Source organism: Terrapene carolina, unplaced genomic scaffold (assembly GCF_002925995.2).
Source record: "Terrapene carolina triunguis isolate 2854851 unplaced genomic scaffold, T_m_triunguis-2.0 Scaffold132, whole genome shotgun sequence".
Taxonomy (NCBI): domain Eukaryota; kingdom Metazoa; phylum Chordata; order Testudines; family Emydidae; genus Terrapene; species Terrapene triunguis.
In genome coordinates this window covers 19,374,084-19,436,541 of record NW_020664483.1, presented here as the reverse complement: position 1 = coordinate 19,436,541, position 62,458 = coordinate 19,374,084, and the positions used below count along the sequence as shown (strand labels likewise).

The following is a 62,458-nucleotide window of genomic DNA, read 5'->3' as shown; positions in this document are numbered from 1 at the left end:
GGGGGGGGGGGCGGGGTTGCTCTGTGACTTTGCGGTGGGGGAGGGCAGTTTAGAAGCATCATTAGCATCACAACACTAAACCCAGGTTTAAAACATTCCCGCGAAAACAGTAATGAAGACAACGGTGTTCATTAGCAAAACAGAACAGATTTTATTTTTTGGGAAGGGGGTGAAGGGGGTAACTGGGTAAAGAAACGGGGGCAAGTTCAGCTTCTGTGTCCACAAACTTAAAAGTCACTGGGTACCCTGCTCAGTCCTGGAACTGGCTTTCAAAGCCTCCCGGATGCACAGTGCGTCCCGCTGGGATCTTCTAATCGCCCGGCTGTCTGGCTGGGCGTAATCAGCAGCCAGGCTATTTGCCTCAACCTCCCACCCCGCCATAAAGGTCTCCCCCTTGCTCTCACAGAGATTGTGGAGCACGCAGCAAGGTGCTATAACGATGGGGATATTGGTTTCGCTGAGATCACAGCGAGTCAGTAAGCTTCTCCAAGTAAATACCAGTCAGGGCTGCTCGCATGCGGGTGTCCTTGCGCTTCAGGGCAGGGGACAGCAACTCACAAAGTTCCAGGGAAGTCCCCTTCCGCATGCGAAAGTTTCGCAGCCACTGGGATTCATCCCAGACCTGAAGCACTATGCGGTCCCACCAGTCCGTGCTTGTTTCCCGGGCCAGAATCACCGTTCAACGAAATCCACATGTCCCATTGCAAACGTGATGTCCTCGGCGCTGGGTGTCGTGGTTTCTGACAGGCGTGTGCTACTCTTGGAGTTCAGGTCCTCACTCCGCTGCCATAGCCTCCTCGCCTGATTTCTCTCTATCTGCCTCTGTGAAAGGTGCATGATGAGCTGCGAGGCGTTGACAACGGCCACAACTGCGGCGATGGTCGCAGCGGGATCCATGCTCGCGGTGCTGTGGCGTCCGCGCTGTCACTGACCAGAAAAGTGCGCGAACTGATTTCCTGCCGGCGCTTTCAAGGAGGGAGGGAGGGAGGGCGGGAGTGACGATTGGATGACGACAGTTACCCAAAAGCACCCTCGAGACATTTTTTTCCCCCAGAAGGCATTGGGGGCTCGACCCAGAATTCCAGTGGGCAGCGGGGACTGCGGGAACTGTGGGATAGCTGCCCACAGTGCACCGCTTCCAATGTCGACGCTTGCCCCATTAGTGTGGACTGACAAAGTCGAATTACTGTCCTTAGTGTGGACACACACGTTCGACTTTCTAATATCGATTGCACATATTCGATTTAACTAAAATCGAACTACTCTCGTAGTGTAGACATACCCTGAGAGAGAGAAGGAAAATCTGTGCCTGCCCAGCAGAGAGGGCACTCTCACACAGCATCACAAGCTGATAGTGAAGGAGGAACAGTCGATATTGCCAATGGTCGCAGAGGACAGTGCCTCAGCGAGCGCTGGGAGGGGAGGCCTGTGTTACACTCTAGCAACCAAGCGAGGGTCACCCGGGCACGCTAGGGGTGCAGCTGGAGGAAGTGGGTGCGGTCGCGGAGAGCAGCCAGCCTGTTGCTGTGCGGGGGTGTGTGTGCACTGCGATACGGCTCGGTAGCACGCAGGGGGAGGGGAGAGATTGCTGCTATTGTAGGAGTATCCCCGTCGAGATCAGACCCCTCCCTCCCCGGCTCACAGCACTGCGGCCGCAGCAGGCGTGTGGGGGAACCGGCCTCTTGGCGCTACGACGTCACCCCAGCGGGAAATTCCCAGCCGCGGGGAGGAGCGGCCGAAGTAGGGCCGAGAACAGCTGAGCCGGAGCAGCAGGACGGCGCGGAGCAGCTGCTGCCGCCGCCGCGAGTCCCGGGCTGAGAGCGCGCGTGTGTGTAGCGGGCACCATGGCTGGTAAGTGTCCCCGGTGCGCCGCCTCGCCGCCGGGCGGTCTCCATCGCGCGGAACCCTGCCCCGGGCGCCTTGCGCTCGCTGCGTGGGGCCGGCTGCCCTGAGCCCGAGATGGGCTGCCCTGCCCCTTGCAGTGTGGTGAGCTGTCGTGATACAGAGGTCGGGCTTGCAGTGCTGGCTGCAACCCCTCTCTCTGCTTTACGCGTTTAAAAACCTCTGAAACCCTGGAGGGAAGGGATGGGAAGGGGGGAGAGACACTAGGTTGTCTAGGGCTGCCTGCAACTAAAGAACACTTTCAGCATGTGACTACATGTCTAACTTCTATAAAACTGGGAGTGAGCTGGGCTGGCGTGTCCTTCTCACCCAGCCTGGGCAGGGCTCTGGGCTTGGCAGAAGGCACCTGCCTTCCATTCATGCCGTTGAGAAGACACCAGCTGGGGCCAGAGGCTTGACTGGCATTATTTGACCTCGCCCAATGGCAGATTTCTGAGTCTGTTGACTGAGATGGCTGTTCACTCAGGGACTACTGTGTGTGCAAGCTAACTAAAGATAGCTCCATCAAAGCTCTTGTGAGAATCTGACTTTAGTGTGACACACAGGAAGAGGTGAGGTGAGGTGGGGAAGGAAAGAATTAATTTTTGTTGTTGTTGATGAAGGGAAGTAGCAGTGTGAGAGCTGGTCGATGAGGAAGTCTATTCACATGACCTGCAAATTTCGAGCGTGTGGCTTTTTGTGAGAGTGTTGATAGAATTTAACCAAATTCATCTGGGTATAAATGGCAGCAGTTCTGTTGACTTCAGTATAGTTGTGTCCCCAACATTTTAAATTCCTCCTTCCAGGATAAATCATTAGGAAATCAAAGAGAATAATATTGAACAAGTGTAAAATATACATAGAAATGTGCCTGTCTGTCAGTGTGTTTTTGCAGCAGGAAGTGACTACCTTTCCTGAGGCAGTGGTTATTAACAAATGGTCATAATATATTAAGGCAGAGAGACTGTAGACTGCCTAAAGTAATGGGGAGGAGCTTCCTCATAACTAACTTAAATGAAGCTTTTAGTTGAGAGCTTGTCACAAACTTTACACCATGTGAGATTTTCTGTGGTAGAGGAACAAAATTAAATAATCAGTTTATTTAAACAATAAATTGTATATAAATTTTATTTATATATATATGTGTATATATAGAGAGAGAGCCAGGTAATTTCCTTGACACAGATGGGACCACATTTTCAGACTTCAGAGTAGCAGCCGTGTTAGTCTGTATCAAAAGAACAGGAGTACTTGTGGCACCTTAGAGACTAACAAATTTATTAGAGCATAAGCATATTGAGTGCCTCAATATGCATCCGAAGAAGTGGGTTGTAGCCCACGAAAGCTTATGCTCTAATAAATTTGTTAGTCTCTAAGGTGCCACAAGTACTCCTGTTCTATTTTCAGACTTGGGTACCTTAAGTTAGGCACCTAAATCTGGATTCAAGCAATTAAATATCTGAGTTGGCCCCAAAATCCCTGTTAAGATGCCTAAAATAGGTGTTTAGGTGTCTAATTGTGAACACTCACATTTGAAAATGTGGCCCCAATGTTCCATTTTGTTTGCAGGTGACTTATATAGGGAAATATAATAGCCATATTGTTTAAAGGACAGTTGCATTCGCTTTCCCCTCGACTCTCACTTGGTAGAAGGTGGGAGAGGCAAGGCTGGTTATTTGACCAACATGGACATCCTTTAACAAAAAAACAAATGTAGTGGCATGGGGGTTGGGGCCGGGTTAGGGCATATTGGGGGAATGTGCCCCTTATGCAGAAATGAGCTCCATCCGCAGCTCTGACATCTGCTCACATCTGGGATAGGGATGCTGGGCACTAGCCCCCTTTTCACAAACATTTGGCTGTTTTGTTTGTATGAAGCCCCTCCTGGGAGCCACTGTTTCTTCCCACCTTTGATGCTTAACATCTGGGAGGAAGGCACTGGTTCCTATCCTGCCTTATCTTCCCATTAATAAAGCAGATTTTTTTGAGGGGGAGCAGGGGGGAAGGAGGAGAGTAAATGCCTGCCAGCTGCAGGGAGCTTTGGAGGAGAGTCTCCCCTTTCTTATTAGGGCAGCCAAGAGACTGCCTGCTTTGCAAGCTGCTAGGAGCCCAGGCTCTTTCTCAGCTGTCATAGCTGGGAATGGGATTTATTCCTGCTGTGAGGATGGGTATGTCATTTTACCCCTTGAAAGGAATGTAACAAAGCATTTACATTTTAAAAATGGCTGCCATATGGGACAGTTGCTGCCTCTGATCCTCATGGCTTGTGGCAATCTGAGGGTCAAGGATAGAAAGCTGCACTTTAAAGCAATTACCCAGAACTTGCCTCTCATAATAGAAAATCTCCCAATTGCAAAGGTTAATGTGACATGAAAAGCCCCAGTTGTTTAAGTGGTGTGTCCTGGCTAATGCATGTGTGCAGTGATATATGAGGACCAATATATATTGCACATGAATAGGTTGTCAAAATTTACTAGTGATTTTTGGCTGCTTAAATGTTTAGGTGTCCACCTTAAAGGGACCTGAGTTTCAGTGGAGGTTAGGTGTACAGTTCCTATAAATTGTCTCAAGTGGAGCACCTAAAAATTGAGTGCCTCCCTCCCCAAATCACTGTCACATCTGAAAATCTTGGCCTATTTTTCTTATTCTGCCACTTAAGACTGTATTGCTAAAAAGGTGACATTTGTGATTTTTAGAAGCAATATTAAATCCTTGTCCAAGTACCCCTTAGGTGGCCATAAGGAACGAGTTAGTGAACAAACATAACATTTGAATTAGTTTAACAAAATGTTAAAAAGATTCTGATAACTTTCAAAATGGCTCATTGAAATCTAAAAGAAAAATGAATCATTGTTCAAATATAGAGGCTAAATTTACAGTATAAGTCTCAGATCTGGGGAAGACACCAGTTGGCTAATGTCAGCTTAGTGCTCAACTTAATCCAGTTCACATCAGAACAGGTCATGGCCAAAATAAATTAGTATGAAAATGAGAGACAATACCACAGAAAGTGATCACAGATTTGGTAGCCAAGGAATCCAAAGTTGTAATTTAGTTTCTCTTGGTCTCAATGAAGCACTTGCATTCCACAGCCTTTCAAAAGTTTGTTCTCCGGAATCTTTCATGGGGATTTAAAATTTTTAATTTTAGAACTGGTTGCATTAATTAGAGTGGTTGCTGGGACGAAAAGTGTTCCCAAACCTATATATGATATGTGAATGTCTGCTCAGCCAACCATTGCCAGTGTACGTGTTTGATCTGCTCATCTAAATACTGGCTCTTAATCAGATAAATCAAATTATTGAATTCACACATAATTTAAAAAAAATTATATTGTATTTTAGAGCAGATAAGCTGAAACAGTAGATATCTATCTCTGTTATCAGCGACTAATATATTTTCAACTTATTAGTAATTGGTGAAGGAATTTTTCAGCAGGGGAAGTTCTTAACTTCCTAGTATTTATAAGCTTCTCTTCTAGTTACTATTCTGTAATGTCACGTGACAAGAAAGAAGTAGTACATGAAGCAGTTGTGCCTCTAAACTACCTCTGTTTAGAAGGTGCACAGTTCATGAATGCTTGGGTAGAGGGTTGCTCGTTCTGAATTAAGAATGTATTTGCACTTGTTTTAGGTTGAATCAGAATATTTTATAGTAGATCTGTGACCAGTACTCCTCCCTGGCCTGCTATAGGGGGTGGCAAATGCTTAATATTTAAGGCCTAATTTTTCAGAAGTGCCCACTGATTTTTGGGTATGCAGGTTGGGGCACCTGGTCCACAGATTCCGAACAGGGTATCTACACATAGTTGGAGGGGCAGAATTTTCCCAGCGGTGCTGCCATAATGTCCATACCTAATGTACCCCACTGCATTGGGATTTTGTGTAGTGACTTTGCATTGTTGATAGTCAAACTCCCACCACTCTGTGCCCCGCCTCCACCTCATTCACACGCTTCAGATACTGCATCAGAGTGTGTGTCGATAGAACACTCCCCAGTTGAATGCCAGAATTGCAGTCTCATGGCATTGACTCTTCACACAGCCTGTGCCCTCTGTGCAGAGGAATCTGTGGCTCTGTTAGTTGGAGGCAACATTTGATTCCATGATCCAGTTGTTTTTCCTGCAGTGCATTGAAAGATGCATGGTATGTTGCAGCCAACTTCCCTTCGTTCTTCACCTTTCCCTGAACTCATCACTGAGGTCCAACCAGACTTCTCCAGATAATTCAGGAATTCCACTTGCAAATATAAATCCTCACTTCAAGACAAATGCTTTGCACATATTTCTCCTTCCGTGTTTCCATTGCACGTTCTTGGGCATTAGGTATTCTAGTCAAAGGCAGAGCATCCAATCCTTGAAAGCCCTTTGCAGTCACAGCTGCAGTTTTGCATCAGCTCTTTGGCAGTCATGGTAAAGAACCTGCTTCCTAATGGTAGACAGGGAAATCAGTATTTGCTTCCATCTTTTAGTTTTAATTCTGATGGCTGGTGGTGTATCTAACTTTAAACTGTCTGTGCTTTCTCGGTTTAGATATGCTTTTTTTGTCACTGATATAGAATCAAGTCCCAGATCTTGAATCAGTGTAATTTTCATTCCTTGCTGTACTCAGGTTGTCATTGATGGTTTCACTAGTTTCTACCACTCATGTCATTGCGAATTTACCTCTCATTTTCTTTTAAATTATGTATTGCAGTTTTCAGTGCAATCATGCAAATACAAATGCAGTATCATAACAAAAAGAGAAATAGGCATGCTGGGATACAGAGCACAATAATCCTACGGCCAATAAACATAAGTACAAATAAAACTATTAGTACTTCCTTTAATATGGATTTGTAAGATTCTTCCATTTCAGTTTCATGTCTCAGTAGTTAACTAAAGGTAATTAAGCAGCATATTACTCTTCCAGAATTAGTCTTCGTTGCCATTGCAAGAATGTCCGCTTTTGATGTAGTTTATATTTCTTCTACTCTAAAAAGTACATGCTCCTGTGTGGAGGCCCTTTGTCTGTGTGAGTGGGGATTGTGAAATAGTCTTAGCTGTGTTGCTTTGGCAAGAGCACATTAATTTACAGAAAATGGGAACAAGAAATGGATGTCTAGTATTACTACAAAGAGTGATGATTCTATGTCTCCATGATCCTTGGTTCACACAAACCCTTTTGTGTTTCTTGTCTACTGGTGCCTGGTTTAGTAAAGCTGTAGATGATAATTTGGTTCTTCAAGAAAGAAAATCAAATTAAAATTAAGTTTAATTTCTAATCTCTGGAGGTTACTGCGTCATTGGGTTTTGCTTTCCCACAAGCACACGCCTACTGTTAAGCAGTGGGGGTGACTTAAGTAACCTTTATTTCAACCACAAATTAAATCTGCATAAAGACAATTGAGGCCTGACTTTTAAAATGCAGTTGATATAATCAGTGGGTGAGACACTAACCCTTTAGACGTGTATATTGAAGGTAAAATTATAGGTTAAAGTAGAGATATTAAAGTCCTTGAAGCAATTGCTATAAAACAGTCATAACTGACAAGACTCTATATGGCTTTGACAGGTGACATGGGTGGGTGGGGTTGTGGGCATATCTACGTATATTTGCACGCACATACGTGTATATCTGTATCTCCTAAGTAACATGATGATTAGGCACTTTATAATTCCCTAGATAGATACTCATTTCTTTATTTTAATAATAATGCTTAGCACATGTATAGCAACTTCTATCTATAGATCCTAAAGTGCTCCACAAAAGTGTGTATCTTTATCTCTGTTTATAGATGAGGAAATCAAAGCACAGGAGAGATTAAGTGATAATGCCCAAGGTGATAGAGCTGATCATTGGTAGAGCCTCCTGACTCCCTTTATGGTGCCCCAACCACTGGACTATGCTTGTGAGACAAGTATAAGTAGTTTTGAGTGTGTGAGAGACATTTGCACACAATTTATGTGCTAAGAAACCTGATCTCCCATTGAAGTCACTCCTGTGTTGCTTTTGTGGGTTTTTGTTTTGTTTTACCATCTCTGTTTCTATGATTTATTCTTCTCTGGCTAGTCATGCTTATTCTGTCCAGAAGACAGCATGTGCAAAAGCATACCTCAAGAAGGGGCAGAGCTTAGGAAAGGGACAGTCCTTTTAAAAGAACAGGAGCCAGGGTGATGGCCAGCATATATTGAATATGTCAGGTCATTTTCTGATGTCATTTCTAAAGTTGTCAGATGTTGACCTGGACATTCACTGGCTGGAAAGTGGCATATTTGGTTACTTCCATTTTATGAGCAGTTGGCTAAAAACAATGTTAAGGCTCATTCTGTCATTCCAAAAGGATTCGGCAACAAAATATGAAATAGTGGAATCTTGGAAACTAGAGACACGAGACAAAATTCTCTTTGGTTCAGCTGATGGGGTTACACAGATATGAATGTTCAGATTATTGTGAAACTTTTTGGTACCTTTCCCCACTTTAGAAACATCCAAATTGTCTCCAGCCTTGTTCATAGATTAATAAATTTTAAGGCCAGAAGGGACCATTATAATCGTCTAGTTGACATTTTACATAATACAGGCCAAAGCACCTCAGCAGTGGTTCTTGCATCAAGCCCATAGCTGCTGGTTGAGCTATAGCATATCTTTTAGAAAGACATCCAGCTTGATTTAAAGACTGTTCCCCCCTCAGCCAGCAACAGAACTTCCATGCACATCACCATTCCATAGCTATCTATCAATATAGAAGTAAAGGTCAATATGCTGTCACACAGATGGAGTTCTTCTTTTCTCTTACACGTTCTTTCAAGAGCTGTTGTGTCACTTAACTCCTAGAACAGGAAAGTGGAGTAAGCTAAATGATTTATAGTACTGCAATAAAAGACTTTTTGGGCCCAACAAATCTAGTAGGAAATGACATTCTTGTGAACTAGTACATGCAAGCTTTGGGTTGGTGAGTCCCAATATAAGCCATTTTGGCAGCAACAAAAGGTTTTAATACTGAGGTGTATCTCTCCCCAAAAACTCCTATAGAACTGTCCAAAATATATGTGGGAAGGAATGAGAGGATCTTCTATCTCTTTAATGTCTACTTTGGGTACAACAATTGAAGTTCCAACATTGTTTTGCTGACATGCCATAGGATCTTTGATCCCAAATGTATTTAACTGTGCCTTATTACCATTCCTGCTTCTTTGTAATGCGCATCCAGCTTGCCTGTGTAGGATGTTGTTATATGAGCATGAGGTGCAGAATTTGACCGTGTGTGTACCAACTAAAATAATTCAGTTTCTAAACTAAACCTTTTATTTATTCATTTTTGCTTCTCCAGTATTTGCTGCTCACATACCACTAGACTGTTATGTCACTGCTTGACTGGTTAGCATTTTCGGTGCTGTGAGTCAGGGTGGAATTAACTGTATTTAGACTGAAGTGGGGCCCAGGCCTTGTCCTGGCCCTCTGCAGAGGGTGAATGTCACCCTGAAAAAAGTATGTAGACTCCTGCTAAGTCAGGATCTTTCCAAAGCCTTAATTAATGTCAGCCCCACCATCTCCTAACACCCATTCCCTGAAAGTTGCCTTCTCACACATTGGGCCCTTTGACAGCTTACCAATAGCCTTTACTAAAATCTTGTGAGACCCCTTGCTGCTCATGCTGGCTCCTGTGGGAAGTGGACAGCTCAAAGTATAGCAATGCAATGTCTGGGAACACAGTAAAGAAACTGAAAGCATTAGGGGATTTTGCCTAATTTGCATAGAATTTATTGCTTCACTGCAGTAGGAGCTAAATCAATCGATTCAGAGGAAACACCTTCATTTTGAGGGGACTTGCATTCAGAAAAATGTACTATAATTAAAAATTTCAGCCATTCCCTTGGACTAATGATCTATTCATTTTGACATTATGAAATAATTTTTCAGCAGACAAGCCCTCACCACTATCTAAGAGAAACTGAGCTCCATGGGGAGGGAACCCTACTAATGATTATTTATATTACAGCAGTGCCTAGAAGTCTCCTCCTCTGGGGCTCCCACTGTGTTCATATACACAGGCCTGGTCTACACTAGAGGGGGGGATTGATCTATGTTACGCAACTTCAGCATAGCTGAAGTCGATGTACTTAGATCTACTTACCGTAGTGTCTTCACTGTGGTAAATTGACGGCTGACGCTCCCCCGTCAACTCCGCCTGCGCCTCTCACTCTGGTGGAGTACTGGAGTCGATGGGAGAGTGCTCAGCAGTCAATTTATTGCGTCTAGACTAGACACGATACATCGACCCCCACTGGATCAGTTGCTGCCCGTCGATCCTGCCGGCAATGTAGACAAGCCCACAGTAAGAGACAGACCCTGCCATGAGGAACTGCCAGTCTAAATATATAAGACAGATGAGTGGGAGAAAGGATTTATCATCACCCCCATTTCACAGAGTGGGAACTGAGGCACAGATAAACTAAATGATTTACCCAAGGTCACACAAGAAATCTGTAGAAGATCCAGGAGTAGAACCTAGATCCTGGTCCAGTGCTTTAACCATAAAGCCATCCTTCCTTTTGCTTTTTACGCTGTATTGTGTTGTAACCTTAAACATTTTCATTTTCCTAAAGGTGGGTCTGAACCCTGCGTTGAAATATTCGAGCAACCCAGGCAGAGAGGCATGCGTTTCAGGTACAAATGTGAAGGACGATCAGCAGGCAGCATTCCAGGAGAACGTAGTACCGACAGCAATAAGACATATCCCTCTGTAGAGGTAATACTGTTATCCATAATTATTTTTTACATTGCACCATGTTGCAGGTGTGCCTGGGACTTTACACAGTAAATAAGGGCCCTGATTCTCCATTCTGTAATACTGCTTTTTTGTTTTTCTTTCTCGATCATAACTTCACTGAAGCTGATGAAGTTACAACAACTAACATAACAGAGTGGAGAATAAGGCTCTTGGTTCCTACTCTGCAAAGCTTACAGTCTAAATTGACAGCAGTCAGACAAGCTGCAGAGGAAGGTAACAAACCAGGGTGATGGAAGGAAGGTTCACAGAGTATGCTTACTTGGTGGCTTGGGTTGTTCAGGATGGATCAGGTTTGTTCTTAGCTTTTTGTTTGTTCTTGGTACTTGCATAACTATGTTTTTTAACAATTGAGGGGGAGTTAACTAGAGGACTGATTGCAGGTTCTGAAGAGGGCTTTGAAGGAGGTTGTCTGGGGTACAGAATTTAGGAAGGGTATCCCAGCTGCAGGGTGTAGCATGGGAGAAGGCACGGAAGTGCTTGTTGCAGATGGGAACAAAGGGAGCCTGGGGTGAGGTGAATTTGGGGGAATGTGGGGATCAAATAGATAGATACATATAACCAGTGATTCGGAGGTAGAGCTGTACAGAGCCTGGAAAACCCCAATGAGGAGTCTGAAGTTGAGGTGGAAAGGGATGCAGTCAATAAAGCAGTTGAGAAAGGGGAGTGATGTGGTCAGAGCAGCAGAAGATTATTTGGTAGCTGCATTATAGATAGATTGAATGGGAATAAGGTAGATGTCAGGAAGTTCGGAGAGAAGAGATTCACAGTAGTCTAGGCAGGACATGTCCAGGCCTTGATCAAGGATTTGGGCAGTAGAGATGAAAAGGAATGGATGGATTTTGGATCTGTTGTAAAGGAAACAGCAGTAGGATTTGGAAACAGCCTGAATGTGTGGGATGAAGGAATGTGAGTTTGTGAGCCTGGGATATGGGAAGGGTCATGGAAATATCTGCTGTGATGGAGAAGGGAGGGGAGGACTTGGGGAGGTAGATGAATTCCAGTTTTATTGTGTTGTGTTTAAATTGATGGTGGGACATCCAGGAAGAACTGTATCAGGGCATGGGGAGGAGAGAGGTAGATGTGGGAGTCATCAATAGTTGAAACCATGAGAGGGGTTAAGACCCCGTAGGGGTTATATCTATACAGTGTGTACACACACACACACACACACACACACACACACACACACACACACACACACACCAGCCCCCCCCCTCCCCCCCAAGGACAGAATCTTGTGGCATTCTAGTGAAGAGGAAAAAAGGGGAGATGATGGAGCCTTTAAAGCAGACATTGGAGGAGCTGTCTGAGAGAGTGGTGGTGTGCCAGCTGCATAAAAGCCCCTGGAGATGAGCGAGAGTTAAGAAGGATGATGTGTGGACAATGGGGCTGAAAGCAGCAGTATGCCGCTCCACATCACAGATCAGAAGCAGTGCAATGAAATGGAACCCTGTCCCTGGAGCTCTGATTGGCAAGGGAATGAACAAACAGGAGGTGCCAGCCTCCCCCACTCTTTGACTGATTAAAGAGCGGGCAGGAAATCCCACCCTGTCTGTGAGTTGCTGGCTCTCCTGCAATTGGAGAAGAGAAAGGGACTGTGTGTGCTGCTAGAGAGGGCACGTGCTGCTGCAGGGAGACACAGGCTGAGTCCAGGGAGCGGCCTGAGCATGTGGCCCCTGTGACCCTCCACAGTGCTGCATTTGAGGATCAGCCAGAGCCTGAAAGGAAAGAGGCCCTGATTGTGTCATGGGGGGGGATGATAGGCTGCTCAAGATGACCGCTGCTGACAAAGCTGTGTGTGTTACCAATAGCAGTGTCGGAGTGATTTCTGGGTGATTTCGTGCATCCCCAAAGGCTGTAGGTGGGATTTCCACTCCAACGCCAGGGGTGGGAGTTTGGAACTGACTACCAGCAAAGAGAACCAGCCGCCACCACAGGTGGAAAGGTCAAGGAGGGTGAGAATAGAGAGGAACCCCGTGGGTTTAGTGAGAGCAGTGGGATGGAAGAGGTGAAAATCTGATTGCAAGATTAAAGGAGAGAGTTAGCAGGGAAGGAAGTCAAAGCAGCAAGAGTTGACTGGATGCTGAAGGGCTTAGGTGTGAAGAGGAGGTGGGGGAAAAGGGTAAGTATTTAGAGAGTCAGGGATTATTCTTAGGGTAAGAGGAGACAGTGACATATCTGAAGGCTGAGAGAAAAGAACCAGATGAGAGAGAGAGAGAGCATGAATGAGGAGGGAATGGGGGAGGTTTGAGAGTATTATGGAGACCAGGATCAGACAAAAGGTTGGAGAAAAAGAATACAATGAATGCTTCATCCTCAGAGATGGCCGGGGGTTGGGGGGAGGGGTATAGGAAGAAAAGGTTGAGAGAGGAATGGAACTGTTGTGAGGTAGGGGAAGTGGAGGAGGAGAGCTAGTATCACAGTTAACGTACTCCCCTTGACATATCTGCCAGATATGTTTTCAAGCTGTTACACTTCAATCAGTTTAGGCCAAACTCTGCCCTTAAATTCACCCACATAACCCTCACTGACTTCATTGGGAGCTATCTGCCTGAAGGCAGAATTTGGTGAACGTATCTGAAGCACACTGGGAGTTAGGTTCACAACTGTCCTAAAAAACCTAGTGGGAGAGGGAGGTTTTCTGTATCTCCATGCACAGTGTGTGAACATTTCGCCAAAAGCTCAAGAGGGTCTTTTCTCTTAAAATGGAGGTATGGCTCAAAGCTGTAATGATAAAGTTATAGGTCCTGTACAGCGTACGCTATTTGGGAAAAATCTCCTGTTGCTTCAACAGATGGGAATCTCGTCTGTGTAAGGGATCCTACCATTTTTGGATCAACTAATAGGCCTAATCCAACTCCGATTGAAGTAATGGAAAAACTCCCATTGATTTCAGTGAGAGCGGAATCTTGCCCTTCAGTGGGAGTCCCTGTGTGCTCCTGAATGCGGAATTGGATGTATTTGTAATGAAAATTAGGTATTTTAGAAGGGTTCAGCCAGGGCTCGTCCCTCCCCCGGGCGGCGGAGAACCACACTGCCTCGCTACGTCCGTTCAGTTGGGTCGGGGAACTAGTCGGGCTGTGGGGTTTCACACCGCAGCAACAATAGAGGCAAACAAACAGTTATATTCCACAGGCCCAGGCCCAGGCCCTGGTTCAGGGCGGGGGCAGTGGAGAGTCAGTGGCTCAGGCCCTCAGGCAGGGGCTTAGAGAGTCAGGGATTATTCTTAGGGTAAGAGGAGACAGTGACATATCTGAAGGCTGAGAGAAATGAACCAGATGAGAGAGAGAGAGAGTGTGTGAGCATGAATGAGGAGGGAATGAGGGAGGCTCAGGCCCTTAGGCAGGGGTTGAGCAAACAGTTTTAGAAGAGGCCCTAGCCCTGGGTCAGCGAAGAGTCAGTGGCTCAGGTCCTCAGGCGGGGGCTGAGCAAACAGTTTTAGAACAGCAGGCCCAGGCCCTGGGTCAGGGCGGGCAGTACGGAGTCTATGGCTCAGGCCCTCAGACAGGGGCTGAGCAAACAAGTAAGTTCAGAAGGCCCAGGCCCTGGCTCCGAAGGGCCTGGGAGAGGGGGAGACTGCCACCCGCACGTAGGATGGCAGGTGGATGCAGGCCCACCCACTCCACTGCATCCCAGCCCGGGGCCCTAGCAGCGGCAGAAGACCCGTTGCTGTGTCAGCGGGGATCCTGGCCGCAACACACTGATATGGGCTCTGGGTGTGCTGCAGCCAGACTAGGGTTGGCTGCCCCCGGGCTACTTCCTACCTCCCCCTCTTGAGGTACCTGTGTCTGGACGGTGTCCTCCAAGGAATCAAGCACCATAGGCTGCTCAGGGTACCCGGTGAGCGGTAGGCTTGGCAGCTCCTCTGGGTAACTTGCCACAGGCAGGCTTAACAGCTTCTCCGGGGTCTGGTCAGCATCAGGCCTCAGCTGGTCTGGCCAGTCCTCGAATCGGTCACCAATTGCAGGAGTCTCCCGACCGGGAGCTAGGCCACAGGCGTCTGGCTTCTCCGGTGGCTGGGGCTCTAGTGAGCTCTGGGGTTGGGCTTTTATATTTCCTGTCCTGCGCCTTGACCTCTGGGGGCAGGTGCCGGGTTCACTAGCTCCGCCCACTTTGGTGTCTGGAGAGGCTCGTGCCTCCCTGGGGCAGCGGGGAACCACACCGCCTCGCTACAGGCATGGTAATAAAATATACCTTGTAACATCAGGGCAAAATGCACCCCACGCAGAGTGTCTGCATGAAGCTTACACAGCACTTTAGGCCCTCTGCACAGGGGCAAATTTAGCTTCTAGAGCCTGATTGAAAGTCCGTTGATCCAACGTAAATACGCCCACTGACTTAGTGGGACATTAAGTCAGGCCTATGGAGAGTTCTCTGTGTCGAGATTAGAGAGACATTGTTTTCACAACAGCATGGAGTAGAAAGAATTAAAATGTAAAAGAAATCAATAGTTTGACAATGACCAGTGAATTTCTTGACTACAAACCTCTTGTAACTTAGCCAGGCTGGCTAATGATGTGATTTATTTTTTCAAATAAAAACCTAATTCTTTCTGGACGTTTCAGATATCTATATTTTGTCAGACAAATGGCTGAAATACACTATATTTTTATTTGTAATTATTCCATCTCTGGCTTTCAGTGTGAAATGAATGGTAATTTGATGAAACACAGCCTCTGAATTTTCAGGAGACAATGGTTGGGTTTTCATTTCTAGTGCAACAATTAAGACAAACTGTTATTCCCACTTATCCATAGGACCTTGTCAGTGTCACCTGTCCACTATCCAAATTATGCAATCTTTTAGACAGATGTGATTTAGAATTTAAGTGCATTTCTCTTTACATTTTTGCAGATTCTGAACTTTGATGATAAAGTGAAAGTAAGGATTACATTAGTGACAAAGAATGAGCCCTACAAGCCGCACCCTCATGACCTGGTTGGAAAAGACTGTAGGGATGGCTACTATGAAGCAGAATTTGGACGAGATCGCAGAGTCCTATCGTAAGTAGCAGTTTTGTGTTGAGTTTTAAACTAAAAATGTTACTGATGTGCTGGAGAGGCTCTTGGGACAACCAGGAAACCTTTGTTAAAATCCCACCACCAGACTGAAAGGACAGTTGGAATGATTTCCTTGCCAGAGCTGGAGTTCTCTCCCCTCTGTGTATTCTTCTAACCCATCCCTGACAGACACACATCATCCCTGGCACCCTATAAAATATTTCTGAACAGAACTGTTTTTTTGCCTTTGGAATGTGCTATTTGTTCAGTACCTTATTTAGTCTCTTCCTTTCCCATCCTCCTGCCTCTATTTCTCTCTTTTCTCTTTTCTTTCCTCTGCATTTCCTATTAGGCAGCTCCTAAAGCCCACCTCTTGGGGGCTTGACTTCCAGCCCTTTCCCACTCTATGTACTAAAATGATCAGCTGTGAAATAGGTAATGATGACATTTAATTTGTCATCATTAGAATCAACACTCCAAGGAAATTAATGGAGTTTAGGAGAGTAATAATAATTTCAAAATAATTGTTTCAGGCTTTCTGTAGGATCAGGAAGACAACTCTGCATTGATTAACACTGCATTCACATTTGGAACGTTACCTTTGCAACCACCTTATTTTTTAAATGAACACTTATAACACTAAATGTCATGCAGGCCCATAGATAAATCAAGCAGGCCAGGTGTTTGGGGGCACTGGATTAGAGGATCCCAGCAAGGTTATCTCAGCCCTTGATCATTCTAAAATATATTATTGTGTGTGTATGATTTTGGAGAGAAGACGAAATACTGAGGCCCTGTCTGTTCAGCATGGACATTAAGGCCCTGAGACTTCTGAAAATCAGGCCTCTTTCAGAAAGTACTGAGCCACCTACCCTCTGAAAATCAGGCCTCTTCAAAGTGTCTCCTGTTAGGCACCCCCAAATCACCAGTCACTTGTGAAAATCTTGGCCTAAATTTGTTGAAAGATATGTACCATCATAAATGGGCTAGCTCTGCTTAAAGATGATTGAAAGGGAGACAGTAGTTGGAAAAGAGCAGTGGGCTAAGAACTGTATCTTGTGAGACTCTGTAGAGGAGTCTCAGCAGCAAAGGAGTCACCACTTGAACCATATTCAGCCCTGGTGTAAGTAGGCACAGCTCCAATTTAATGCTGGTATAGCTACTCATTAGGGTGTTACGAACATCTCAGTTAACTGCTGCATGCAACAGAGTTGCTAACAAACATATCTATGCCGTGTAAGATAAAGGTAAGAGCATGACATACTGTAGAAGGTATGGACTTTGGTCATTTCTCTATAGAAGAATTCACAACTGTGTCTGTTCACTCCTTATGGTCTGTAAACTTTGGAAATTGATTATTGCTCTTGAGAAAACAAAATGTTTACAAACTAGACTGTGCAGAGTGGGGAGACTGGTGAGAAAATAAAACGAATACACCAGGATCCAGACTGTGATCTGTTACACTGTATATCCACTATGTTAGGATATACAGGGCCTTCTGCAGCTATCCAGGCAGGGACAGGATTTGTCCAAGAGTGACTATACTGGTGCACATGTGACTATCGCTGTGTTAAGATGTTTACTACCCTGCTTTGATAATATACTGGTTTTAATATGTCTCTCCCTTTATTTTCCTCTTGCTCCTTCCCCCCCCCCTTCTGTTTTCCCTGCTCCTTGCCACTCAGCTGGTGCTGAAGTGGTGCTGCCTAATTTTGCTGTGCATTCTAGTCAGTTTTTCTTTCCTGCTCCAGCCCTCTGCTCAGGGTCAGTGATATGGTCACTGGCCAGTCACTTTCACAGTGATACTCAAGCATATTTTAGAAAAGGGTCAGACTTTGTAAGTTTTGAGACCCCATTGGTTAAGGAGCTTTTAGTTTAAAAGTCCAGTTTGGCCCACAAGATGACTGGTACTTGATAGTTATGAATAATCTACAGCAGTAGAATAATTGCAGTCAGTTTTTATGTAGCAGATAATGTTTTTGTTAGAGGCTGATTTTTCATATGTATTTAATTGACAACTATAATTTACAGTGCTCTGATAGTACAACAGGCAGAGCCTAGAGTGCTGTGTGCTTAGATTGCTTTCTGAGTTGGCGTCCTACTTTCTCCAACTCCCTGTATGCATTACAAACACAACCGGTTACAACAGACTTGTCCCCCAGTATAGTTGTCCCCCTATTTTGTAGTATGGGGGGTACCTTAACCCTCTCTCCAAACTGTTCGAAAGCGCTGGGCTGTCAAATCATAATTTGGGGACATGTTCCAGATCCCATCCATACCACTGAAACATGCTTTAACTGTGTTTGGGGGAACAACTGTATTCTATCTGTGTTTCCCTCAAAACAATTGCATTTGTAGTGTAGACGAGGTCTAAAAAAAGTTGTCCCTACACAACAAAATGATACAGCAATAGCAGTGCATTCTAATATTCTCTGCAAACCCTAAATACTGGAAACCAGAAATGGAACCAAAGTCATCTAATTAAATCATGAGACAGCACTGCATTTTTTTAAAAATCAGAATTCAGTTCAGTTAGACACACCTGTCCATGATGGTCTAGATAATACTTAGTCCTGCCATGAGTGCAGGGGACTGGACTAGATGACCTCTCGAGGTCCCTTCCAGTCCTGTGATTCTATTAAATGAGGCCTATATTAGTCCTTTAGTGAGTTAGTTCTCTAACTGCAGTATGGCCTTAGAGTGTGGTGGGGGTAGGGGAAGAGAAGGGGAAGGAAAATGACTGGATTTCTGTAGAAAGGAATGGATTCACTGATAGCAGGATGGGACTGAGGAACTTGCAGGGCAATATTGGCCCATCGTTGAGGGAGACAGATGCTACGTGATCAGGGAGTGTCTCAGGAAGTCTCCAGGCATGTCTCAAGTAAAGAGTCTTTGTGGGGTTTCAAGGGAAGGGAATTGCCAGTTCTTCTGGAGGCACAGTGGAACCTGGTGGCATAACTGACCTCCTGTGTTCTAGTGATATTATAGTGTGTTCAGATTCTTACTTCCTACTTCCCCACCCTGCTTTGATGATGTCATGGTTTTTCCATGTGGGAAAGAATCAAATTGTGGGGACTCCCCCCACCTCCTTTGCTGACTTGATGTAGTCATATGCAAATGAGGAGGAACTGTAGCTCTTTAGAACTTTTCCATAACTAGATGAGATTTCAAACTTTATAAAAAATTAACTTCAAAATACTGTTGCAGATTTGCATTTCCTGGTGTGAGACACTGGGTCAGCTCTCAGCCGATGTAAATTGAAGTAGCTCCACTGACGTCAAAGTAGCTATGCCAGTTTACACCAGTTGAGACACTGGTCCTCTATATATTTTTAGCATTGCTAGTTTACTATATTAAAACTCCAGTGATAACTCTTTTTAATGTGAAAAAATATTCCCCTGTTTTTATTTTATTTTATGTAAGAATTCTTTTCTTTTTATCATTACCCTTATTTTGGAAATATAAAACCATCTTTTCCAAAGCTCTTTTGTCATCTGTATTTCCTACACAATTTGTTATTAAGATATATTTTTGACAAAAGATGTACAATCTGATTCTTTACAGGGAGGATTAGAATTCAGCTTTTGAATATCTGTGCCAGTGATTAAGTGAAATAGTTTTTGTTGTTGTTGTTGTTGTTTTTTAATTACTTTGTTACATGTGCTCTAGTTTTCAGAATTTGGGCATTCAGTGTGTTAAAAAGAGAGACCTGAAAGAATCAATCTGTTCACGAATCGCAAGAAAGATCAATCCATTCAGTGGTGAGTAGCTGTTAATGAACAGTTTGAAATGCATGTTAAATAACTTGGACACCAAAGCAATTTAATTTGCAAGCACTTTCTATTATAATGCCCTTGCTCTTCTGATGGAGATGTATTTTAAAATATAGGCTTTTTAGATGCTGCCAAATCTCTTCCCTTTAGCTTCTGTATTTCCCCCTTCCTTCCTCACTCTCATCCTGTGATTATCCTATTCAGTAGGTTATGACTTCTAGCAGAAACATCATAGTCTCCTTTGCCAGATAGCAAGGGCAAAGGTCCTGGTTTGAGGACATTGGGCTGCAGGAGGAAACTTCCCCAGGAGATCCTCCAAGTGTCCCATGAGTGAGGCTCTCAAACTCTGCCAGCCTTGGGAGGCATGGATTGAGTTAGACTATTAGCAGTTTCTTGCTGACACACCACTTTAATGACAGGTTTTATAGTTGAAGTGTGAAGGGTTAATATGGCAAGGAAAATGTGTAAGTCAATTATTCCAGGACTCATTGAAAAACAACTCTTTCAGTCTGGCAAACTTGAAAAAAAGAGAGTGTTAATATAACAGCCAAGTTTCCTAATCATATTTTTGTTTCTCAAGATATTTGGGTTTAACAAGTTACTTGCTTGCAACTACAGCTGCTGCTTGATCCCATAGTAAAAGCATAATGATGTGTTTGACATCAGAATCCATTGCCAAGGCATTTTGTGATGTCACAAATCTGACTGGTTCAAATGGGTGGTGAAGAAGGATTTCTAAAGGGACTAATCCTGCAAAACCTTATTCACATGAACAATACTTACTTTTGAGTGTGCATTCATCAGACCCAGACAGTTTGAAACAGGGTGAATAAAAATCCATTATTTAAAAAAAACTACAGAAATCCGATGTTCATATTTACATGTTATTTCTTTATTTTCTTCCCATTTTATAGTTTTAAATTGCTGGAGTGGACATCTTGCACTTGTTGCTTTGATTAGTTTCCTCTAACTGTTAGAAGAATTCAGATTTGTACATAGAGATTTTTCTATTAAGAAGTTTCACATTTAAAATGCCCGTCTTATGCTGTAAAAGACACAACTGTGGCCTCTTTAATATCCTCACTGTGAAAACAGCACAAACAGAAACACAAAATTGATAAACAAGTAGCCTGTTCTATATTCACAGCTAACACCACCTTCTGATCCACTGAACTTTCCACAAGTCAAAAAAGCTGAAATGCTCTTGAAAATACCAACCTTGGTGCCTAAATAAGGATTTAAATGCCTAACTTTTAAGCTTTTAAAAAAAATTCCATCTATGCATAAAAAAGTTCACAATGTTGTTAATAAAAATTTAGACTTTCAATACATTAACATTAAAGCAATTTTGTTTTGAAGTGACAAAGACTTTGTGCCACTAAGAGGGAAGTTTTTAATACAAATAAAATGATGGGTGGAATAGCCTAACTTCCTCTTTTTTTTTTTTTTTTTTTTAAATCAGTTAGGTCTGATTTCTGACTCATCAATTTTGGACCATTGATTTCTGGTCTACGCTGCTTTTGTTTAGCAAGCATCATCTTAACACTGTCTTTGAGTTCTGTTAGCAGGTCTTTTTGTTTAGATTAATTCAGTTTTTCTGTGTCCCTCTTGCACCTTTGCCCATCCTCATTGATATTTATAAGTTATTGTGACATTTTATGAACTTTCACTTCTTACTGTTAAGCTCACGATTAGGCTAGGCCTAATTATCACAACAGGGCAACACCAAAGTTATAACTCAAGTTAACTTTGCAATGAAGACTATGTCTGTATTGTGAAGAATTTGGGAAAAAATCTTTTTCAGCACAGTTTCTCAGAGGATTAGCACTGTTAGCCAGAGGGGTTCAGTGTGAGAAACCAAGAGTGCTCCACCCTCCTGGCTGCTGGGCGATGGCAGGCTTCCCCCCTAGAATTTGGCAAATGGATGCTGCTGAGGGCCCCCATTCACTTGTAATGGTTTTGCCTAGTAAGTGGTTGATTAGGCTTGAGAACCCACTTCCTTCCCCAGTTACTAAATTAAACTTCCGCGTCCTCCCCAGTTTCTCCTTTGTTCTGCCTCTCCTTGCTGCCCGCTCTTACCAGTCCTTCATTTCTTCTCTCACAGATGCTCCCTCACTCACTTCACAGTAGTCACACTCTCCACAACTCCCACTCACACCCACACATGTCACATTCTCAGACTCACCCACACACGACCGTCATGTTCCCCTCCCACACACCCCAGTCACTCTCTCCACAACTTCCCTCATCAGCCCCTCTGCCAGCCACACTCTGCAAGACCCCCTTCCCCTCCACCACGCTCTCCAACTCCCCTTACTTTCCTACCCCAGCCACACTCTCCGAGACCACCTCCCCTGCACTGCCCCCTCACTGCCGCACTCCTCTGCTGCTAGGACTGGTTTACACTAAGGCTTACTACAGTCACTGAATAAACACAGACCTCTCTTTAGCACAGGAGAGAATCTTTAAGAGGGAACATTTTGAGAAGTGCAAAACAGCAGAAGTCTCTGCAATGGATATCTCAGATATTTAAAGGAATGAGGTCCTTAAAAAAACAACAAGAAGCAATCAGCCTAAATTCTCAAACTGAAGAATTCACTGAATGAAAACCTCCCTGTTTGTTTAACACTGGGTAAACCCACTAAGAGAAGCGAGACACACTGGTCACCCAATTACATTTGCTTGAGGAATCCCTTCATTCCTTCACCACCACCACTCTCATGCATACACTCCTTCCTGTTTAATCTTATGCTGAAATTTGGACTTTTGCTTAAAGTGAAAGCTTTGCAAATTATTTGAAGTGGGGGGGTGTTAGTATAAAAAATTGGAAGCATAAAATTTTTGTTGCTAAAGGAGACACTATGTGGCTAAATTGAAGCTTAGAAAGAGATCTAACTGAGCTTCATTTGACAGCTGCTGGATAAATTCCCTTGGAGATGGTTCTTCAGTTCCAGTTTTTAGGTTAGATTGAAAACAGGAAGAGAAGCTTGTCTAAAGACAAAATTGTCTACATAGAGTAGGACACTGTGACTCAGGTGTTCGCATTTCCATTCTAATTCTGTCACTGTCTTGTGTGTGACCTCATAGCTTTTCTGGGCCTCAGTTTCCTCATCTGTAAAATGCTTCCCTACCCTTTGAAGTGCTTTAATATGTGTGGAGGAGAGAGAGACTTAGTAATTGCTATTAATTTTAGTTTTTACTGGCTAGTTGGCTTCTTAGATGCTTTTATGGTGATTGGCACTACATAAAATCATGAGAGAGTGTAGTTGCTGTAGTGAAATCCCATTGATAGTGTATAGGGCCAAATTCTGCCTTCAGAAAGGCGAGGTATCTCTCTTCAAAGGGGTCAGTTGTGACTTAACTTCATGTAGCCCTGTAGGGATGTAAAATCCTCACTTCACCCCCTGCACACAGTGCAGGACTTACATAGGCATGTGGGAAGAGCAGGGACTGCATGCCAGGTATTTTGCTCTTGCAAGTGAGGCACAGAGAGTAGCTGGAGCCATCTATTTTCTCCACTTTGCACAAGTCTGGAGGCGAGGGGTGGAGTAAGTGGAATCTGGTAGTGGGCAGATGCAATATAACTCTCAACTCCTGCTCTAAAGGGATTTTGGAGGAACTGTGTCTCAGAGAAGTTTCTTTGAGTCACAGTCTTTTGGGAGCTGCTCCCAAGGCAGTGCATCTACATGTCATCCCTTACGCAGGGCTGAGAATAAACACTGAGTCTAGCCCTAAATCTGTATGAGCTGGCCGCATACATGAGCGGTCAGAATGCACCCGTAGTTATTAGTGGGAATGTATGTGGCCTAGTGAGTGAAGTACAGTTTTTGATCATTAGGGCAATAGTTATAGTTGTATTTGTTAGAGAGGTAAAGGCTTAATTCTGCTCGGCAATATGTGCACACAACTACTGTGTGAATTACCAAGGGTACAACATGTCCCTTGGTAAATTAAGCTGGTATTCTTAACATAGCCCTTTCTGCACACTTTGCATTTCATAAAATCAGCACAAGGCCTTTTGGCAGCTTGGCACCTTCTGCCTCAGAAGTTTCCATGCATGTTAAGGTTAGATGCTGAGTTGCCTGCCCGTCAGTTCTAGAGTGTGGGTGGCTTCCACAAATCAACTTGATGTTATTGCTTGGGGTGGGAGGGAGGAGTCTGCTATTAATCAGGTATGGTGACAGCTAACAAGCTGCACCTGCCTCATCTATACTTCTTTTCAATATTCCAAATAACCTTTCACTTTCCCTATGCAATCTCATCACGAGAGAACTTCAGTCTTTAATCCCAAAATAATTTCACCTGGTAGTGTGTTGGTCCTTCTGGCAGCTTTAGGCCATGTCTACACTACTACTTATGTTCACAAAACTTATGTCGCTCATTGGTGTGAAAAAACCACGCACCTGAGCAACATAAGTTTCGCCGGCATAAGTGCTGGTGTGGCCAGCGCTATGTCAGCGGGAGAGCTTCCCCTGACAACATAGCTACCGCCACTCGTTGAGGTGATTTTATTACGTCGATGGGAGAGCTCTCGCTCATCAGCATAGAGGGGCTACATGCGCGATCTTACAGTGCTGCAGCTGCATCAGTAAAACTGTACCTCTGTAAACTCACTAGTGCAGACATGGCCTAAGTGTATCAGTAAAAAAGAAAGGTCTTGATTTTACCAGTGGGTTGGTTCACTTTTGTGCCAGGAACCTGGAATTACGCAGTGATGAATCAGGCCCAGAATTTTTGCAGTTTAATGTTACAGAAGCAAGAAAAATGAGCTCTCCAGAGATGCATAATTCCATAGAACCCTACTCTTGCGGCTACATTTCTAGTGAGAGAATGGCAGAGAACATTCCTTTCTGTCTGCTTATCTTGCCCCCATCACCGTAGTATCTGGGCATCTCACCCAAGTTAGTGGATTTATCCTAGCAACACCCTTGCAAGGTAGCAAAGCATTATTCTCCATTTAAGGATGGGGACTGAGATATAGAAGGATTACGGGTGGGATTTTCAAAAGAACATCTCAGTGTAATTAAACAGATTTACCAAAGTTCATCCAGGGAGCTTTGCAGCAGACCAGAAACTGAACCCAGGTCCCCTAAGTCCTCCCAGGCCAGGCCTGGTCTTCACTACAAAGTTTTGTCAGCATAGCTTTGGGGGTGTGTTTTTTATACCCCTGACTGACAGTCTATATAGTTCTGTCAGCAAAAGCCTCAGTGTAGATGCACTGTGCTGACAAGATGTTCTGTCAGTGTAGCTAATGTTCGTGGAGGGGTTGTGTTACAGTGCTGACAGAAAAACTCCTTCTGTCAACTTATGCTCTCCACTGGGTACTCTGCCAGTTTAGCTGTACCAACAGAGCATTTGTAGTGTAGACAAGGCCTTAGGGTATGCCCACACTTTAAGCTGGAAATGTAACTTTGGGTTCAGGAGACATACTCCCACTAGCTCTGATTGAACTAGCTCACTAAAAATAGAGCAGCTCTAGCTGCAGGATGGGCTAGTTGCCCTGATTATGTACCTATCCGAGACTATAGGCATGTACTCAAGGTGGCTTGTCCTTCCTGCCACTGTGACTGTACTCTGAGCCAGCATGCTGAAAATAATCAGACCATTTTCCTCCAGCCTTCCTTGCCTTTGATGGCAGAGGAGCTCCTTGAGGATAACTGTGCTGTTCTCATCTTTTTAGAACTTTCCCTTGATCACCCAACTACTTTTCTGTAGAGAATTATTCCAGATTCCATAGATCCTGATTTTCAAGCAGAAGGCAGTAGCCAGGAGTGCTATTTTTCATCTACGCTTGGCAAAGAAATTGCAACCATTCCCCTCAGAAGCAGACGTTGCCACAGGGATCCATGCCTGTGGATCACCTCCAGACTGGGGTACTGCAGTGTGCTGTACCCTGGGGCTACATCTGAATACCACCCAGAAACGAGTTTATACAGAGTGCAGCTGCCCACTTAGGGCCTCTCAAACACTAGACTTCTTTTATAACAAGTTTATTGATTGGCAGTTAATTTGAAGTAATTGATTGCCAAATAATTTGAGGTAGTTAACATATTTGTAAAGGCCCCCAGACATTTCTTTCAAGTCACAAACATTTTAAGTTTATCCTAAGGGCTAGTCTACACTTAAAACACTACAGTGGCATAGCAACACATAGTGTAGCAACGGGTGGGGTTCTCACATCAGTGTAGCTAATCCACCTCCCCAAGAGACAGTAGCTGGGTCAATGGAAGAATTCTAGTGCTGTCTATACCAGCAGTTAGTTCAACTTAACTAAATTGCTCAGGAGTGTGGATTTTTCACACCCCTGAGCAATGTAGCTGGGTCGATTTAACTTTTGAGCGTAGACCTGGCTTTAATCTGATCGCATTGTTGTATTTGGTTTTCCGCACCCCCACAAATCACTGATGTTTCGAATTGGATTTTAAAGAGCGCTCAGCATTGGTCTAACTGCATTGGTCTAATGTTTGACTTCAGCAGGAGCAGAGTTAGTCCACTGCCGAATGCTTTTGGAAATGGTGCCCTCAAATTGCAGCATATAGATTTGAAATAGTGATTTGTAAATGTTCTCTTAAGATCTGTTACTTTTTAGTAGTCCACCTACTACCTCTTCAAATTGAGCGTTCCATAATCCTATTTACTGTTTCCAGGTAGCATAATTTTCCACCTTTCTTTTAAAAAGGGACAGACATTTGGAGGAACTAGTTGTGTCTGAAGCTTCACTACAGAGATGGAATTTAGGGCTCCCTGCTGAAGTCAATGGCTTTGGAACTTTCAGGAGTTATAGTTCCTTGTTAGTCTCCACCCTAGCTGCATGGATGCAGAAGTGGAGAGCTATTACAGGTTTTATTATTTTTGACACAGATAAATAAGAATCTCTTTACAGCAGTTGTATCGAGTATCTCTTGAAACTGTGGTAAGTATCACCGAAGTGACAAATTAATAGAAAAATCATTTATTAATGAGTGTAGCCTCTTTCTTGTAGCAGATTGATCTTAAGCAGCTAACCATTTTCAGTGTTGCTGACTCCCACAATTTTATTGCAAGTCTCAGGATAGTTGATGTAACTTTTTTAACCCCCAGTGCCAGGAGTAAAGTGATAGGTGAGAATCTCTCTCTTATTTAAAAATGTAAGCTACATTTCTAGCTCTCATGATTGTAGACAAAAGTTTGACCCTAAACCCGGAAAGTAGATAAACAAAACCTTCAAATTTACTATTTTTGAAATCTCATGATATTTAAGACAATCCCAAGATTCATTGAAGTCACTGTAGCTACAGCAAACTACGCCAGCTGAGGATCTGGCTTTTCATGTAGAATGAGTTACTGTCATTTTGGTTTATTTTTAAATAGTCTTTACTTAGAGCTTGACCCTGCCTCTATTGACGTCAACGACAAAACTCAGATTGGCTTCAGTGGGAGCAGGATCAGACTCTTAATTCCCACTCAGGTCAAAAATAAGGATTTGTTTTCTTTGGGGTTGTAATCTGTCCTCCACGGGTGAATGCTATTCCTGTTGACATTAACGAGAGCTGTGTGTTTTTATGCAAAGGTGGAATTTGGCCCATATATTTGGGTTGGGGTTTTTTTTTTTTTTTAAATATTTTATCACAAGATGGAGTTAAAGCAAAAAAAGAGAACCTGAGTGCTACATGATATTCTGTTCATCTAGTAAGAAGTGAAATTTAAAAATAGACAAGAGGAATCAGTCTTAACTGAACACTTCCTCTTTCAAATGGCCAATTTTTTTTTTTTAAATGTTAAACTACTTTTAAGAATATGGGAAACACAACACTGATGTCTCCAGTAAAAACTGTTCTTCAAATGGATTTCATATTTTGGAATTATTAGCCCATTGTACCCTTTCTGTATTTCAAGATAATGAACAACTTGGTCAAGCGGACTGATTAGGAAGCAGTGACAGTTTGAAAGCTCATTTATATCTTGGGGAAAATACATTATTTGAACCCTACTATTCGCATATACATTCCCACATAATCTAATACATTTTTGGAACTCTGGAGTTGCTTTAGGCGCTAATCTTGCAACTTCTTGTGCATGGGCAGACTGCTGCACCTGTGCAAACCACAATGCATGATCGGGGCCTTAGTTTGTAGTAGAGGCTGCTGATCCACAGCTGTGGATCCCAGCTTTGAGATGGTACGGTATCAGAAACCAGATCCAGATTGTCATGTCTGGCTCCATATATCTGCAATGAGCTAAACCACAGCAGATCCCAACACTGTCAAATCCACCGAGAAAGGTTTGTAATCTGGATAAAGTTTGATCCCACCTTTAGTTTAGTAATTTATGATCCAGGAGCTCTGGAATGAGCCTGGGAAACCCTCATCATCAGGGTCTGGGTTATCACCAAAGGCTAGTGCTGAAACGCCAACTTCAGTCCCTGAACCTGAATGCTACTGAGATGTCATTGCTTAAATTGTTGGGGAGCGGATGAGATACCAGAGACATTGGGACAGCTAATATGCCATTCCCTAAGACTCAGTCAAGAGGGAAAAAATTAAACATTTATATCAGCCAGGTAACGTCAAAAGGATGAGTGGGCTTCATCTGTTAGGCCTGAGCTAGGTTGAGCAGCCACCCGTCCAATTAGAGAAAGGGGTTTGGGCTCAGAAATCCCAACATACTGAACCATCCTAGCAGGAAACTGTCTTCAGGCCTAATTCTAGCAGCAGAAACAAGCCAATAGTCATTCCCAAATATCTTTGTTGCCATTGTATTTCTACCAGAGCTTGTTGCAGAGGAGAGCAAATCAGTGTAAAAAAGTCTGGATAAGCCTATAGGCACCACACACTGCTCTCCAAGAGCCATACCAGTCTAGAGGAGAGACCACGAGCATTGTTGCAAGGAGGATCTGCCCCACTGCAGATTCTCTGGAGTGCACAAGTTTGGCATTGCCTTTCCCTGTAGATCTGAGCTCTGTAGGGTAGGGGGGCTATGCTTTCTGCCCCCTCCAGAGCCCACAAATATCTTCCCATGAAGGTAGCATTTGGCAGAAACTCTACAAGGTGCACCTCCAAGTCATAGAATCATAGAATATCAGGGTTGGAAGGGACCTCAGGAGGTCATCTAATCCAACCCCCTGCTCAAAGCAGGACCAATTCCCAACTAAATCATCCCAACCAGGGCTTTGTCAAGCCTACCTTAAAGACCTCTAAGGAAGGAGATTCCACCACCTCCCTAGATAACCCATTCCAGTGCTTCACCACCTCCTAGTGAAAAAGTTTTTCCTAATATCCAACCTAAACCTCTCCCACTGCAACTTGAGACCATTACTCCTTGTTCTGTCATCTGGTACCACTGAGCACAGTCTAGATCCATCCTCTTTGGAACCCCCTTTCAGGTAGTTGAAAGCAGCTATCAAATCCCCCCTCATTCTTCTCTTCTGCAGATTAAACAATCCCAGTTCCCTCAGCCTCCTGAGTCCTCTTGCCTACTCCTGTTGGTTTGACCTTGGAGAGAGACCAAATCAGCATTGAGTCCGTGTTAGCCAACTAGACATAATTGTATTGCAGGGGTCCCCTATGCCCAGGCCCAGCTCTGCCAGCTGTGTCACCTCTACAGCAGCCCCAGCTGCAGGTGCATTCTGGGGCAGAGTGATGGCAAGTTGAGTGTGGCGTTGGAGGAGGATGATTAGGAAGTGACATGGCTGCGGTGGACATGCATTGCAGAGATTGTGCTTGTGCAAAGCCCCTTGAGCTGTTGAAGCAGTTAGCAATTGAGCTCTGCCCTGAGGACTGCCCTTGTCATGTATACCTTCTACACGGTAGGTTGCAGTACTGCTACTAGCAGGTCAGGCATCCATACCAGATCCTTGCCTCGACTGGGGCAGCACCGATCCCTGCAGCCTCTGAATAGGGAGATGTAAACTGCCTCCCATCTGTTCCTGGCCCAGCATCCAGCCCCTAGATCTAGGTAAGGGGAGTTGGGTGGGAAGTACTAACACTGTGTGTTCAAGTGCAGGTTATCTGAGGGCAGGTCTTCACTACAGGGGGGGGTCGATTTAAGATACGCAAATTCAGCTACGCGAATAGCGTAGCTGAATTCGACGTATCGGAGCCGACTTATCCCGCTGTGAGGAGGGCGGCAAAATCGACCTCCGCGGCTCCCCGTCGACGGCGCTTACTCCTACCTCCGCTGGTGGAGTAAGCGCGTCGATTCGGGGATCGATTGTTGTGTCCCGACGAGACGCGATAATTCGATCCCCGAGAGATCGATTTCTACCCGCCGATTCAGGCGGGTAGTGTAGACCTAGCCAGAGATAGTCTGAGCACAGAAATTGCAGATTACAGAGTGAAATGGTGCCAGTGACAAAACCTGCTTCACAAAGACCCTGTTTTGTTAAATTAAAAAGTCTGCTACTAATATATATTATGCTTTTGAAACTTTACCTTAGACTGTCTGATAAATTAGCTGGGCCTAATCCTGCACTCTTTACACTGACAAAACTCTGTCAGGAGAGGATCTGCCCAGGTAAGGTCACCAGGTTTGGATCCAAAATTTTTAAAGCTGTAAAGGGGCTAATTTTTAACTTTCAACTCCCGGTGCATTTATAGATAAATATCCCATGTTTAAAATGAAAGATCAAATTTATTTTTAAAACTGAGATCTGGAGGGACTGAGATATTCAAATAACAATTGCAAATGAAAAATGCAGAGGAACCCCCTTTGAATTTGCTGCATGTACTATTTCAATAATACCAAAATGAAAAAAAATCTCACCAGAGTGGGTGGTGTCACCTCCTACTCTTTGTGGGGGCGGACACCAAAATGGTGATGCAAGTGTTTGACGTTTATCAGTACAGTGTGGTCACTGGGGGTTTTTTGTTTTTTTTTTTGTTTTGTTTTTTTTTTGGTCCAAGCATGTTTCAAGCTTCACTCTTGACATCTCCAGTACTAAGGTGGTAATGAAATTTGTAGGAGGTTTTTGGAGGATGGGTAAACTGGAAGAATTATTATGGTCTGCTGATACTGCAGGCATTTGGTCTGTGATTCTTTGAATGGCTAAATGAGACCATAAAACTGTTCTCAGGCTAACAATAGGTTTGGAAGAGAGAAAAGCTTCTTTAAATAGCTCTTTGACGGGACCTCCCATTCTAATAAGTGAAATCAGATTATCTTTCTTTTCTGTGGTGTCATTTAAAAAAACCCAGTAGATAATTTAATTCTAGACTTTAAAAGAGAATATTGTCAAATTCAGATAACTGTTTTTTCTAGCATCAATTTTTTACAGTAAACTAACAATAGATGAAGTATTTGGTCATAAATATCTGAAGTAGGATATGTCCCAGTGTGAGATTTTGAAAATTAAAATGACGTAGAAGGCTGGACAAAACTAAAATGCTAGGCATGGGTTATATGATGTCTCAGTTTACACTGGGGAAAAGTATATGAACAAAATTCCCTACAGGGATTTACTTCTTGTGTCATCTAAATGTACCACTATGTGATACCAGTAGTTGCTATTCCCAACCATACAGAACAGACTCAAATCAGCAGAAATGCATCTTCTTTTTTCAGTTAAAATATGGTTCCCAATAATTGTACCTGTCAGTGGGGGCAAGGGGGTTTTGTTTTGTTTTTTTAATAACAAGAGGTATTAACAGGCATTTTTAGAGCCAAATCTTGGTTTTTGTAGCTAGAGGCACACCAGGAATGGGGCAAGAGCAGAGGTGGTGCCCTGAGGCATTGTAGGCACAGAGACTGCTGTTTTGGTGATTCCTTCCCCCCCCCCCCCCCGGATGTTTATTTTCTTCTCACATCCTAAGAAGAAAATAACCTAACATTGTGCAGAATCCCCCAGCATTGTCTATTGGCAGGCCGTTGGGACCCAAGGCCTCCTACGCATTAGAAGAATTGTGCTAAGGCAAAATTGTCAATGTTCTCATCTTAACTACACATGAGGGGTGGTGGGGGAGGAGAGGGTGGGTGGGAGAGAGAAAATGGAGGCAATGGGAGAGAGAGAATAGGGAGGGATCTGGAAAAGAGAGAGGGAGAAACAAGATGGGGAAACCCTAAAGCAGAGAAGGACTTGAGGAAAAGCTTGGAGAGAAGGAATAAAGACTTTGAAGGGGAGAACTGGAAGAGGTCGCGGGGAGGGAATGAACAACTGCAGGTGAGACAATGGCACTTGTCCCCACTGCAGACCCAGGTGCAGATCCCTCACAAACAGGGGAGCCCCCAAAAGGTTGGGAACCATTATTTTGGTATGTGTTGCATTGCCTTGAGCATTTGCTGGCTAAACAACTGGGTCTATACATTGGCTGCCTCCTGTTCAGAGTGCACTGTGGTGGGGGGAGACAGGCGCCGTCCCTAGTGCTTGCTTGCTCTGCTCAAGGGCAGCTGCCGAGGGGCAGCCACAGTTTGGCCCATCACATTTAATACAAGAGGCAGCTTGGGTGAATAACACACTTTCATTGCTGCAGCCTTGGGCTTTGTAACTGAAGGAGTAAGGGATAAAGGCTACTGTTCCACATGCAAGGGATTGATACATACAGCTCCTGCGGGAGTTAGTGAGTGTCACAAGTGAATCCTCCATGCATTGGTGGCATTGTTGCTTCTACCAGCAGAGCTTCACCCCAATTTCTTTAAGTGTGATTGCTGCTTCTGTGTGATAACTTACTCTGCCATCTCTCTTCATCTTCCAGTGCCCGAAGAACAGCTGCTCAATGTTGATGAGTATGACCTCAATGTCGTGAGACTCTGCTTTCAGGTGTTCCTCCCTGATGAACATGGCAATTGCACGATACCACTTCCTCCCGTCATCTCCAACCCTATTTATGATAACAGTGAGTATCCCACCTGGACAGGTGCACTTTTAAGTGATCAATTTTCCCTTGTATTTGAAGTGACAGAGGTCAGGCCACCTTCCCAGCCGTTTGCCTCTCAGCTCTCTTACGCTATCCAATGCAAACACAGGGCCAAGGATCCTAGCACTGGCTTTGGATCCTACTGCTTAGAGCCAAGGCCAGAATATGGACTGTAGATTGTGTATATGCCTGTTGGATATCAAATGGGTCTAACAAAGGTGGGAGTGGTGTGTTGACATTGGGTAGTAGGACGTGCAGTATCTATCTCAGTCATACTACTCGTTAAATCCTTTCATGGCCCTTGGTTATGTACTGCAGCAGTAGCCACAGGAAACCCAGTTTCCAATAGGCAAGGCGTTTACAATATTTTGTAGTGATAAAGATTGCTGAGAAAGATCCCAACTTGGACTTAGCTGCCATAAAACTCGATCTGTGCTCCAAGGACCTGATCCAAAGCATATTGAAATAACTGGGGAATCTTTCTGTTGACTTGTTTGAGGCTTCGGATCAGGCCCAGTGTGTGAAATTCACCCATGTAGAGAGTTAGCACAAAGCTCTAAACCACTTATGTCCCATCAACCCTTATTTTGAGGGCCTGGGCCAGAACCTGAGCAGGTATAAGTTAGTGTAGCTTCACTGCCTTCAATGGAGTGATGCCAGTTTAGAGCAGCTCAGGGTCTGACCCCTTAAGTGGTGCATAGGTCTTGTGCTGACTCACTGTCCAGGATGGAATTTTACCACAAATAATTATCTGTTTTGCAAAGGATTAACTTTTTCAGGGGATTTTTGAATGACTTCACTACACTGCAACTGGATCGTCTGAAAAAGGAGTGTGAAATATGAGATGTAAATATTTATATTCTGCCTTTGCAGAATAGCCTTTAATAATTGTTGAAGAATTTGGCAATTATTTTTGTCATCTTTCTGATAAGACATTGCTGTGCCAAGTTTTGTAGGTCATGAGACCGATTATTTTAGCAGAAGTCACTGATTTAAAGAAAAGTGCATTTATGCAGTTGATGAGGAGAGTTGTGCTATGAATTGACATAACCATTATGGAAGTATTCAGTTCTAACCAGGATTTTTGTTATTTTTACCTACTTTTAAAACATGTTATAAATCTCTTACTTCTGCCAAATGAAATGCTATACAATGTTTTATTCAGGGACTTTATAGCAGAGCTGGTGCTTTGCCATAATAGGTGAGGTTGAGATAAAATTAACAGCTAAAAGCAATGTGTCTCAGCTACCATTTAGAAATATGCTAGATCATAACTATAAGTGCCTTTCAGTTGACGTCAGTCCCTGCTAAGCTTTCGTTTTAGCACGGTGTGTGTGGGTGATTTTGTTTTGTACTATGGGTGTTTGGAGTCCTCCATTGTAGCTTAGTGGTAGTGTAAATAAAACATGATGCATAACGTCAACCACAAGTCAGTAGAATTGCTGTGACATCTCGTTTTGGGAATGGTAGCTTCAGATCTGCGTTCCTCAAAAAAAGTGAATTTGTTGACCTTTTCAAACTAGTTCTGACATATAGAATTAAGAAAGGTCAGGTTTTGACCTTGGTTAAAAATATGTGTAATGTGTACGCACTCTCATAGAATATTATAAAGTGACCAAAATTAAGCAGTTGAATACATGCAATAAACAGCCACTTTGTTCAGGTAACACAAATTTTCCTCCTACTGAACAGTGACTCTCAGTATATTCTCATGTTTTATAGACAGAGAAGATCTGAATACAGTTTGTATTGCTAGTGACTTTAGGATATCTACATTACTCACCCAGAGCTTTTGCAGTTCTGCTCAAACAAGTAGCAATAAAAATATTTATAGCTCTTTCTGCATTGTTATATATTTTGTTCTGCCCACATGCATTCAATGTAATAATCTGTCTTCACTTTTTGTCATTTCTAGTCTCCATCAACTTACTCATTTTTGAAATGTATGAATTTAATGTGGAAACAATTAAATGGGTATGGATGGAGCAGAAGACAGTGTCAGTTTATAAAATAGATAGATAGTGCAGGTGACGTGGTCTATAGCTAAGATGGCTCCTGCTTTCAGTTGCTTGTAACTTTGCCAAACTTTAATTGTTTAGGCTGAAATTTCCCGTGTTGGGTGTCTACCTCAGGCTGACATTTTTGGGAAGTTTCTGCTAAAACGGTTCAGCCATTTCTGAGAATGAGATCAGGGAGAAATATGTTTTTTTGGTGTATGTTTAAAAAAAACATTCTTACAGCCATTTCATTGAGAGCCAAGGAGGGGGCAAGGGCAGGGGCAGGAGAGCGAAAATAGGGATAGAATGTCTGTAACCACTGGAGAATACTCCTCTGCCGAGCCTGGAACTGAACCCAGGATTCCTGAGTCTTAACATTCCTTTGCTGTCATCAAATAGTTGTGAAACAGACTGGCAAAGTGAGTCTCGTCTCCCTCTAGTGACTGGAACAAATAGAAAACAACAGTTACTCTTCGCTCAAGTGGCAGTGGTCTGTACTGTAGATCTGAACACTGATGTCCAGTGTTGGTGGTCAGTATGGTTCCACATGGTGGAATTTCTGTTTTTTCGATTTGCATTTTAAAAAAACTCAGGAAATTACATCCCAGAAAACTATGTTAAAAGGACATCAAGGTTGCAAAGTCATGCACTCAAAAGTTAGGCAATGCCAAAATTAAGGTTACCCATGCAACCTGAATTCATCCCCCTTGTGTGTATGCATTATGATACAGTCCTTAATTACTTGATCACATACTAGTTTTTCCACAGGACCCCTGATTCATTGAGTGATAGAGCTAAAAGCAACGTGTCTTGGCTCAGTGAATGAATCAGGCTTGTGTAGTGAAGGAGGCCCTTTGTAGGATACCTGCCTTGTTTGGGGAAAGTGTGAAGTGAATGAGACTGGGAACTGCAGGGACAGCTGTAGAGTTCCTGTGTGATGCAGTGCAAGTTATGTAAACCAGAATTTTCACATGGTGGTCACTGTGTGTTCCTCATTTTCTGAATACCCAACTTGAGACACCTGGGGTCTGATTTGCAGAAGTGCTGATCACTCTCAGCTGCAACTAAGGTCAATGGGAGCTGTGCTACGTACATATAAAATGCTACATAATACCAAATTCTCTGAAAAATCAGGCACTAGGCCTCTCAAATTGGGCCTGGAATTACTGGGCATCTGTAATATGGGGCTAATAATTATGCCTCACCCACCTGTCGTGAAGACAATTGCATTAATGTTAGTAAAGCACTAAGATATTACGCTGAGAGCATCATGAGGAAATTAATAATTCTGTACTATTATGCAGAGGTTTTGAATAGTGTGCAGTGAGGCATGTGATCACACATTGAATGAGGAGGATGAAACAAAATTTTGAAGAGTTGCTCATTCAGTGAGCACAGTCTGTCCTGTGCACTGAATGAGTCGGAGAAAACCAGCATGTGATCACGTATGTAAAGATTGTATCATAATGAATATGCAAAAAGGGACTGAATTATAGTTGCACATGCAGCCTTAACTAGGAGATTTCCTAACTTTCAACTGCTTGACTTTGCAACCCTAATGTTCTTTTAATTTAGGTTTTTGGGATGTAATCTATAAATTTATTGGACCTCCTTTTGCCCAGCATACTTCTTGGATATATATGAATTATATTATTTATGAAGCATATCAATTTGAAACAGTATCCTAATCTTTATCCCACATTTGTTCATGAAAAGCTACTGTTTAATATATTAACTTTGACTTGTGGTAGATTAAATAATTACTTTGGGCACTGAAGACTCCAAAGCTTTGCAGGTCTCCAGCATGACCGTGCTGTTCAGGGCTAAGCAGTTATGCTATCCTAATTGTATTGATTTATTTTGTAATGACAAACAATGAGACTACCAGATGTAATCTTGCATAGGGCAGTTCTTGATCCAGTACCTCTGTGAGCACTGAAAGAATGCCAGAGGCCTTCTGTGTCTGCACATCTTTAGCTAAATGCTGAAGTCAGTAGAAGCAGTGTGGTGGTTGTCTTTGAGCCCAGTCTGGCCCCTTGTATAGAATTACAGATAATAATATGCAATATTACCAAGATTTTGAGAATTTTCTATACTTCAGCACCTAAATGAGGCCCTGATCCAGCAAAGCACCTAGCCCATGCATAAATTTAAGCATATGTACATATGTTGATTTATTGGGATTGCTCGCATGCTTAGTTAAGCACATGCTTAAAAGTATTTTGCTGGACTGGGGCCTTGGTGGCCAGATTTCAGAAGTCCTGAACACCCAGAAATTGGTGTAGACCCTATTTGGGGCTGTTGGGTACTTTTTGAAATCTGGCCACATGTTTAGATGCCTAAATCCAAATTTTGGAGTTTTAACTTTAGTATCCTGTTTTTGAAAATCTTGGCCATTGCCTCCAAATGTTAAAACCCTGTTAGCTATTTATTATTATTTTTATTAAATATTTATATAGTGATAGTGCCCAGCAATCCCAATCCTGACTGGGACCATATTGAGTAGATGCTATGTGAGTGTATAGGAAGACTCATTGATTCTTGCCCCATCCTCATTTGCCCATCTCTTTTAGGCCAAACTTAGCCCTTTTTTCGACCAAATATGTCAATAAGTAAAAATTATAATCTGCTGTGCTGAGATGGGGAGGATATCACTTTAATGAATTGCTGACCCAACCCTTTCCAGCAACTCCAGAGTGATGTGTAAGGGTCATTGACTAAACCCTTGCGTGCGAGTTCTATGGGTCAGAGTTGCTGTAATGTTGAGTAACAACAACTGGCTAAGTGGTGAAATATTTGCAACAGTAATGTGAGCTGGCTTTGGAATAAATATGGAAGATAAGTGGTTAAGAGTAGCAGCATTGGTGTTTGGTGCCCAAGACAGGAAAAGGCATCATGACCAGAGCCTTCATCTTTCTTGCCTTCATCACCGGCTTACTGATTTCATCTTGGTCTAGGAACATGCTTCCAAATTACCTTCATGTGGAGGGCATTTTGAATGCCAGGTGCGCACTGTCCCTGCCCCAGTTATTGCCTTGTTAGGCCAAGCAGGATGGAGACCTTCATTTCAGTTTATATGTACCAGAATTTCTCCTCTGCACTTTCATTCTATGGCAACCACTAATGCTTTACAAAGCCTTACGTAGTGGAGAGGGCTAGATGGAGCACCCCCTCCAGACTTTAATACCAGGCCCAGTACAGACATGCATTCAAACTCACCCCTGCCATTCACATCCCTTCATGTTGATAACACTGCTGTTATACCTGCCCATCAGTCATCCCAGGGCACTTCCATAAAGCCCTCTCTATTTATTAGCCAAGATGGTCAACCCCAAGCTCTGGGTGTTCCTAAACCTCAACTGCCAAAAGCTGGAACTGGACAACGTGGGATGGATCACTCAATAAATTGCCTGCCTTGTTCATTCTCTCTGACATAATTGGCATTGGCCACTGTTGGAAGACCAGATGCTGGGCTAGATGGACCATTGGTCTGACCCAGTGTGGCCATTCTTGTGTCCTTATGTCCTATCGCTATTTCCTGTTTATCTCTAGGAGCTCCTAACACAGCAGAGTTGAGAATCTGTCGTGTGAACAAGAACTGTGGAAGTGTAAAAGGAGGAGATGAAATATTTCTACTGTGTGACAAGGTTCAAAAAGGTAACTGTGATTAGTTTCCCTCCCTCTTTCCAGAATACATTTCAAATGTATTCAGCTGCGGAGGCCAACATTTTCGAACGTGGAGGCCTAAAGTTAGGCCCCTCAACCTTCACCTAAGCTCCTAAATAAGTGGCCTGATTTCAGAGTTGCTGAGCACCCTCAACTCCTATTGAACTCAATAGGTCATCCGCACCTCTGAAAATCAGGCTGCTTAGGAGGCTACATAAGGACTTAAATGCCTAATTTTAGGCCTCCAAGTTTGAAAATGTTGGCCATAGGTTTTAGTTTTTTTCTCTGTACTAACTGGTACCTTCTGTTTCTGATGGACTAGATGATATAGAAGTCAGATTTGTCTTGAATGAATGGGAAGCCAAAGGTAGTTTCTCACAAGCTGATGTACATCGCCAAGTCGCTATTGTATTCAAAACCCCACCATTTTACAAAGACATCACTGAACCAGTTATGGTAAAGATGCAGCTGCGAAGACCCTCTGACCAGGAAGTCAGTGAGTCGATGGATTTTAGATATCTACCAGATGAAAAAGGTACAGTTCCTACTAGTAGAATTCTTAAGAGTATGTCAGCGCTGTATTTTTACATGAGAGAGAGCAACCGTGAATCAGTAAAAGTGTGTTTTTGCTAATGGCATTCCAGCATTGTCCTTCTTTAGAATAATATTAAGGGTGGTGGGTTGTGATTTTTTTTTTTTTTTGTATCAGCTGTTTAGATCACATGTCTATGAGAACTACATTTGGGAAGACCCTTTCCATTATAAACAGAAGGCATACATCAGTTCTGGAAACGTTCTTTACAAAACACAGTGGAGAGCATCCTAATTACCAATACTCTTTTCTCCTTCCCCATGTAGATCCTTATGGTAATAAAGCGAAAAGGCAAAGGCAAATATCAACATTGGCTTTGCAAAAGCTCATGCAGGAATATGGTAAGGAAAACATTTGGTAGTTTGCCTCCATGTTCTTTTTTTTTTTTTTTTTTTCTTTTTTTAAAATTTGGGCAAAGATTTTTATTTTTTTTAAAAAAGAGCAATCCTATTCTTAAATAACAGGATTAATGTCCTTTTCCATCGCAGGTCCCAATGTGTCCGAGAGGCCCAAAGCAGCTCCATTCCGGTCTATCCCTGGCGAAGGGAGGATAATTAAGAAAGGTAGATCTGTCTGCACATGTCAATCCAGCATCAGTTTGAAACAAATGACTCCTCTCTGATTTGCAGTGTCCATTTTCCATAGCAGACAGTATAATGAGGGCCCTTAGCTTTTCCAAACACTGGGGGCTAGTTTTCAGTGGCCAGAGGCACTGGTGAGGTGACGTTTGTGTGTACAATTGCCACACATGCATATACAGAGAAATCAAAAAGCCCTTTCACTTTCTGGTTCACGCATGCTGAGTTACAATAACTTGACATGTAAATGCAGGCACACAACTGAGAACACACCTGGCCCTCCCTCTATCCACCGGGACTCTAGCACTTAAACTTCAAGGCAGTAAAAAGAACAGGAGTACTTATGGCACCTTAGAGACTAACAAATTTATTAGAGCATAAGCTTTCGTGGGCTACAACCCACTTCTTCGGATGCTTAGATGCTTATGCTCTAATAAATTTGTTAGTCTCTAAGGTGCCACAAGTACTCCTGTTCTTTTTGCGGATACAGACTAACACGGCTGCTACTCTGAAACCTGTCTTCAAGGCAGTAGTATTACCTGAAGACACCTATTATTTGCACCTGCCCCCGTCTCCCTCAGTTCATTCATGGTCTCCCGAAGGGCCGCAGTAAATTGTAACTGTCACCCTCATAAGGTGTATGCTGCACTTTCTCCTCCTGAAAGTGCTGCTATAGGCCTGCCCCTCAGGTGGAAGAAAATACCCAACGTGAATCTGTCTAAAAAATGGTTGGGGAAGATTTGAGGGGTCTTTTTCCCTCTCAGCAAGAGCACTGTCCCCTGGCAATGAGGAGTCTCTGGAGTCTGCCCCCTGCTGATAGTATGCGAGGCCGGCCCCTAATGCTCCCTCATGACTGCAGCAGCAATAAGGGGGCAGCTCACTGCAGGAACGAGAAGCTCTTCAATAGCAGGGGTAAGAGGGGAAACAAACACCAGAGGTCTGCAATAGGCCCCATCCCCAAAGTCCAGCACTGACGTGGGGCAGGAGCCCTGACAGCCAGTAGGGAGCGAGCGAGCATGTACTGCTCCTTTTCAATGAGAGAGAGGGGTAGGGGGCTGGTGCCAGGGAGAGCAGCAGGAGATTGGGTCAGAGGTAAAGTTGTTTGGACAAATACTAAACATTGAGTAAAGTTTTCCAAAGGGCCTAAATGTCTTAGGAGTCCCATTGTCAAAGTGTTAGGCACCTTAATACCTTTGAGGATTTCGGCCTTGGGAGCCTAAGTCTCAAAGTCATTGGGACTTAGGTTCCCAACTTATTTAGGCCCTTTTGAAAATCGTATCTGTTATCTCTGAGCTTTCAGATGTTTGGTTCTTTTCAGTGAAGTTTAACTTTAAATTTCCGGGCTTTCCACATCGTTTGCTTAAATATTCGCTAGTACAAGTCTGTGGATTGGGGCTGGAGGCTTGCTCCCAGATGCAGAACAGACATGCCCTAAGATATTGAGAGTACTTACTATACAGCCTCAAAGCCATCCATATTTTTATTGTAAGCTTCTCTAGCTTCCACATTTCAAGTAAAGAGAAGGGTGATGTGTACAGCCAGTGTAACTGCAGGTTGGACATTTAGGGTTTGTCCTGCAAGGTGCTAAGCACTGTGGCCTGATCCAGCAAAGCACTTAAGTAGGTGCTTAACTGCAAGCCCATGAATCATCTCACTGATGTCAATAGGATTGCACATGTGCTTAAAGTTAAGCCTGTGCTTAGTGCTTTTGATGTACGACTTTGGCAGGTTTGACTATTTGAACTGCCTGCCATGTTTTTCATTCTTATAATTTCCATGCATTAATTAACAACTGTGTTTCTTTTTCACAGAACCAAATATGTTTTCTCAAACTGCGATTATGCCGCTGCAGAGAACTCCTGTAAGCACCAGTCAAATTCCATCTTACTATTCCCCACCCACATGCAATTCAAATCCAATCCCACATCAGCCTACAAACGTGCAGGCCGTGGGACCGGTTAAGCATGATGAAGCTCTTTCTTCATGTTGGCATTCCCCATGCTCCTCTTCTTCATCAGGCAACACAGTTAATACACACCCACAGAACAGTTTTGTGATGGATGCACTTCACCCTAACCCACAGAGTAGCAGTTCTCTCTCAGCTCTTCATGAAAATGTTCTGAACTGGACTGATCAAAAGGATATAAACTACTATAGAGATTTCACCAGCACAAATGGTATAGGATCAGCAATGTCACAGCAAGACATGCAGAATGTCTCTGATAGCAGCATCATGCATCAGGCTCACACCATAAACGTCACAGCACCCAGCATTGTTAACATGGAGACTGATGAAATGGGATGCATGAGCATGAACGTAGAAAAGACATCGTTTAATCAAGTTTTAAATCCAAGTGATCACAGGAGGCAAATCCATCAGGTGCCTTCTACCAGTACATCTCTAGCAGCTTCTTGTAGCTCATCCTTTAGTTCACAGTCCAACGCATTTCATTCAGCTGCTTACAGTTTCCTAGACCCTCAAGTTATGAACGAATCACCCAGCAATCTTATTCAGAATAATCAAAATAGTGCTTCCAATAGCCAGTACTATACAGATGGGACCCAAGGTGAAGAAGAGCTTTTGAGCGCCTTTGGAGTCACTTTAGAGGCTCTATTGCAGAACTTCAACCACTGAGTCTCTGTTTTGCTGTCAGTCTGAAAACTAGTATCCAAAATTTCTCTAATGGCCAGAGACAGACAACAGACAATTTATATGTAATTGAATATTCATATTCATAGTTACTGCTGTGGGAGCCTAACTTTTCCTCTCAGAATGTTTGTCAGTGCAACTTATTATGCACGTTTCAGACTACAATTAGGGTGGCTGATCAAAGGTTGATGCCACATTAAAGGTGACATTAGGGAATAGGGTTTGGGAATTTGTACATCAAAATAACCCCATATAATTTTTTTACAGTGTTGGAAAGGGGTAGTGAAGGGGGCTGCTAAGTGCTAAAGATCTCCTGCACTCAGCAGAAGCTCACCGATGGAAACAAGTATCTTCATAGGGGCTACATTTATATAATTTAAGGGAAAGAAGTAGTTGGAAACGAAAACAGTTGTTGCTTCTTACAAAATTAATTTAAATTTGCTAAATAACAAACCAGACAATCCAGGAATTGTCCTGCTGGTGTACAGCAGTGGCCCATTTAGTCCTCTTAATATTTTCTTCTTACTTGATAGCGCTATCTCAACATTTTTTATATATACATTTTTATTGCTAAACTTAGCTTATGCACTGATTTTTTTTTTTTCACATTTATATGTTCACTCCATTTGCTTAGAAAGCAAATTTAGTCTTAAAAATGGTAATGACTATGTCATTGTTAGGTCTATTTAAAAATATTAGAATGTTCCCTGGAGTTCTTAAATAGTGCAGCTATGGTGTGACATGAATTATTGAACAAAGAAGCAAAACCATTTTGCACTGTTCTCTTGGTATTTTTTTTTACCGTAATGTACTGGATGCTTTATGAATGGTAGCATGGGATTGGTACTGTAAGGAATATACTTTTTTGGGTTGCATGTGTTTATTTTGAATTACATAAAATATATTGGGTCAGATCCTCTTACATACACCTCCTTTCTGGTGACTTTGGGCCAATCTAAAACAGTTGAGAGTCCCCTTGCATAGGAGAATCCTGGGTGACACAAACCTCTGTACCACCTACTTCTGGCTCCTGGCATCATAGGGGGAAGGAGAAGGTGTGGCCAAAATATGCTGTGCTCTGGGCATCCAGAGTCATTCCACTCAGTGCTAATTAGGATCCCCATCTGCACCCTGAATAAGGGGCTATGCCCTAGCTCCATAGCTTGTCAAGCATAACTCAAGCACATGTGAGGATCTAGCCCATAATGTCCATAAATGATATTTCTGTGTTGTGTGGGGTTTTGTGGTTATCTTGTTTTTATAGCAACAAGTTCTCTAATCAGCTTCATTCACTTTTTTAAGCTATTTAAACAGTCTTATCCACTGACAAAGGCATCACTAAACTTTTAAAAACTCGTATAAGTCTAATTGCTGTCTGGCAGTCTAACTGACAGATGCAAAAATAAATAAATCTGATTCAGAGCAATAATCTGAAGGGCGTAGGTCAGTGGTTTTCAACCTGTGGTCTGCGGACTTGCAGACTATGTCTAAGGGCTGGTCTTCACTACGGGGGGATCAACATTGCTGCAATCGATGCAGCAGGGGTCGATTTAGCGGGTCTAGTAAAGAGCCGCTAAATCAATGACAGAGCGCTCTCCAGTCAACCCCGGCATGCCACCTCTCTGAGAAGAGTAAGGGAAGTCAACCGGAGAACGTCTCCCATCAACGCAGCTCAGTGAAGACACTGGGGTAACTCGACCAAAGCTACGTCGACTCCAGCTTTGTTATTCACGTAACTGGAGTAGTGTAACTTAGGTCAACTTACCCTGGTAGTGAAGACAAGCCCTAAGATTTCCAAAGGGGTCCGCACCTCTATTGGAAATTTTTGAGGGGTCCCACAAATGAAAAAAAGTTGAAAGCCACTGGTGTAGGTGATTATGCAACTCCACTTGTAATGCTCAATACAGGGCAGGTCTGTGTATATATTTCTGCAGGTATTTTTAAACTATATTTATGCAGCTGGAGCTTGGACAGGTGCTTCCTATAAATCTAATGAGAGAGGAGCTGCAATGTGCTAGTCTTCAGCATTTTTGTAATAGCTTTAAAATAAATGAAAGGGATCAAGCAGCATTTTTTCATGTGATTTGTAGGTGTAATAACCAAACAGAGCATGACTGAGGAAACAGAGAGATCAAAATACAGCTTGAAATATCTGTTCAATCAGTTTCTTTAAAGTTCTCAATTAATATTTTAGTAATTTTTTATTTCAAAAATTCTTGGGTACAGTTTGTTTTATTGTGTATAATTAAATATTTTCATTCATCTCTGTGTTTTCCTTTTTGGCTCCAAGATAAGCTGGCTTTGTGTTTATACTTCATCCCTGTAGACAATTCAAGAACATTAGAGGGAAAAAAAATCTGATCCTAACAGTTATTCAGCCCCTCCAACACCCCTTGATTTAAATGAGGCTACTCATGTGAGGCCCCAAAAGCTTAAAATCAGCTTGAGAGACACTGCATTTGTTTTGTTCGTATTAGGAAATTTGTTTTTAAGGCATTTTCCACAGCTACTGGGTATTGTTGTGACTTAAGAGCATCTCTACATAGTTTTTGCATTGATTGCCTAAATTGACAGAAAAACAAATTTAGTTAAATCAGCACACCTCCCTAGTGTATAGGCAGTTACACTGGTATAAAGATGTTTATTGGTATAGCTACAAATATGAATACCTTTACTAAACCTACCAGTTTAGTTAGATCCGTGCAAAAACTCTGTGTAGGCCTAAGGCCTACTTTCTGAAAAATGACTAGTGATATTTTGGCAGGGGCTCAGTTTTTGGGTGTCTTTGACACCTTCAAGAAGCCTGAGTTTCAGAGGGCAGTTGCACAGCTATTGTTTGAAATGTAAGGTCCAGGGGACCTTTTCCTTAAAGTAGTGAACAATAGGGATGATGTTCTCTAGATTTACCACATATCACCCACTCTAGTTATTTTAACATACCTTTTTCTTCTGCATTATGGGAGTTGATCCTGCAAATCCTTATTCTCACACCAAGTCCTGTTGAGTTAAATGAAACATCACTCAAGTTTAAGGATGTTCAATACTGGGTTTAATGTCAGTTTTCTTATTGGCTACCCTAGTTCCTATGACCTTTGAGGGACAACAGTCCCATTAGATTCTGAACAGAATAGGAAATCTATTTTCCACATAGCACTGACCCAGTTCTAAAAAGCTATGTGTTTTGTAGTTTAGAACAGATGGGGGAATGAGTAGTTTTAGTGATGCCTAGAGTTCCTTCTGAGTCAATGTTAATAACTTTTTATATACACTAAGCTGTCTCTTTGGGCTGAAATGTTGCAATGTATGAAACGACTTTTTTTTTTCATTGTTTGCATAGTTCCTTTCAGTAGGTTACATTTCTGATCTGACAAGTTTCTATAATAGACTAAATCCTGCTCCCTTTGTTCACACAAGCTATCACCTTAATTCAGTGATGCTACTTGAAAGAGTAAGTTTTGCCCTGATGTTATTTTTAAATTAAAAATATAATTTATTTTAGTTCCAGTTCTGCAATGTAAATTACAAACAAACACAGGCTGAAGGAGAGAAGGGTTTATTTTCTTGTTAAAGTTGCAAAACAAATTACATTAGCTTTTCAGAATTTTCTTTATATTTTATGTGATCACTTTAACTACATAGCCAATGAACATAATCGGATGGTTACATATATAGGCACCTTAGCTACCAGCTTAGTTTCATGTGCATTATACCCAGAGGTGAAAGTAAGCTTATGCGGCATACCAGTAAGAAGGTGGCCGCCGGTACACAGCCGACTGTATGGGAAGAGGCAGCTGCCCCGGGGCCTGACGATTTTAAAAGGGCCCAGGGCTCCAGCCGCTGGCACAGGAGCTCAGGGGGTCCAGCGGCAATTTAAAGGGCTGCTGGCCGCCACTGGTGTGGTAGCAGCAACGGGGAGGGCGGGCCTTTTAAATTGCTGCCGGAGCCATGGTCAGTGTGGACTGGGGAAGTCTGGCCCTGGCCTCAGCCCCAGCCCTTCGAGGGGCCCAGAGTCCCCCTCCCACACCTTGCCCAGGACCCCGGCTGCCCTGCTTACCGGTAAGTCCGTTAAGTTACTTTCACCCCTGATTATACCCCAGTGCAGATGTATTAGGGAAAGTCAGTCTTGATTCAGGATTTTTGGGAGCTCTGTAGATGCACTGAAGGGAGATTAGACCCTGTATTTTAAAATAGCCCTTACAATTTCATCATCCATCTACACTCTAGCTCTCAACTGGGTCTTCATTGCTCCCATAGCACAAGCTATATTAGGGGAATATTGGAGATAATGGTGACCAGAGTGTTTTTCTGTACTAAGACAGCATTAGCAGCTCTCTCTCTTTTTTCTGTTTTGCCTTATTAGCTTTGTAATAGACAGAAGGGGCTGTTGTGTGATATCTGCTATGTCTCTTCCTGCTGATTTTTCCCTACAGATTTTGGAATTTAGAAATCATTATCATCTAGTTCACTTCAATAGGTTCTTTCAAGAAATCAAGACAATTACACTGGGTTTCTCTTTTGTGAATTCAATTTCTTATGTTTTCCATCATTCACGTTGCCTCCTTTCTTAGTGTTAGATAATCATCTGTGTGAACAGTTATAAAGTCAACTATTGCTGGAAGCGTTTGGCTCCTCAGACCTCTCTTGACAATAGCAGAACTACGCCAACTTACAGACTCTGAGACCTGGCCCTACACTGGAAGCTGACATTGTAACACAGGTGTGCCATGCTGAAATCTGTAAGGGTAACTTTCCTGATACTAGCAGTGGGTACAGTCCACCCAATAGTTCCTCCCCCAACCACCACATAAATAGCAGTATGTCTTGCAGAATACCTGACATATTTCTGAAACACTTTAAGAAAAAGCCTCTTTAATAATTCCGAATCCTCTCAATTTCTTCCTGTATTATTCATCTCTTTTTTTGTGCTTCATAGGCGCAGAAACAGCTCTATGATGCACTCACTCAGTCTTGATTTTATCAAATATAGCAAGATGTAATTTAAGGAAGTCCTCTTAATTTCTGATTTGGGTTACAACCTGTGAGGCCATTTCACACTCACATATTAAAGTGAGGGCTTATTAATTTATACACAAGTTTTCATATGCTTCTATATACTTGAACTTCAGCTACAGTGGCAAATCTGGGCCTTGTGATTTACCACTGGTAGTGCAGACCGGACTCAAATGTTTTTGCTGACATAAAAATGACAAAAAACCATATACACTACAGCCTCACCATTCCTACTGCTGGTAGACCCATATGGGTAGTGAATTAGCTGTCTTTCTGTAAATTACCCCCTTTGTCTACTTCAGGCTAAAATTCTATCATGACTTAGAACTTTTTATCCGTCTTGCACTTTTTGTACAGGAAGTGGGATGTGGTGTAAACTGCAACTCTTTATCCTGCCACGCAAAATGTAACACAAACATATCGCCACTTTTACGGCTCTTTCACAGAGGAACTTGGATCTGCCAGTATTACACCAAAGTAGCAGCACAATAAAATAAAATTAATCAATGAACATAGTAAGTCTAGCCTAGGGATGATTAAAAAAAATTTCATTAAAACTGTTTTTCTGATGGAAAATTGAGTTTTCAACTATATGAAATTTTTCAAAAAAATTAGCTACTTTCTGTTGGAATTTTCAACTTTTGTCAAGAAAACCCCAAATATTTCTGTTCAGTAATTCCACTATGGTACATCAAAGAGTTGTAGTTCAGGCACCTCATATCCCCACTCTCCTTCGTGTTGTGGCTTCCCAAGCCAGACTACATCTCTCATGCTGCACACGGGGGCTCAGCAAGAGGGGAGACATGGAACACGTAGGCTGGTCAGGGACCCTGGCCTACAGAAGATAATAGGAGTATGAGGTACCTGAACTACAAATTCCATGAGGTACCTCCTGAATTTCTGAACTGAATTTTTGGGTATAAAGTTTTCAGCCGCCCCCCTCTGCAATAGTCAAAATCTAACCAGCACTAGTACATATATGGGGAAAATATTGTAGGCCAGATTCTGCTGCCCCTACTCATGTTGAGCAGTACCTCACTCCAGGAGTAGTCTCATTGATTTCAGAATTCCATATTAACAATATACAATTGATTTCTTATGGTCTGATCCTGACAATTCTCATTTACATGAATAGTCTTTGGCGTATTAAGGATCAGGCTTTTAGACTGCTGATCTGGGAAGTGGTACAAACATCTAGATAAGAAGATTATGCTTATGGTATCTATACAAACATGCGTCTACATTTTTTTTTCTGGTTGGGAACAAAATTAGATGATATATGGTATGTGTGGTTTGAGGGAGGGGAACTTCTCTTTTCAGTCGAAGGGTTTCAAACAGTATTCAGAAAAGCATATTTGGTATATCTCGCAAAGATCAGGGTTTGGACATCTCTCTAAATAATTTTTTTTAAAAGAAACCATTTACTGCTATTAATACATCTGCCTGTCAGAGACCCCTTTACATGGGACAGTAATTTATTTACAATAAGGCTGCAAATTAATTGAACAAGCATCAACTGATCCTGAGTTTTTAAGCCAATTAAAAAAACCTAACAGATCAACGTGATCCAAATGTTCAACAGAAATATAGGGGATAAACAAGTTATCATACGGTGCACAGTTCAACTTGTTGTCAGCTCCTGATAAGAGAGTCAAGTCACTCTTCCTCTTCCGAGCTTGAAAGACTCTAATCATTCAGGGTTGGAGGCCAATCAACATCAACAGACTAAAAGAGAAAGGGGGGTGGTGGAAAGCAAAAATCACTAGATCAGGAGAGCTGGTGTTTTAGAAGAGACTTGCCACTAGCACTTTCTGCATATTAACAAAAGAATAACTTTCATACAAAAGAGGAACAAATTCTTAAAAAGACCTGAGAAAACAGCATAGCACAAGAGAGACGGAGTGAGCGGGTACACAGTGGCATGGGGTATCTGCATTTCTCTGGTGGCCCATACATTTCTGCACAGTGTAAGACTGCATTTTGAAAAAGCCAAAAAGCTTTTAACCTTTACAGTTTACACTAGGCTTTTCCAAATGTGACCTAATGCAGTGATGCTGGTCTGAGGCTGCAGCCAGCCAGCTCTAAACTGTATTTCAGGATGATTAGGGTGAGTTAAATGTGATTAATAACTATTGTTATTGCTGATCAATACAGCAGAAACATCCAGGTATTATGGGATTGAGGACGGAGTTTGGAACTGTGGGCAGAGTTTGAGTAAAGTCCAATCACTCCCCAAATATGACTCCTCAACATGTATAGTTCATTCAAAAATTAAGATGGCTGATTTTATGTAGGTGAGATGATTAAGTCATCATTACTTCTGGTCAAAATGCACAAATCATATTTGACACATACTTTATTAGCAGCAAGTCTAACAATTAATGGGAATCTGGATTATTTTTTCCCCCGGCCTCACAGAGGCCCCATGGCCAATTCCCTTTGGGTGTAAACTTGTTGCCAGCTCTGCTCCCAAGGCAGCACATCCGTCACTAATGAAGCATCAGGCATTTGTCAAGTAGGGGTCACAAAGATGGCACATTAAACACCCTGGCTTCAAGACTGCCTAAATTAATCATACCTACTCCTTACCTAATCTACATCTTCATAAAAAGATTAGGTTCTTGGGCTAGGCTAAAATCTATTATTAGTAAAATGACTAATTATTTTCAAGTCCCCAGACATCGTTCATAGTTGTGTGCAATAATTGCACTGACACCATTCAGCATGAGAGCAATGCTTATCAACTGCAGTCTAGCATTAGTTCCTCATGTTCAGCAGTTGTCTTTGTAGGCTCCTTCTCCTCACCCATTCCCCTTTACAGGGATACAGTTAGCAAAGATAAAATCCTGATGCTGGCTGTTTCACATTAAAAAAAAAAGTATTAAACTGCAGCCATTTGTTTAAATATTAAACCCAAGCCTATGCTGTTCTCTGCAGTTAAAAAATGTTAGGAAAGCAGAATCCCGACAGTATCAATAATTTTTTACAATTATATTTCAGCAATTCCATTTGAAATTCCAGAAACCAAATAACTTATTTTAGTCCATCGTTTTCTTAAGGCACTCACTATATTTTAAAATAGATGTAGTCAGATGACAATACTGATTATGATAGTAGAATTAAACATTTGTAGCACGTGTGCAGTTCCTCAAACGTATATGGGTGAAATCCTGGCTGCACTGCAGGCCAAACTCCTACCAATTTCAATGACGCCAGGAATTCATTTGTAATTTAAAAGATTTGTAATCGGGATTCCAAACAGACGACTGTGTGTGTTTATTCTGTGACAGAGGCTTAAGAATTTAGGATCAGATAACTTAAGTCATTTTCTATTTCCTTCTTTTCTTTTTTAATGTGAAATTAGTGATCATGCCTGGTTTTTAATACTTGCAAAATCTTCCCTTCATCCTAAGATCTGGTACAGCTAGGGAGACCAGACAGCAAGTGTGAAAAATCGGGACGGGGGTGAGGGGTAATAGGAGCCTATATAAGAAAAAGCCCCAAATATTGGGACTGTCCCTATAAAATCGGGACATCTGGTCACCCTAGGTACAGCCTAGGCTTCCTCCCATACTCTGCCCTACCAATATGTCTAACTCCTGATTTGCAGGGACCATCTTTTGGTACAAGAAAAATTTAGTCATCATGCCCATTTGCTCATTTGCCATCAGGGGTAATGAGACTGTAATATGGATAGGTGTCCATTAGAAACCAAGCTGAGGCTACCAGCAAGTAGTCAGATGTTATCCAGTGTTGCATTTGAATCAGTGGCATTGATACGAACGGTTACATTTCTCTTATTTCTGATCCAGCCCCACTTCTCAGAAGTTCTGTTAAAGGGAGAGGGAATGGCATGCATAATATGCAAAGCAAAACTCCCTATTGCTAAACGACACTCCACTATGCACTGATGAACATTATAAAGCCAGAGTTTAAATAAGCACGATATATCCAGGAGACCCTTCCCCAGGTAAGCAGATCCCTGCTCCCGTAGCGAGCCCCAAAGACGTCAGTGAAGGACGTCTATGACATCATTGGATTATATGGCTCAATGATAGGGTTACCATATTTCAACAATCAAAAAAGAGGACACGGGGTGCCACCCTAGCCCCACCCCAGCCCCCTCCCACTTCCCGCCCTCCTCAGAATCCCCCTACCCCCTACCTGTCCCCTGACTGCCCTCTCCTGAGACCCCCCCCACCCTAACTGCCCCCAGGACCCCACCCCCATCTAACCCCCCCGTTCCCTGACCCTTGCCTGCCCCAACCCCTCTCTACACCCCCTTCTCCTGACAGCCCCCCCAGAGCCCCCGACCAATCTAACCCCCCCATTCCCTGTCCCTTGCCTGCCCCCCCACCAGGTCGAGGGAGAGCTGCGAGCTCCACGTGCAACCAAACACTGTGGCGCTGCTCTGCGGGGGAGGAGGGAGCGGGGGAGGGGGAGGGACTCTGGCTGCTAGAGACCCCAGTGGCTGCGAGCGGCTTTCAATCAGGCCCAGCCGTCCAATCAGCCGCGCCGCACTCTGCATGAGGGGAAGGGGGAAATCCCGGACATTTCTACTTTATTAGAAATCCCCCCTGGACGGCCATTTAAAGCTGAAAAAGCCGGACATGTCCGGGGAAACCCGGACGGCTGGTAACCCTACTCAATGATGTGTTTAAAATGTTAACGATTATTTTGTATTAACATCATATTTTGCATTAATAGCAGTAAGGATGGTTAATTAAGCCAAAGCAAGAAAGTTTATACATACAGTTTATGGGCTTGTCTACACAAGGCATAATTCCAGAATAGCTATCCTGATCAACTCCATATGTAGATGCTCTTATTTTGGAATAAAACTGCCTTATTCCAAAGGAGCTTAATCCATTTTGCAATAGTTAATCTGCTTTAAATTCATACTGTACCTTATTCTGGATTATTTTTCAGGTGTAGACAAACCCTTAAAAATGCAACTGCTTTGCAGACCTCAAGATGGGATATATTACAGGGGTGGCCAAACTTACTGACCCTCCGAGCCGCATATGACAATCTTCAGAAGTTCGAGAGCCAGGGTGCATCTGCTGGAGCTCTGGGCTTCCCCACTCCCTGCAGGACTGTCTCGGGGCTTCAGCACCCCAGCACCTGGGAGGGCTCGGGGCTGAAGCCCCACTCCTGCTGAAATCCCGAGCCCTGCCAGGCTGAATCCCCAAGACCTCCCTCTTTGCTGGGCAGAAGCCAGAAGCAATGTGGGGGGACAGGATGTGGGGTCATGTCCCCCCCCAACCCTGATTTTTGCCAAGTGTTGCTGCCCCCACTTGGTCACATGGTGCTGCCACGCCCCTCCTTGCATAGCAGCTGCTTGAGCCAGCAAGCTGGGAGCTGTGGCCGGCCGGCTGTGGGGAGAGGCAGCAGCCTTTCCCTGCAGCTCCCAGCTGTTTGCCACTGTCTCTCCAGGCAGAGCTAACACTTGGGAGCTGCAGGGAGGGGCCACTGAGGGTAAGGGGTGGGCATGATTCAAGCTGTTGGGGGGGCCAACCTTTATATTGTGCCCTCACACTCTCAGCAGGCACCAGTCATCTCTGGCAGAAGCCCCTAGCCCCACCACCATGCCGCAGGGCAGTAGTCCTAAGCTCTCCTCCCACACCAGTCTGGTAGGTGGAGAATGGGGATGCATTGGGGGGGGGAGCCGCGAGCCACACTTCAACTGTAAAAGAGCCACAGTTTGGCCACCCCGATATAGTATGAACAGTTTACCTCTACATCCAGCTCCAGAATGTCAGCAGTTCTCTTAAGTAGGAAGCCAATATTGGGTTTTGTTCTTCCAAAATCTCCATGTACAAACTCTTTAATGTAACTAGATCTTGCTTAAGGAAAAGTGAGTGTGGGCCTTGCGTGACCGGAGCTGATTAATGAAGAAAGGTGAAAAGGATATGGTGAAAAACACAAAGCAGAAATACAAAATCTATTTCTGTTCCTGATCACAATCCATGCTTGTGTTTGTTTTAAACGTGGTAGTGACATTTTACTAAATTCTAAACCTGTTACAGTAAACAGCAACAACCGATACTACATACCAATATTCAGTCATTAGAATGGTTTCATTTTAAAAATGTTATATAACTATTTCTCAGATAATAAATGAATGAGTCATACTGCTAACTTTCCTTAAACAGACTCTTAGTACCTAAGTGTTAGGCAAATATTAAAACATAAAAACAAATACATTTAACCCAGGATCTAACAAACTCGCAATTACAAATTAATTACATATCTTGAACCTCCCCCACGCCCTCCATTGCATCTAGGGAATGAAACACATTTCTCCTGATTCAATGGAAGCTGGAATAGGACTCTTGGTATGTTTATTTACGCAGTTTTGGAGGCCCATATAAGAACTAGAACCAAGAGGGTGGATTAAAAAGTGTTTTTCAGGCAAAACTGAGAATTTCTTAACACATCCACTCAGAATGCACAGCAAGTTTATAATGCTACTACCCAAATCAATCTGAAAAGTACTATTGGCTATGTCTGATACTTAACGTTAATACTGAGAGGTTTTACTTAAAAAAACAAAAACAGCTGAGTGCTTAGGGTATACTACAGATGTAGAGCCAAATGCTGCCCCTCAAACACCACTGAAGACTTCAGTGAAAATACAGGCAAAAAAACCTCAGCAATTGGCATATAACATGCACAGATCTTTATCCCAATCTAGACTATGCCAAAGGCTTGCAACACTCCATTTTTAAATTACAGATAAATAAAGGGCCTGAAATCTGTGTATATCTATACATTTGTTGCTCTCCTGTACCTTGAAAATAATTAGGGGCTTTTTTTTGTTACTAAACAAAACAATATATACCAATTGCATTTCTGAGCTTGTAACTTGTACATGTTTCAGCTCAAAGCAAACTTTAAAAAAACCCTTAAAACCCAATGTATGAACTGTTGAAAAATCAGGGGTTTATAATGCAAACAGACTACACTAGCACTTGCAAAAGAAAACACCACCTGTATGACCACGGTAACAACATACTATTTCTAAAATTTATCATGCAGTAGGTCTAAAGGATACGTCCCTGCCTGAGTTTTCAGATGCAGGCGAAAGTGATGGTCATCTATGTACTCGGATTTCATGGTGTGAATGACACGAGATCTTACAGCTAAGGGCCTTCTGTGAAGAACCCGCAGAGGTGTTTTTTGATCAATCTTTAATTCCTGTTGGAGAATTTAAAACAAATAAAGAACTGTCCAACACAGAGCACACACAAATTAACACATATATAGCTTTTTCTTTTCATATAAGACTACTTTTTAATAATATATTCTGGTAGTTGAAGGATCTTCTGAGAAGTGTTTCTTCTTTAAGTCTTCCTCCAAGTATATCAAAGAAAAAAGGGGGCAACTATCTTTTAAAGTCTTATTGGGAAGGCCTCATGCGGATACAAGCTAGTGGAACCACAAATGCAGAGGCATAATAACCTTGAAATCTCCATAGTCTCTTGCTGGAATAACTCCAGGATTTACAAACTCAATGAGAGCCTCAGGGCACTCTCAAAAAAATTAAAGGCTTTTGTCTAAACTGCATCCAACCCTCCACAAATAAGAATTAGAAAGCAGAGCTGAGACGACCAAAGATTTCATCACATATCTTTAAAGAGCTTTCCTCTACAAAAAGAGGCATTGATTTGGGAAGCATCTTTTTCTAGTATGATAAAAAAAATGTTGAGCACCAATTGTCCTCATGCATTTTAATACTTCAAGCCAAAACACACACAACTTTTGGAGTAAAGACTAAGTAACAGTAGTCTCTACTTGAGAATGCTCTTGCTACCAGACTCTTAAGGCCAATGTTCCAACACTAGAAAACCTGAACATAGAAATGGGCATTCTACCAGCCAGCATATCTCAACACAATGTGTCTCACCAACTGACACTTGGGACAGTCCATATTCCACCACTGCATTCTCTTCACTTCAGATACTTGTGTCAGACCTTTGGTTTGCATGATTTTGCACAGCCATCTGAATGTGGATTTATTTGCTGTGACTGTCCCCAAAGTGACTTTGACTGGGGCTGGACAGAACAAGCAGCTATAGCTGCTAGTTCTGCTTTAACCTCCTCCTCTGTTTTGCTCGTCTACCCTTAGCAATGTTGAGCTGGCATGAAGGTAGGGTGACCAGACAGCAAATGTGAAAAATCGGGATGGGGGTGGGGGGTAATAGGAGCCTATATAAGAAAAAGACCCAAAAATCAGGACTGTCCCTATAAAATCGGGACATCTGGTCACCCTACATGAAGGGCACTTGGGGAGAGAGATTTCCACCTCCAAAAGCACTTTGTGCTGTCTGATAATTGGCACAACATCTGCCTCCGATAGGCTAATAACTGGTCATCCTGGGTGAAGAAGAAGCACAGCATCAGTGACTGTGTGGTAGGAAAGATTAGACTTAACAGCATAAGAGGAATGGCAAATGGGAGAGTGGATACAATAAGCCCTAGAATAAAAGGGCACGAGGAACCCATGATCAATGAAACACAGTGAGAGAGAAAAAGAGAGACACATGCACTACCTACCAAGAGGTAGGTACCTATAAAAGCAAGAAAAATACAGATACCTTCATATCATCTAGAAGTGCAATATCTTCCTTCTCTATTGCTTTGTCTGTCCATATTAAGGCACTGTAGGTCTTTGTCTTTTCCTCCTCACCTTCTTTCATATGTCCAATTGCCTCTCTAAACAAAATAAATGAATCACACATAAGCATAACTACACAGCTGTATAAATGAGGATGTTTGCAGAATTCCCAAAGCATCATTCTGAAATCCCTTGCCAGAGACAGTAAATACTGACCTGGTGACAAGCTGTAAATCTCGAACTTTTATTTTGTCTGAAGAGTTATTAATTTTCTGTGATGTCAGAAAAGGAATTAGTTAGCAAAGCTGCCCTGTTACAAAAGTACATGTGCTTTATGATTTTCATGAAGTGCAAATGATTTACCTGCTGAAGTTCCTTCATTTCCATGGCAGTAAAATGTATTCTATGAGGATTCACAAGCTCAATTGCAAAGGGCCTTCCTGGCAACATGTATAGAGACATAAAACATAAAAACATGTTGTTCTAAATTAATGTTTGAATTTATGCATTAAGGTCGGAAGGTGTGAAAAATTTGTCTACTCTTATGCACACACATATGGGGTTTGAGGTTATCAGAGACATCGCCATCAAATGGAAGGAAAGAAACAAGGGACGTTTTTTGGCTACTAAACCTAAGTATTATCAGTAAGTGCAAATTACTGCTTCCCAGAAGACATCTTGTACAAGTCTGTGCTAATTAAAAAATAAAATAAGAAAAAAGTTAATTAGCTTATTTTCTGTCACCTACAGCAATGCCCAGGTGCAAGATGACGTTAAATCCAGCTCCCTCAACTAAACATCTGTTGAAATGGCTGCACTTTCTGTGCTCTGGGCCAGCGCTGATCCCAGGATATGCAATGCCTGGAATTATACCACAAATTAGCCAGCGTCTGGTACACCTCATTATTGATTTTTACTCTTTTTGCTACAGTTGTTTCATGTAGCTGAAAGCTACATTAGCATAGCTGATTAAAGGAGCTACATCCAGAAAGTGAAATGATCATCTTGAAAGAGCAACACGCATTTTTCTAACTAAAAGATGCAAAACAGAATTACATAACAGAAAACAATATATTTATTAATGTGACATTAGGGAGGTTGTGGAATCTCCATCTCTGGAGATATTTAAGAGTAGGTTAGATAAATGTCTATCAGGGATGGTCTAGACAGTATTTGGTCCTGCCATGCGGGCAGGGGACTGGACTCGATGACCTCTCGAGGTCCCTTCCAGTCCTAGAATCTATGAATCTATGACATAAATGGATTAAAATTAGGAAATGCAAGATAGAATATTTATAACAAGCTATGGATTTCTAAATGTTTGTATTTGGGCAGCCAAGAAGATTATGGTGAGGTCTATTCTCTCACACAGAGTTCTTTTTATGAAATAATGTCTGTCTGTGCCTCTAAATAAATACGTCAGTAAAATTATTGAGAGAATGTTTCAAAGTAGCATTTGTGTCACAAGCTAGTTTTCCATTTACAAACAACAAAATCTGTCTGAGTAGCTCCAAGACATCATTTTGTTCGGTTTATGCCTTTAATGAAGGGACATTCCAACCTTACCTCTGCCTAGCGTTCTCACATCCACATCTTCTCTTCCAGAGGATGAAAAATTAAAACCTTTAAAAACAAATATGAACAGAGAATGAGAGATTTTACCTTTAAATTTTTTAATCAATCTAAAGCTTTCTCAGCTTGTTTGTAGAAAAAGAAGAAAAACTGTTTAAATCGATTTTAAAATGTAGTCTGCAGTCTATTTTAACAAAACTGGAGACAGTCACTGTCTCATCCCTCAAATAGAGACTTCCTAGTTCCTCTGTCTGAGTGAGGGACATCACAACCTTGAGAAAGTTTGAAAGAGCAATTTAATCCTAAAAGGAATCCCACTCGCTGCTAATCCCTACTCCTTTTCTTACCCAGATGGAGTTAAATACCTAAAGGTTGTGATTGAACTCAATCTGAGACTCCAGCCTTTTGTTGTCCCCTCACGCTGTGACTCTTATCCTGAACACACTCATGAGTTCCCAAGATTTCAGCGAGATTCCTCACTTCTGAAGCTATTTGTCTATTAGCCATACACTTGGCCAGAAGGGGAAGGGAACTTCAGGTGTCACCTACAAGAATAGACTTATTTTTTCTCTCTCAAGATATGGTAAGGATTAGATTGGTACTTAACGTCCTACCTCTGACTCCTTCCCCAGTTAACCTGCCTCAGGAGCAGTCACACCTCCATCCCTCCAAGGAAGAACATGGAAAAAATTCACACTCTGGATATGACAGTAGCTTTGTGGAGCTGTCTCAAGAGAACCCTGGAGGCCACACAAACTGGACATCTCTCTTCATTGTGTATGGGGTTTCCTCAGCTTCCACTGCCAGGTGAGTGAGGGACAGAAGCAGTGAGGTCTACCCAGCCATCTCCATCAACCATTGGGGTACTTACTAGTTCTATCAGGTCACTAACCACATCAGCAACAGAAATGGGAAGGTGATCCCTTGCTTGAGTTCTGCAAGCTACCGGTTGGAGCAGGCCTTCATACCTTTTCTCACCATTAATGTACAAACCAGTGTGGATAGCAGCTGTAGGAGTGCTGCATGCTAAAATCAGGTGCCTCTCAGTACCTTCCCTAATAGTATGCTGTGATTACTACTTTGGGATTTACTGACATATACAACTGCGGGGGGAAAGGAATTTTGCTAATTTCGAATTAAATTTGTCCTTGTACCTAATGGTCACTATCCCTGAGTCTGGGGGCCAAGAAATGGACAATAAGCACCCTTCCCCTACAGATAAACTCCTATTTAATTGATTAGTGTTTAGACAGTTGATCTCTATGCACAGCAGAAAGGCAGTGTAACAAGACCAAGAGAAAAGGGTCAAGGTAGGTATTCTGGAACACTTGAGATAGAAGCAATTAATAAACAAGGCTTTCCAGCTGGGAGTATGAGGATCCGCAGCTCTAGAACCTGCTGCATGCACACTACCTACTAACAGCTCTGGCAGAGCATCAGTCAACAGGCTATGAGCCTTGCAGGCCCAAGCACCACAGGATGTGCTGCCCACAGAGGGCCTGATTGGCACTGCTTCCAGGGTCCCTGATGGGTCCAGGTGCAATAGTTAAGCCTGGAGGAGACACCAAGAATCTCTCTGTGCAACTAGGTGGATCCCCAGCCACCTGCTATGACAGACCCTGTTCCTTCATCTTCCTCTGATTCCTGGCTTCTGACTCTGGCTCCGACCCTTAGCTCCAGCTCAACCTGCAAGATCTGACTCCACACACTAGGCTTGACCGCTCAGGCCCCAACCATGCCTGGGAGTTAAGCCCCACTCACCACTGGATGAATACATTCACACTTACTTCACTTTCACACTGCAATAGTCAGAGGATAAGATAATAAACCAATATGTTATTAATCTTTTTAGCATTTCTTAATTGTTAAATAGTGTCTTCTGGAATGAGCATTCATTTATAAATTGTTAAGAAAGAGGTATAGGAGTTAAAACAGACTACCATACATGCTGGACCCACTGGCACTATCAGGCTCAGCTGCAGAACTATTTTAAAAGGGTAATACTAGACAAAATAAAGCAAGCATTGAATTATTTAATGATCAGGCATAACATAGGCTATGGAAGGACCAGCCTTGGCTTGCAAGGACAGCTGAGAAGGATGAGAGTGTAGTTCTCTCTCCACGTGCATTCAATTTGCCTGTCTATTGAGGCTGGTAACCCAATGGGCCAGTTGTGGGAGTTGTTTTCAGGATGTGTAAGAAAAATTAACCCAAGTACTATGAATTAGATATACAATACTGGACACTCACTATCTGCTTTAAACGCTGTCATTAGGTGCTCTGAAATCAGCTCTTCCACTGAAGACTCCAGCTTTCGCTCTCCATCTATAATCCAGGGAGTTTGTGGTAAATTCCTTGAATATTTGTTGTACCTTCCTGTCAAAAGAACAAGTATGTTACCATTAATGCATCCAACACAGTGGTTCTCAACCCCCGCGGCCGGTGGGCCACTTGCGGCCCAATCAGCACACAGCTGTGGCCCATGTGACATCCTCAGTGCCATACAGGTAGTATATATATTGTGTGGATGTGGCCAACATAACACACAGAGTGCTGTATATGCGGCCCACAATGGTAAATAGGGTAAGAACCACTGAGCTCACATAATGGACTGGCGCTTTGAGTTCTAGTGTTTCATAGCACATTTTACCTAGTCTTATGGGGGTGTTGGAAAGATAAATTCTCATGTTTGTTAATAATAATTTACATACTATGGGGAGAGCACAACAGGAAGGCTCAGGAGGAAATTAAGAATGTTCTATTCAGTGCAGGGTTTGGATGATATATGTTAAATAAAGTGGGGTCCACAACTGAAAAAACGGGGGGTAAAAGGAAATATCAAATAACTTCTCATTCACTGAATGAGGCAGGGGCCGTGTGTTAACAATAGTATATGATTATGTAATTAAAGGTTGTATACACCTGGTCCAGGGGGCCAAATTAAGGCTCCACAGCAATCTTAATTCTGGAATTTTTGAGTACTTGACTTTGTCACCTTATTGTTCTTTTTAACATAGTTTGTTGGATGTAAGTAGTGTATGTATTCCTGCATAATATCACATTTCTCTTCCTTTTTCTTTTTTTTAAATGAAATTAAATGCAAAAAACAATGCTAATACATTGTTACAGCTGATATTTTACATCTTACGGATAGGGAATTCAAATGTAGGGATTCTCCAGCAACTGTAACTCAGCAATATTGCACACCTATATTAAATCATTAAAACTAACACCATGTACTAAATACTACACAGGCACAAGGGTTCTCGAATTACAGTTGCTATGGAGATTACAATTTTGAATTTCTGATTTCTGTGCATAAATAAAACAGAGATAGGAAAACACTAGATCAGAGCTGTTCTCTCCATTCTGATAGCGGATATGTGCCAGAGAGGTCACCGTTAGAGCTGGTTAGAACATCATTTCATTAAAGCCAAAATGTTTCAGGGACGGGTTCGGTCACAGAGATCCCCTTGGGACTGTCACCTGACATGCTGGAATTACCTCTGAGCCCATTTTCCACTGCCAGCTTGGGAATCCAGAACCCTGCCTTGTTGAGCCAGACATGCTAGTCTGCTGCAACACAGACCCAGGTCTGGTCCACGCCCCCAAAGCTGCAGACTTTAACCAAAAACTGCTCAGCAAGTCACCTATCTCCAGCACCCAGATGCCCAGCTCCCAATGGGATCCAAACCCCAAATAAATCCGTTTTACTCAGTATAAAGCTTATACAGGGTAAACTCATAAATTGTCTGCCCTCTATAACACTGACAGAGAGATATGCACAGCTGTTTGTTTCCCCGGGTATTAATCATTTACTCTGGGTTTACTAATAAACAAAAGTGATTTTATTAAGTATAAAAAGTAGGATTTATGTGGTTTCAAGTAATAACAGACAGAACAAAGTAAGTTACCAAGCAAAATAAAACAAAACACGCAAGTCTAAGCCTAATACCTTTAAGAAACTGAATACATGTAAACCTCACCCTCAGAGATGTTCCAATAAGCTTCTTTCACAGACTAGACTCCTTCTTAGTCTGGGCCCAATCCTTTCCCCTGGTACAGTTCTTGTTAGTTCCAGCTCAGGTGGTAACTAGGGGATTTCTCAGGACTGGCAACCTCTTTGTCCTGCTCCACCCCCTTTTATAGCTTTGGCACAAGGCGGGAATCCTTTGTCTCTCTGGGTCCCCACCCCTTCTTCTAAATGGAAAAGCACCAGTTTTAAGATGGATTCCAGTACCAGGTGACATGGTCACATGTCCTGTGAGACCCCAAGCCTCCATTCTTCCCAGCCTGACTCATGAACACAGGAAGGCTTACAAATAAACAGAGCCATTTACAACCAATTGTCCTGGTCAACGGGAGCCATCAAGATTCCAAGCCATCATTAATGGCCCACACTTTGCGTAATTATGATCGGACTTCAGAGTAATACTTCATATTTCTAGTTTCAGATACAAGAATGATACATTCAGACAAATAGGATGAACAAACTCAGTAGATTATAAGCTTTGTTATGATACCTTACAAGAGACCTTTTGCATAAAGCATATTCCAATTACATCATATTCACACTCATAAGCATATTTCCATAAACATATGGAGTGCAACGTCACAGAGACATATCCAGGAGGGTCGGGGGAAGGAGAGAGAGAGGTGTAGAGCCTGATGATTAGGTCAACAGGAAACTCAAGCCTGGTCTACACTAGAAAATTAGGTCATTTTTACTACAACGGTCAGAAATGTGAAAAATCCACCCTCCTGAGCAGCAGTTACGCTGACCTAAGTTCCCAAGTAGACAGTGCTAGGTTGACAGAGGAATTCTTCCGTTGACCGATGTACCACCTCTTGGGGAGATGGATTAACTACATCAATGGGAGAATCCCTCCTGGCACGACAGGTAGTGTCCACACTGAATCATAGAATCATAGAATATCAGGGTTGGAAGGGACCTCAGGAGGTCATCTAGTCTAACCCCCTACTCAAAGCAGGACCAATTCCCAATTAAATCATCCCAGCCAGGGCTTTGTCAAGCCTAACCTTAAAAACCTCTAAGGAAGGAGATTCCACCACCTCCCTAGGTAACTCATTCCAGTGCTTCACCACCCTCCTAGTGAAAAAGTTTTTCCTAATATCCAACCTAAACCTCCCCCACTGCAACTTGAGACTATTACTCCTTGTTCCGTCATCAGGTATCACTGAGAACAGTCTAGATCAGGGGTCGGCAACCTTTCAGAAGTTGTGTGCCGAGTCTTCATTTATTCACTTTAATTTAAGGTTTCGCGTGCCGGTAATACATTTTAACATTTTTAGAAGGTCTCTTTCTCTAAGTCTATAATATATAACTAAACTGTTGTTGTATGTAAAGTAAATAAGGTTTTTAAAATGTTTAAGAAACTTCATTTCAAATTAAATTAAAATGCAGAGCCCCCGGACCTGTGGCCAGGACCCGGGCAGTGAGAGTGCCACTGAAAATCAGCTCGCGTGCCGGTGGCACGCGTGCCATAGGTTGCCTACCCC

The 62,458-nt window shown here is 42.7% G+C and overlaps 2 protein-coding genes across 2 annotated transcripts in view; one reads left to right on the top strand and one right to left on the bottom strand.

The window, feature by feature from the left end:
• The first annotated feature begins 1,785 nt into the window (after positions 1-1,785).
• On the top strand, positions 1,786-42,894 carry REL (REL proto-oncogene, NF-kB subunit). The gene is made up of 10 exons (XM_024211048.3): positions 1,786-1,851; positions 10,469-10,611; positions 15,508-15,656; positions 19,323-19,414; positions 32,092-32,232; positions 37,803-37,907; positions 38,239-38,451; positions 38,775-38,849; positions 38,997-39,071; positions 40,898-42,894. The coding sequence occupies exons 1-10, from the start codon at positions 1,845-1,847 to the stop codon at positions 41,719-41,721; spliced, it is 1,824 nt and encodes a 607-aa protein (XP_024066816.2). The 5' UTR covers positions 1,786-1,844; the 3' UTR covers positions 41,722-42,894.
• Positions 42,895-45,273: 2,379 nt separating this feature from the next.
• PUS10 (pseudouridine synthase 10) overlaps positions 45,274-62,458 on the bottom strand; it is a 78,003-nt gene continuing 60,818 nt past the window's right edge. The window contains exons 10-17 of the mRNA XM_026653145.2: positions 59,189-59,314; positions 56,933-56,989; positions 55,730-55,806; positions 55,583-55,638; positions 55,347-55,464; positions 53,804-53,946; positions 52,483-52,582; positions 45,274-48,471 (exon numbers count right to left, since the gene is read on the bottom strand). Coding sequence (XP_026508930.1) covers positions 48,433-48,471; positions 52,483-52,582; positions 53,804-53,946; positions 55,347-55,464; positions 55,583-55,638; positions 55,730-55,806; positions 56,933-56,989; positions 59,189-59,314 — 716 coding nt within the window. The 3' untranslated portion in view covers positions 45,274-48,432. The remainder of the gene's footprint in view (positions 48,472-52,482; positions 52,583-53,803; positions 53,947-55,346; positions 55,465-55,582; positions 55,639-55,729; positions 55,807-56,932; positions 56,990-59,188; positions 59,315-62,458) is intronic.

Excerpts from the sequence above, each read along its gene's own strand:
- REL (XM_024211048.3), top strand. Across the intron at positions 19,415-32,091 it reads AAAGATCAATCCATTCAGTG|TGCCCGAAGAACAGCTGCTC; the intron begins GTGAGTAGCTGT and ends TTCATCTTCCAG. Across the intron at positions 37,908-38,238 it reads GTGTGACAAGGTTCAAAAAG|ATGATATAGAAGTCAGATTT; the intron begins GTAACTGTGATT and ends CTGATGGACTAG.